Source organism: Ixodes scapularis, unplaced genomic scaffold (assembly GCF_016920785.2).
Source record: "Ixodes scapularis isolate PalLabHiFi unplaced genomic scaffold, ASM1692078v2 ptg000378l_1__unscaffolded, whole genome shotgun sequence".
Taxonomy (NCBI): domain Eukaryota; kingdom Metazoa; phylum Arthropoda; class Arachnida; order Ixodida; family Ixodidae; genus Ixodes; species Ixodes scapularis.
The window spans coordinates 1,121,859-1,193,947 of NW_024609976.1; the positions used below are offsets into that span (position 1 = coordinate 1,121,859).

Genomic DNA, 72,089 nt, shown 5'->3' on the forward strand with positions numbered 1-72,089 from the left:
TTTAGATTTAAACTGGTTTGACGACAGAACAAAGTGTTCCGCATGAGAGGTGGTGTAAATAATTTTTCCGATCATAGTACATCTGCGTTTACCGTCCATCGTTTTCCTTCTAGTTTTTTTCTCTGTCGTCTTTTGAGGCTTAAAAGTAGTAATGCGAGAAGGGTGGTAAAACTCGGTGCGACAAATAAAGGCCGATAACATACTTAAAATTATTGAGAAAGCTCAAAAACCTTAACACCTTTAATAATTTCCGCATCGATTTAAGACAAACTCAAGTGAACTAAGATCGAACTCAATTCAAATTAGGTATGCCACCATGTGGAAAGTGCCATGGATGTCATTCCACGAAGATCGTTCATTCCGCATATACGTTCCGTAAACGTCTGAACCTCTGTTTCGCAAGGTTTTTTATATGAATTTTGCCAGGACTTTACCTCAAATCCTTGAACCCCCAACCAGTCGGCCAATGATGAGCAGCTTACGGAAGGCCAGGTGATCCGGTAAACGCCCGCGAGGACCATCTAATTTACAAATCCACTGAACTATAACTTCGCCCAGAATTCTGTTTGCAGAATCGAAAAACGATGATAACGAGATAGAAGGCGATGGTCTGAACAAGCGGCAGGATACACGATGACAAAGCGATGACACAGTCGAAGTGTAACAGAATATATCGAATAACTTTCGTTGGTAATCTGATCAGTCTCTCACGAGAAGCACCGCTTTTTTTGTGAAAAGGAGAGGTGGCGATCAAAATGCATATTTGAGCATAGCATCATCAGAATTACTAAATCTATTTTCGGCTTTCTTTACACACAGGGGCGAACTTACCAATAAGCAGAGTAGCCAGCTGCCTACGGCACCAGAATCTTGCGCCGCCTCCAAATTAACTGACTCTTTTTTTTTCTTTAGATCTAGCTCACCATCTAGTTACTTCTGGAACTCTTGCTCGACATCTAGCTACTTTTAAAATTTTTTAACTTTCAGCGCAGCTATTCCCCCCCCCTTTCCCCCCTCCCTTCCCCCATGATCAGTGAGCATTTGGAGCGGGAGTTAAAGGCTGCCTCGGGCGTCAAAATTCGGTAGAGACAAATGAAGACAGCATACATGTGGGAATACGAAAGCATGACGCACGCAACAGCCACAGCTTTAGTCAGCCGGAACCGTGGAGTTGCCGTGGCGTGGGGGAAGCGTGCTCCTCTCGCATGCCCGGGTTCGATTCCCACTCAGACTGAAATGTACGAAATTGTTTTACAAAGCCATTAATTTACTTTGTTTACGGGACCCTTTCTGAGAAATAACTGACATTTTGCGCTGCACCACCAGCAGTTCGGCTGGCTTCTTAGCAACGACGACACACTGTTTCTATGAAGCCACACATGACGCGTCGCAGCCAATGGGAATTTAGGTGCCGTTTGCCGGCTTCACTCCATGGCACAGTTAATGCTTTCGCCTCTGTTTACAGGGGCCCGTAAGGCCACCTGTAAAGCGTGCTTCGCCTCAAGCAGAGTATTACTGAGGGGAACCAATATTTTTCAAGTTTCAAGGTCTGGGAACATAACTACGCGTGTCAAATTATATTTAAAAAGAAAGTATCACGTCAAGCTAATTTAGAAAGATAAATCAATCTACAATACGTCTTAACTTTTACGGAAAGTAATACGAAACAATTTGTTTGCTCTTCCAAGGCATGGTCGCGCGTAAGAGATCGAAATCCTAAAAATATTGTGCCTACTACTCATGTTTTTTCAGGCTAAGGGTTAAAGAGCGCAACAGTAATCGTAGTTTCATTACGTTTAATAGAGATCCACCTCAGCTCTGCTTATCTTCAAACAAACATAAAATAAAATATAGTAGAAATAATTTATTGATATTCTTATTAGATACTCATTACTTAGGACCAACCTTCTTCACTCATGTATGTCGTGCTAGAAATTAGTATAGTGCGGAATCATAAAGTTAGCTTGGTCGCTTTTTTTTTATTTGTAAAATAAATAAATATAATTGTACTTCAGCATTTCGTGGAAACCGGAGTTTAAATAGAATAAATCATTTTTATTCTAATTTGTCTTAAAGACAGCCACCAATAGAAACTGCTTTTTTTACATGTTCTTAAACAGTACAAAAGAAATCATTGTCAAGCGAAAACGGTAAGCGCTAGAAAGCTGAACTTTATTTTTTTAATGGGAAACTTTAAGCTAAAAAAACGGGTTTGAACTAATAAATTAAAAAAAAAACATTCCAGAGCAAAAAATAGGCCTTTGTGGGCGCTAAATATGATGATTAAACGCTTTAAACAAAGGCATAAATAATATGAGCGTTTTGATTAAAAACCCTGAATGCTCTGCTTACGCTCAATTACAACAAATAAAGTGTTAAAGCGTGCAAATGTTAAGAAATTTGCAGCCTGTCTTCTAACCACATTTTCAAGATATGAAATATCTCCCATAAACTTTCAGAAGAACTCTGATTTTCGCAGCACAGCAAAATAAAAAAAGCATAAAATAGAAACACAATCATCTAAAGTTAAGAGCAAGACACTCATTCATGCATCATAGACTCATTTAGTAAAAATAGAGCAAAGACTACAAAAATACGAACGCTTGTTTCTTAAAAATCTGGCTGGGGGAGGGGGGGGGCTGTGCTGTGCATACATTATTTGTGCAGCAGTTTTGGTGTGAATACGTTACACACGCCCAAACCTATTAAGGCGTAACAGCGGTGTTGCTTATTTTGAACCAATGAGCCTAAGTTTGGGCTTTCGTCCGATTGTGACCGTGCGTTTATTTTTTATTTTTATTTAATTTGAACAAAAAACCGCTTACTGTGATTCGAATGGTTGCGAGTTTGAAATCGCCAGTCCAAAAAAGAAAGAACAAGAGGAAAATTTTATTAACAGGGTGACGACAAAAAAAAAATTGGTGCAAAACAAGACACGAGTGCGCGCCGTTCTGACTTGAGCGATTCTGCCATATTGATACTAGTCATCTTTCATGTTCATTTTACCGCTCATCATAAAATATATATCCCGCAATAATTGACACAATATTAACGCTGTGCAGATTGAGGCAAATGTCTTACGCTCATGAATATTGTATGCGTTGTACGTGCTGACTTTTAAAAAGCTTATCAAAATTGTCGCGGGGAAAGGCTAAAAATAAAATAAATTCGCTGAAGCTTGTTATGGAGTAGAATGAAGGTGAAAATAAACTAGTTGAGAAAAGGAAATATATGTAGCACGAGCAAAATGCTCTTTTTTTCACATTCTGAAACACATACATTTAATCTTTCTTTTTTTAAATTCAGTTTTGGACGCTTGGTAAACCATTTACTAGAATGGAAAGCCTGCGGTAGAAAATTTCCGCCCTCCAGCGAATCAGCGCGATGCGTTAAAGTTTTGTTATTACTTTTATCGCATGAGTTGCATGAAGAGACCCCGGGCTATCCAGATAATTATTATCCCCCGGAACGTTCAGTGTAATATTGTGCAAAGTTTGGTTTTTATTGACTGAATATATGCAAGACGTATAATTAATTATGCAAGTATTTCCAAATATTAATCTGAATGCGATATCGTTGAACTTCTCGTAAACGCAGTTTTTTTTTTTTTCGAGCGTATACTATATATCTTGCGATGGAAAAAATCAACCAGAAAATATAAAAGAATATTGAATACGGTGTAAGAGAAAACGAACAGAGAGATACCGTTAGATGGAAAGGATTTTTTCACTAATGTTAGAATGTTATGTATTGGAAATGCTTTCGATAAATAAAAATCAATACAAAGGATTATTTTTAATTTCGTTTTTTGGCTTATCTTTTGAATTTAAAAGTGTGTGTAACATTTACTGTGAGTCTGTGACTAAATTTGGGTGTCAATTCTACTCAAATGTTTTTATCAAGCTGACTCACGCGGTGTGAAACACATTTTGTCCCGTAAGACAACAGGAAACCAATTAAAGTTCGACGCTCGGGTGGTTGACAATGCAATTTATATGTCTTTATTATTATCGGATGTAAACAGTTAGCTTAGTTCTGAGGCCACGAAAAAGCTTAATCAGTAATCGACAAAGGGAGCTCAGCAAATAACGATTTCTAAAATAAATCTTAGTCACATAAATACAATCTACGCTAAGATCGACAGCCTAACGATTCAGTACCTAAATTATCTCATTCGTTCGCATCTTTGAGTGAAATATTAATCTTTAATATCGTCGTTCGTTGGGAATCCTTCGCAAATCAAAATCATCCAATGTCTACGAGCTCTCCAGTCTATACTAGGAACTAAAACGACGGAATAAATACAAAATGGTGACTTTAGTACTCATTTACGTTAAAAGTGGAAGCACATAATGTTAGGTATGCTGAAATTTTCATCAAAGTCACGGGAAGCAATAAAACCCAGCCCCACCCGCCTTTTTTCGCACTGTCAGATACGCTGGAGATATAATCTTAAGAGCATGTGTAGTCCGACGCACACCTACACATCATAGGAAATCATTAAATATTAATACCGTACCAGTGTTTGAGGGTCACGTTGGGTTGTTTATTACGAACCGGACCGTTAATGAGAAAGCGTGAAATCTAGATCTGGACGTCGATCACAAAATGTTTCGAGAATAATTGACACTCCTTAATTGATTAATTAATCAATTAAACGGTCTCGGTTAATGTTATGCAAATTGCCTTTAAAATGTCGAACTTATATTTTCTTCTTTTTCGCCTGCTGAATTTGTGATGAACAGCGCAATATGCAATTTTGATTATGAATCAACCTCGGTAGATACTTATTTCAGCTTAATGAGGCAAAGGGGTTCACTCATACTATCCAGCAAGAGTGACATCCTTTTATTGATCACGATAATCTTTGCGGCGCTAAACAAACACTCACACTGCGTTGAAGTTGTCGGAACGCATGTAAACTTCTGAACTCATTTGGAGTTACGCATCCTGTCTCTACAGTGTTTACTCTAGGCTAAACTTTCATCTAAAGTTTGCCCTTAATCTATATGTACCCGTCCACAACTGCGCGGGGAAAGAGCTGAACTTATACGAGCTTTCGGATCGTCAAAATTTTACTGATTAACCAATTAAAAACTAATCGTCATTAAAGCATCTGTAGAGACACAGACAGAAAGGGACTACGTCTGATCAATTCCAAGATCGAACTGATCTGGCCTTTTTTATCCCAAGCGATTTTTTTCTTCTTTTTCCCAGTGCCCCCCCCCACCCTCTTTTTGGAGACGGAGTCGTCAAAGTGAACTGTCCTGAAGTGTTTGATGTGGGTCGCGGGTGCCACTGTGAAGCTCGAGAGTAGCTTGAACACTGGGAAGATCAACCGGCTGAGCGATCGTATCGCTCTCAACAAATGCCTGCTTGAGGCGGTTAACCGGTAGGTTAATCGATCAACTGCCCAGCACCTAGTCGATCCCTAAATTACGTTCCTAACGACTCTACTTTTTTTCGCAGCATCTAAGCGAACTCGACCCAACACCACAGTCAGAACCGAGCTGCTCGCTTAGTTTGTGGTGCCTATGGCCCTCGCCTCTTTTAGTTTTGCGCGCATGTGTGCTGCTTAGGAATACAGTTCGTATCGAGGCGAATTCTCCCCGCCTTCCGAAGCCTCCCACCATCCATCTCATCCCAGACTCATCAAGTTGCAAAGATAGAAGCTTCTTAGGCACTGCGTGAGTGATCACCCAATGTCTGCTCGTCCGTGGCAATCTATCTGCACACCAAGTGTTGTCGGGCTACTGTGATCTCACCGTCAATGACCGCTAGCTACGTTCATGATAGTCACTCACATGTGAATAATTGCTAGGTGTGGTCAGTGTCGAGCAACTTCTTATTGCTCCTCAGCCAATCAGGCAGGGGCAGGAGCGAATAAGGACGCCGAGAAAACAATCGCGAAGCAAGTAGTGTGATCATAATGAGGCATACCCTTCGGTCTGCTTGCTCTTAGTGACCATATATTCAACACTGTACCACTGACCGCGAGAAAGTTATCAGTTCGTCTGGAAACTTGCAAATGGTGTGAAGTAGGTTTCCCACGGGGAGCACTAAGACGTTTTTTACCGTAACAAAAAGCAGAAATATAAAAAAGAATGTTTTTTAGGTTGTGCTGCAATTATATTTTGACATTCTCTTTTCATTTTAAATAAAGTTTTCATGTACCTTGTTGCAAGAATATTATCTTCGACAGAAGACTTGCCAGGGGACTCAAATCACGTAAAGTAACACCTCTATGGAATGCAAAAAATAAAAATATATAAAACCAACAAAAAATATAAATATAACTTTTTTTTCAGGTGTGCAGAGAAGAACTATGAAATACATTGTGCTATCCCGGGTAAAAATCTTATTGGACAAGTTATTCCTTCGAAGAATCGTCTTTAGAATACAAAAATAATCTGCGGAGACCAGTGAAAAACGTACGGGAGAACGTCCCAACATCTATCTCCAATAGGTTCATTAATTGGCAGAGGCTACATCCACGCGCGGGGACGTAGCCAAGTTTGGAGGAGATAAGGCCGCATCCACGCAAAAGGTCACGTGACTTATAATATAAAAACACACTTTGTTTTTATGTTCATATTATGCTTCCTTATAAGTAAATATAGAATATAAAATAAAGAGGTTAGATTTTATTGTGGTTTTAAAGTTAATATGACAGGTGAGCTTAGAAAGTTTTAGACAATTTATCAATTTTTCACTGTTTTTTAACACTAAGAGCAAATATCATGCATCATAAAAATAGTATCAATGTGTTTATAGCTATGTTGTCCAGGAGTCAGAGAAACGTGTGGGTGGCGTGCGAGCCATATCCGTGCGTGTGGGCGTGGTTGGCTCGGTGTGGGTGCGGCCACCGGGGCCTTCGCCCATGCGTGCATCGCCGCCGAGACGAAGCGGCTAGGCATCGTCGTGTGTGTGGTTGGCTTGGTTCGAGGCGTATTAAGGCCGCGTCTCCCATGCAGCGAAGCGGCGAAGCGCTGATGTAGTCCTGAGCAATAGTTTTGACGGTGCGGTACAAAGCTGGTGAACGCTCCCGTCAGCACGCGCTTAGCGCAAGGTCAGCGCTATGCTTGTAGCGCTCCGCTCCATGTGTGAACGGGGGGTCATTCCATGTCAAACGTCCCAGATGTTGCGATCGACCCCTTCCGATTTATAAATAAAACTTCACGGCCTTTTGCCGCAATGTCCGTAGCCATTGCGGCAATGTCCGTAGTTCGTAGTCCCTGAAATATTTTGGCGAACAAATTTTTTTGATGATGTGAGCGCGGTTTTAACTTTTAAAAACAACGTGAAACTAGGCTTCACTCAATAAATGACGAAAAATCTGCTTTTTAGTGAATCACCTAAGAATATATTTTTTTTTAATTTGCACGGCTTTTGACTTACAATGTTGTTGGGCTTGTAAATTTTGGTTTAATTTAATAATATTTTTAAATACATTTTTTAAATTAACATTTTTATTTTTTTTATTAAAATATATTATTTCTCCCGGGACTTAATAGAACCTCTCACCCGCTGCCCCCTGCAAGTAAATAATCTATAAAAATGTTTAGAACGTGTCAAATAAATATCTCGCAGTAAACAAAATCCTGAAGTTGCAAAAAAGTGCGTTTTGACGCATAAACAGCCGTTTTTTTCACCCTGAGGTGGTCCAAGTAAAAACACAAAATATGGTGGGTTTGGAAGAACAATTGATAATATTTTGATTCCGAAAGTTTAATCAGTGTAAATTTTGTTTAAAGCGAGAAAATAATTTTTGAAGTTAAACTCTCGCACCACAACCCGGCGTCGCTTCTTAACGCCTCTTCGCCGCACAGCACGCCACCTGTGACGATAGCTGACACGATTAGGTCTAAAGAAAGAACGGAGTTTTCTGCTGCTTCCCCTTGTCCGTCTCTCCCGCTGCAAGGGAAGAAACGGCCGCGTATCGCGTAATAATCGGAGGTGCAGCCAGCGCGTAGCAATAGCAGGCCCGTTGTGCCCTTTGTACCCTAGGGCGGCTCGAAACACGATGCCTAAATGAAGGGTGCCATCAAGTGACCAGGACTTCTCCATGCCATGCCAAAGGTCCTACGGCGAACTCTGATTCCTAATATTAAATTGATGGCTCTTCGCCGTAACGTTTGTGGTGCCTCTTCAACAGATTTTTTTTTTTTGTCGAAAAACAAATTTTATGGGGTGATGGCGGTTTCAACTAGTGAAAGGGAGGTGGAACTACGAGTCATTCAGTAATTGATGAAAGGTAACATTTTTTTACTGAACACTGGAATATTTTTGCCTAAAACCCCTACGGTATTTGGATTGCTATGTATTAAGGATCATGGTCATGGAATTTGGTGTGCTCGAAGTAGTTAAAAAAATAATATATGAGCATTTTAGCATATATTTAATTTTGTTACAAACTATGGCTTTGCTACATGCGACTATAAATACTCTCATTTACAGCCCTGTAGGTGTACTGTACACAAAAAAGGTTTCAGCCCGTACATCTAAATATCTTGCAGAAAAAAAAACTAAATTTTTGCAAAATTGCGTTTTACCGTTTAAAGAGCCGTCAATTCTGCCTTGAGGTGGCCAAAGAAAAATACATAACATCGTGACTTCTACAAAAGAGTTTATTTTCATTTGTTCTTGAAAGTTTAATTAAAGTAATTTTGTCCTAAAGAGAAAAAAATACATTTTAAAGTTGAGCTTTCGCACCGCAACCTGGCGTCGTTCCTTGCGCCTCTTCTCTGCACAGCACGCCACCGTCGAGCCCGGCAAAGCGTGCGACGGTGTCACGGTGTGCGCTCGCAGGTAGACAGCAGTACCTCGAGTTGTCGGGTACATCTTGGTGGGAAGAGGCTCTTTTCGACTCTTGCTGCTTTATGGCTTTTCCTATTTTGACCGTTTTGCGCGGCTGTGTCCTCCTATAGACTACCACTGTCTTGATATCAGCAAATGCTTAGCGCTGTTATGTAAGAGTATCCACTAGTAAGCTAGCTGTTCCTTACGCACATATCGCAATCACTTTCTCTTATCGACGTCAGGAGATATGTAGACAGAAAAACAAAAGCCCCGTGAATGGGCAAGCTTATACGACGAGGCGATGTAGTGTTAACGAATGCGCGCAGTTGGCTGCTCACGCCTCGTTTGTGTTTAAATCGGCTTTGAAACGGCAAATTTTTGCGTCGCTGAAGAGTTCCGCTTTTCGCCGCAGTAGGCTCGATTTCATCGCGTTTGCCTTTTAGGAGAAGTCCACGTCAACTGATGCCGCCCGTATTAGGCATCGAGTTTCGAGCCGCCCTCGGGTACAAAGGGCACAACGGGCCTGCTATTGCTACGCGCTGACGGCACCTCCGATTATTACACAATACCAGCCGTTTCTTCCCATGCAGCCGGAAAGACGGACAAGGGGCAGCGGCAGAAACTCCGTTCTTTCGTTGGACCTAAATTCTAATCGTGTCAGCTATCGTCGCAGGTGGCGTGCTGTGCGGCGAAGAGGCGTTAAGAAGCAACGCCGGATGGTCGTGCGAGAGTTCAACTTCAAATATTGTTTTCTCGCTTTAAACAAAAAATTCCTTGATTAAAATGACAGAATCAAAAGATTATCAATTGTTCTTCTAAACCCGTCATATTTTGTATTTTTACTTGAAGTACCTCACAGTGAAATAAACAGCAGTTTTTGCGTCAAAATGCACTTTTTGCAAATTCAGGATTTTTTTTACTGTAAGATATTTAATTGAGCGGTGCAAAACATTTTTTATAGATTATATACCTGCGGGGGGCAGCCGGTAAAAAGTTGTATTAAGTCCCGGGAGCAATTAGATACTTTTGATAAAATAACAAAAATATTAAATTTTTCAAAGTTTTTAGTTTTTTTTTTTTAATATTTAAATTAAACATAACTTTACGAACCCATACACATTGTAAGTCGAAAGCCGTGCAAATTTAAGAAAAATATTGCTGGGTGTTTCGCTAAAAAGCTGATTTTTCATTAATTATCGAGTGATGCCTAGTTTCACGCTTTTTTTAAAAGTTAAACCTGCGCTCAAGTCATCAAAAAAATTTTGTCGGCAAAAATATTTCAGGGCATGGCTACGGAAATTGCGGCGAAATATCATGAATTTTTTTTAGAAATCGGAAGGGGTCGAGCGCAACGTCTGGGACGTTTGACATGGAATGACCCACATGCCTGTAGTAGCTTACGTGTATCGAGGAGGACAAGTGGCGAGCCCACCGCTTCGTACGTTCTTTGCTTGCGAGCACGCTCACGCAGTCTGCATTTCTGTAAACTACCCACTCGTGCTTGCAGCTGTAGCCGACACAGACCGAAAGTCGATTACTGGGTGGACGTAGCCAAGTCGAGGAGGGTGGTACATCTACACCGTAAGGGACGTAGTGCGTGGATGGAGGCTTACTCCTCCCGATTTGGCTACATCCCCGCGCGTGGATGTAGACACACCCGTATTAACTTGTCTAATGATTACTCGTCCTGGAAAACCAGTAATAATATTTTATAATACAAAAAAACAACCGCATCTCCACGTGGTGAATGATGTTGATTGGGGCGAAGCTCTGGTAGTGCTTGTCTTCGTAGACGGTGAGCCGCAGCATGCCGAGCCTTTCGTTCGTTTTCATCCAAGTCACGCTGCGGTCAAATGCTCAAATGCGTATATAACCACGTTCCATACCACACATTCTCTTTCGGACATGAATGAAAACGAACGAAAGGCTCGGCATGCTGCGGCTCACCGTCTACGCAGACAAGCACCAACAGAGCTTCGCCCCAATCAACATCATTCACCACGTGGAGATGCGGTTCTTTTTTTTTTGTGTGTTTTTTTTTGCCCTACACGAGCACGTGAACTCACGAGCAGGAGCACGAGCCCCCGACGCCGGACATCGGACGGACATACGGACATGTCTAGCCCCTAAAATTTGTTTTCCATTGAGAGATCAAAAAAGCGGTTTCGGGCAAATTCGGCTCTAAAATTGATTAGGCCGATGCTTTTTTTCTTACTTATTGTTTACTTAAAAATAAAGGGCAAAACTACGGTTCCCGAGATGTGTATAGACTTTTTAAGCAAGAGGTAATCATTGGTAGGAGTCGGGGTTCGATAATTAAAGATAAGCAGCCCTGTGAAACTGCAGAATATATATACTTTTTTCTCGCGTTATTTTATTTGGCACTTACTTAGTTAAATGTCTCAATGTAACACATACTTCAATCTTCAAGTATGTCATGATGCTGAAATTACTACGGCAGCGAGATGGTTTCCAATATAATTGTTGTTAGATGTTTAGACAGTATGGCGTTGTTGTAAGAGTTCTATGGGGACATGGCTACACGCTGTAGATAATGATTTCGCCGTACGATTTTTGTTGCAAACGAAAGATCAGCATTTTGCAGTGCAGCACGACTGCTAGCCTGGGGTCCTTAAAGCGCAAGACAGAGTAATGATACACAATCGCACGCTAATAGGACGCTCATCCAGATTGATACGGGCGGGATTTTTGTCAGATCCTCCCGCATATCAAAGGAACATCGTACAATATTGCGGGAGTAAATGCTGTTTGGAAAGGTCGTAGTTCCACGCACAGTCTAGCAAGGACCACCTATTTGTTGCTGCGGCGAAACAGAAAGTGCATTGCTCAAGATGCCGGCGAAAGTCCAGTCGAAAACAACTAAAGTAGTAAGAAAACGGGTTGAGACAAAGTGAGCTGGGTGTGACACGGGATTGCCAATAGAACGTTATATGCCCCGATCTATTCACCATCTTCTGTCCTTCAAGCTGTGGCATCTGGAGACGTCCTTTAGGAACCGGTAGGAAGAGGAGTGTTGAAGACCCACTGTTTCGTCAACTCGGCTATTGCGAAGTTTCGATGAAGAAACGGACGAAGAGGGCTGGCTGAAACCAAGCCGTACCCAAATCCTGGTGACAGCGAAAGTAAGCCACGGTTGTCACGCAGGAAACTCGGGCGGAACCAGGCGAGTGCGGATGCAATTCATTTCAATATCGGAGCTATCGTTTGTTGTCGGAAAGGACAGGAGGTGCCTCCCTTGAAGGAGCGAGGTAAGGCGAGATGGCAACGTTCGTACAGCGTGTTTCAGGAAAACCCTTAGGAGGTAGAACAGCACAGAATTGACTAAAAACAGTTGAACGACCTAAAATATTTTTTTTTTGTTTCAAGATGTTTATGTCTTCTCTTTATAGCCAAACTTTTGCAATACGTAGTGGCACCAAGTTTGTCAAAATTGTCAAATAAAAATAATAACGTTAGCATTCTTTATAAAAAAGATTTTAGAGCTGATAAGATGCTACAAAACATCGACATCCCTTTATATGTCTACAAAAAGAATAGCGCGTATAGTTAAAAAAATACCAATGCGCTTACAATTTCTCAAATAAGTGATTGGTATTTGAGCTGCCTTTTTAGGATAATTAAAAATTATAATTTTTTTCTTTTTAGCACTTTCAAAAATATAGTTGAAAACTTCTCTCCTGTATATTTTATACATTTTGAATTTCAATCTATATGAATAAACGATATTCGAGTGTGTTACATCCAGTGAAAAGCTTCTGCTGCATAATTTATAGTGTAGAAAATGCTCCCACATGACAGCTTCATTTTTTTTTGTTAAGAGATATAAGAAGGATAAAAACAAACATTCGTTTTGGTGTATTTCTACCTGACGTTTCTTATTCTTATATAAATACGAACAAGAGCGGCATTTTCGGGGAACTATTTGCAATATAAAAAATAGAAAATCTTCCGCCCGTAACCTAAAGACATCTCTAGAGTACCTGGTAATTCAGCGAACATTATATTCTCAAGGCATGTGTTCTTTGTTTTGTTTTTTAATCCTTTACAATTTTTGAAGTTGAGAAAAAAGGGATTAACCAATTACGTAATGCTGAAACTCCCAAATGTAACTAACAAGCCCTCAGTCCTTCACGGTGCCCGCGGAAGTCTGTTGAACTTTTCGGCAACTGGAAGAGTGACACATTTATTCTGGAGACTGGGCTGTCTACCGACCCCCCCCCCCCTCCTCCTTTTCCCCCTCCCGCCCTCCTTATCTGCCATTTGTCAAATACTGCTTTCCACATTTATTCCCAGTTTACGCTTTTTTGTTTTGATATATACACATATCCTGAAATAAAAATATGAAGATGTTATAGACAAACGATGTACTTTAATTACACAATTAACTGATGCGGTTTCGTTGAGACACACTTTATAAAAAATTTGGCCCACCCAGGCAACAACGTGGGTGGAGGAGTGCACCGCTCCATGCTCATAATCGTACCGTTGAAAGAAGTAGTACACTCTTAAAGAAGCCCGAGGCGTCTACTTTCCTGCACAGCATTCGGAGAACCAATCACCGCAGCTTACGCAGGCATCTCAGCGAACGACGATGCCAAAACATATATTTAGACCAAAAAACGCAGTCTTAGTTGTGAAATAAAGCAATGCAAAACTTGACGTTGCATTGCTTAATATCACAACTCAAACAGCATTTTTTTGGACTAAGCATATGTTTCGGCATCGTCATTCGCTGACATATATGCCTTCGTAAGTTGCGGTGATTGGCTCTCCGAGTGTTTTGCGGAAATGTAGACGCGCGGGCTTTTTTTATAGTGTACGGGCATGACTATTGTCACCAACAGTCTATTATAACGCCGGGAGTGGTGAGTCCCGGTCATTTTACGATCGCTCCGCCACCAATCAGATTGCTGCATCAGCCGATACCAAAGCCGAAAAACGAATCAAGAAGCGGACATGCGCACGTCAACGAAATAAAAGAAAACGAAATACCGTCACTCGTTACTCACTCTAAAGGTAACCAAGTACATTACTCGTTACAGCGATTCAAAAGGAACGCGTCAGATTAGATTAGATGGAAAATAACGCGCTGTGTTCTCCTTACTCAGAGTGCCTATTTTTTTTTTTTTTTTTACAAAGCAGTAGTGCCGTTTCTAATGTTTTTCGTTGTTAAAAGAAAGAAAAACTTGCTTTACATTTTTTAACGTGTTTATTTGGAGGTAATTATGTCTATGCCGAAATATCTCGTGCACATAATGTTTGTTGCTGAATTTAGCGTTTTATTGTCGCAAAAACTAAGAGGCGCGAGCAGGTGTGAAAATCAAGTTGGTTATTTGTGCTCTGCGCACTCCCGTTCAGAAATAACTATACTTCCTGTCACCCTACAAGCACGTTTTGCGCCTTGTTCATACGCCGCAGGAAGTAGTTCTCACATTATTTGTTTGTTGGAGTAGGAAGCGATGCTTTTGGCGTTAGAAACCTGTACGTCTTGATACGATAATATATACCTAATTTAAAATACATCTACACGTCTTTTATTTTTTTATATAAAGGGGACAATTAGTAGTGCTCCGCGAGGAACATACTTTTTTTTTATGCGGTTGTTGAGGTGAATACGAGTATAAATACCGTAACATTTTAACTTCATCGAAAGCTAACGAAATTGCATCAGTCGTTCCTTTTAATAAAACTAAGTACCGTCGCTTAGCTACAAAGAAAAGTAACTGGCTACTCGTAACGCGTTTTTTCTAACGCGTTACGAAAAAAGTCTGTTAGATATTAATACGCAGACAGAGACATAAATTAAACCGTTTCTTGTGTTTCTTTATCTCCCAGCGACAATAGGAAAACGGCTCAAACACTGTTGTTCCCTCCTGTTACGAAACTTGCTGCGCGTTCTGGTCGACTCTTGGGAATTACGTGGATGATAATTCTGGAACCTAATTTGCCACGAATATAATGACTAAGCCCAACTAGTGGCGAAGCCATCTGAGCGAGGATTCGAGATTAGTTTATGCACCGTTCCTCGATTAACGGCTGGATATTCAACGACTAGTAAGTGTAAAGCTGCGCCCGCAAGCCATCGTCGTGATTTGACCTACGTCGGCTTCTCCGACCCTGTTGGTCCGGCGTCTCCTACGATTACCTTTTTTCAGCCACTCACCCTTTCTGTCCACTTTGCAAGCGGTTAAGGAAGAATGATTCAACGGAAGCTGACTTAGTATTAGATTCCTGTGCGGCTGCCAAAATGTGGCGGCAGAACAGAACGCCACGGCGCGAAGACGATTCATATTTCCGCGCGGTAAAACAAAGTGTACCTTCTACTCAGACGACCTGTGTAAAAATTGTTCCTGTGCTTTTACCGCTTGACGTATGAGATAATTAAACAACATATTAGAGAATCTAAAAATTGCAATTTTTTTTTTTTACGCAAAAATACACAATGCATCGCAGAATGCTGTCTTGGCCCAAATTTAACGCTTATGGTTCGAAGCAGCTGCCAAAGATTGAAAGCATGCAAAAGTTATGAGCATTTTTTTTTAGGTTCGCAAATAAATCACAGTACCTACGTCATTAACCTACATGTATACGTGTGCTTCCTCGATTTTCATGTTGTCATTTAAAAGTTCCGAAAAATCGCTAATAAGTTTTGAAACAGATAACAGCAAGCTCTAAAACATTAGCATTTAGTCCGAACCGTTCGTCTTATGTTTGGGCCGAGACTGAATGTTTTAAAGTGCGTCCAATGTCCTGCATATTAACCATTTCGTATGGCGGAAGAAAGAGAGAGAGCCAGTCAGTTTCGTACCCAAAAAGTGTAGGGACAATTTATTTAAAACGAAAGGTAATACAAAGTTGCATAAAATGTTAATAGGTAGGCACTCCGATTAATTGAACAAATGATTACTGGAGAGGATCTAGCTTTACTCGTATGGTAGTATTGAACGCATCTCTTTCAAATTCAATATCCCCCAAAGAAAAAGTGCAGGTTTTACTTGTGTGATTTGTAAAGTAACTCGTAACCTGGCAATGTGTTGCAAGCCACTGTATAAACCCCCAAAACAAAAACTCCAACATTAAAAAGAATCTGGGAACGTGCCACTGGCCAATTTTGAACGCCCAGGATTTTAAGTAGCATTAGCAAAGAACGCCATTGCAACAAAGTAGGCCGTCACAAAAGGTAACAGACTAACAAAAAAAAAAGATCTTTCTCCGAGATTTATGTGATTAAGCTATTTATAAGCGCAACGTCCGAAAAACGGGCGCTTACAATAGACCGGTTGATGCCGAGACAACGGACGGCCTGTGCAGTGGCGATAAAGCTAAGTCTTAATGGCAGTACGGCGTCCAGCACCAGCACAAAGGATTCCAGTCGTTACAGTCACCATCTTGAATAACAACGGATTCCCGTCCCGGCAAAAGCCATCTTCTTGAAGAGAGTATTTAGCAAGAAGCTGAAACCTAGTCTGGCGTTAACCGGCGCACGTGACATCAAAACCCTGAACCTGAATAGAATTTACGTGAAGCTCACTCTCTCTGAGCACACCAGCTTTGAAACTCTAAACTCAATTAGGACTTCAAAGTTTTACAAACTACAGAAGTGACGACATAGTCTTCAGAAACTTTAACCTTTTGTCTGTCCTTGAAGAAAACCTTACGCCAACGTTTGAGCAGCCATAGAAGTTCAAAAGCGCGCTGTGGAACTGCCTCATCAACTTACTGAAAACGACAACTGCTGGATAAAATTAACTTAACCCAAGTGCCACCAAATAGGTTACGTTCTAATGCATACATTTATTGAAAGCCGGTATACGGTTGGCTAGAAGGAATAGTGTTACGATCACTCACTTCTCTTAGCAGCAAAGGGAGGGTTCACGCTTCCTTTCGCAGCGTCACTTTAACACCCTGAAAACATCTGTAGAATGCCAGCAGCGCCACAGTGACAAAGACCAAACACTGTTTTAAAAATTAAGTTCGAAATAAAACGCAGCAGGACAGAGCTATTTTCAAAATATTTTGGCGGTCGTGTTCTGATTTGAGATTTAAGAATACCTCTACAGATTGTAATACAATGCTCAATTAGACCATTTTTGGTTGCATCTTTTCTTCAATTCCTGAGACAAAGACTTTCCTATATTCTGCTCCGCTATGCAGTGTTGGATCGCGGAACTGATCTCACTCGCGCGATCGCCACACCTTCCATTTTAGCACATAATAGTATTTTCGTTGTAGAAAATAAGTTTTCGCAATTTCCACAATGCTTCTACCGACTTCCCTATCAAAAAACTCTTAAACGTAGAGTCGAAGACCTATTTTTTATTATTATATAGTTTTTATAAAAGAAAGGTGTGCTTCCACTTTCGTTTCGGAAAAAAAAAGAGTAAATATAACTACGCACAACTTTCACGAGAGATTGTTAAAGTGTAATAAAAGAGAGGTGGTTGAGGCTAACAGCTATCAAAAGAGATAATGGAGGCGTATAAAAAAAACAGTATCATGTTCCAACCAATGATTCACAGCCCTGCTGGACATTGACGCAGCTTTTATTAGATCTAGGATTAGGAGCGCTTAACGTCGGAAGTGTTTGTTTTGCATTCTCGTGGAAGGTTGAAAGTGTCGATTATTTGAGAGCAAAAATAATGTGCTGCATGTTGTCGTTTTTTTTTTCTAATAAACGTTTTGTTGAGAGTCAGCGCTGTTTCCTGTCAGTCCTTGTCCTTTATCCGTTGTCTTTCCACCGTTTAACTACGAAAAAAAAAAAAAAACACGCGAGTCTTTTTTCAGTTTTCCGATCCGCCAACTACTCGATCTAGATCAATGTCTCCTAAATAACGATGTCATATTGATGGATTTTCTGCGTTACCTACCGAAAGCCGTTGCGAAGCTTCAAATAGACGCCAGTGGTACGGCAGCGCTTTGCTGAAACTCAATCCTTCACGGATTGAGTGCATGTTCTATCCGAACGCTGACGAATCAGTCGCATTCATTTTCTACTCAGCCCTGACCTCAGGTAAGTGACATAACATCCAGATTGGGGCTACGGCAGAATAAAGGGGGCGAATGTAACCGTCACCTGTTTTTCCCAGCTGCCAAAAGCGGTCCCACACCTCATGCCATGGTGCAAATATCAATCAATCAATCAGTCCTTATTTTTGACCTTAGAGCCAACGCTGCCCCATACAAAAAGCTGCGAAAGGCAGCCTGACAGGTCTGAGGCCCGCTTGGAGATTGGCAGCAGGACTAATTATTACTACGGCATCCCGCGTAGGCTGACAGCAGCGCCACAACCTCGCTCCGCTCTGCGCCATCGACTCCGAGCTCCTCTCGCCCTTCTAGCCTCGCCTATCACTTTTTCTCCTGCCCGACGATGCGAGCATCTGCGCGTCTGCGATACCGCTAAACTGACGGACCGGTGAAAGCTTCGTTCTCGCCGGACAGATCAATCGCCTGTCTGATCACCGAACCCCGTTCGCACTTGGCGCACGACCGACTGTAGATTGGTACCGACGAGCACTCAGCTTGCTCCAGCCTGACAGCTTATCGGTGGACGGAGTAAGCGAGTGCGAGGTGGCGCTATACCTCTTAGACAAATTATTCTCAGCTCGGTAGGCTCGAATGACTGCCCTGGCCCGCCCAATCGCCACACTTTTCCTTCTAGCCCATCATAATACGGCCCTGTTCACTCGGAGAAATCGGGATCTCACTCTAAGAAAAAGTGAGCAGCCCCCTAGTCATCGTGCGTTTTGACGGCTGTAACTACCCCACAGGCTTACCTAACTACCCACTGGGCTCGAGCCATTGAGAGTTAGCAGCCTGTTGGAAGGTGACAAGCATGGGGTAGTCACGTTTTATAAACTCTTGAATTGAACATTCAAGTGCATGCAGTCGTTTAATAGTAAAAGTCACTTCAAAAATCTCAAAAAGTACTTAAAACTTGTTTTCTTTGTGCGTTGGTTATTATTTATTCAAATTTAAACCGCTCGAAACAAGCGTGTGGCTCATTTCGCCTAAACTGGCAGAAAACAAACAAGTACAGGCAACATTGGTACGCACCTACTAAAACCCGAGGCAGATAAAAAGTATCGCGGTTGTCCTTTTTGGTTCCGTCGCGGGTTTTACGTTGTACAACAGTAAACAACAGCTGGCAGCTGGCGTCGTGCTCGAGGAATTTAACCAAATCTCTAGAAAAGCACAGAAAGCTACGCACAGGCGTGAGTTGACTTGAATGTTCGTCAGACGAGATACTCTTGTCGTCTTTTATTGTGCGGTTCAGTAAAGAGCGTGCTTTCAATAAAGGTGTGATCGGTCAGTTCTGCGTGCAGTTCAGTTGCAAGTGGCCTCCTCGGTTCCGCCCGTTCCGCCGAACTTGCGCTCCTGTCGTACCCAATTTTTTTGCTTGCAAGTGCAGTGAAGTATGAAGCATTGCAGACCACGACTCAGGCCGGACGGGACGAACCTACACAGATATCTGCGATCATGTTCGTGTATTTCACTATTTCTCTGTCTCGGGATACACGATTCGCCTTCACTGGCTCATTTGGCACATTTCATCGAGCATACTCGATAAAAAAAAAAAAAGCTCAAACAAGTATGTGTCATCGAAGGCGGAGTACTTCGAAAGGGACTAGGATTTCAGGCCTTCCAGCACGCGTTCCTTTTATCTATATAAAAGATTCCAAGTAAATTTCCAAAAATAATGCATTGGCAAACATATACGTGCTATTTGTTTTAGATTTTTTTTTTTTAGAAAAACTACTGCTGGAGACGACAGCAGGTGCAGCGCAGAGAACTATGTTCTCGGCGTTCTTTGATGCTCAACAGCTCATTCACACTGGAAGCGGATCCGCATTCGCAAAGCGGTTGTGAGCGAGGTTGTATAAAGATCCAGTCCAATTGCACGCGCACTTGATGTCATGGTGTGCGCGTGCAATCGTACTGGATATTTATACAACCGCGTTCGCAACCGTTTTGCAAACGCAGAACCGCTTCCAGAGTGAATGAGCGGTAAGGCCGGTTCAGACACTTGCGTTTGAATGAGTTTGACAGCTTTGCGTCGAAAACCGAAAGCGACTCACCGGCACGACTGTGCTTCGTATGAAGCGTGGAATACAATTCAAGGAATCATCTTCGCACGCGATGTAAGCAGCAGGGATGCCCTGGTTTCTCGCTGCCGCAACGCAGTCAGACGCAGTCAAACGCCACTGTCTGAACAAGGCTTTACTTAATTTAGCATACGTATTTCGCGTTCGTTGCAGGTGAGGGCACGGGCCCGAAAGCGGCAATTCTGCACTGTCCTCTTGGCGCGAGCGCGAGCGCATAGAACGCATATTTGAAAGACACACGCTTGAGCAGAAACAATTGTAGCGAAAAGAAGAAAACTGAAACAACGCTTCGGGGAGGACCGGCGGACGGGCTTCGCTAGAATCACCTGCGCGCGCTCAGTGTACTCAACATTTACTCAACCGCCGCTGAAGTCATTCGGATATGTAAAAAGAGAAAAGAAAATGCATCAGCGTGTTCAGAAAGTTGTGATTGCAGAAATTGTTTTCGATAATTAATACAATTAAACAGGCTTCTGTATACTTAAAGTGTAGGCTAGCGAGAAAACGAAACTGATCAAAACGTGACGTGTAGCAACTATTCAAATTTATTCATAACCTGCAGTTCACTTTTGCAATGGATTACATTAGAGATACGAGCGCTTTCCTAAGGGCAGTAGAGGAAAATAATATATACGCGTAAACCTTGCACAGTCTTTTCGTATTTATGCAAAATATGACAGTGGTCACCATCCTAATCGGTCACAGAAAATACAGCAGTATATAAGGTGGCGGTGTCGACTAGACGTGTGTATAGGAATGTAGAGTGTCAATATCTCAAATAGTACCTTGTGCTGTGTCTGAACGCGTTCCTGTGTAGGATGCTATGATGTCTGTATGTCGGATATGTGTGAAGTGTGTAGTAGAATATGTACATTCGTGAATGTCTGGCGAAGCGCTGAACACAAAGTCTGATGGTTTCGTTTTTCTCTACTTTGAGCCCTGTCCGTTAGGTGGCGCGTGGCGCCGCCCAATTCAAGGAGTCGCGCGTTTATGTGTCTACTTATTTGAGTGAAAAACATGGAGGCGTTCCATGGCTCTACGGAGCTGACGGAGCAGCCCCAAAGGGTTCGGTTCTCAGCCTCTCGTCCCAGTGGGATCAGTCTCATAGCCAGTTGAATGGGTGTTCCGTGCGGTGAATAGCGCGAAGTGCGTCCACAAACGCGGTGAGGATTACCAGGGATAACGAATGCTAACAGGTGAGCAGGAGCATTGAACGATCGGAACCGACGCCGCTTAAATCGGTGATACTTCGCCTCGCTGTCAACCGAAACCGCCGGATCGCTTGCGGCAAGCACAGCAAGGAGACGCTCTGTTCAATAAAGATATCATTCCATTTGTCGCTATACGATTCCTTTCTTGAATGTTTTCTGGTCGCGAAGTAAATGCAGCCGGCCGCGTGAAAGCAGTCGCGGACAACCCCCTCAAATGCCCCCCCCCCCCCCCCCCCCCCCCCCCCCCCCGCCCCCCGTTCCTTTCACATCGTCGCCTCTACTCGTAATACGTGCGGTGTCCGTGGTTCGAGGCGCGTTTTGGAGTGCTTCAGTGCGCACGGAAGGCCGCGAACAAGCGCACGCACTTGAGAATCGTATTTTAGCAAAAAGCAGTCCAGCTCGCTAGGCCTTACTCGTACTGCTCCACTGTCGCTTGCCAGCCGCCATGTTGCTTTTGGGGGTGCTCACTTTGGCAACCTGTTGATTGCGTGCCGTGTGATTACCCGTGGGGTTGTCAGTATAACGAAGGTGGGGTAGCGATATCTGTGACGGCTTCTGACTACCCCAAAGCTAGTACCCCACGACAACCCTTTTGTTGAGAGTGCTGGACATTTCAGAGTAGGACCTTTTTGTGTTAGTCCTTTACACACGGTCCTTTCGGTGCACGGACTTTTCGGTGCGCGGAATTTTCAGTGTGGGCAATTCACTGTACGGACATCCTGGAATGCGAACGCAAGAGGATACAAGGGGCACACTAAAACACGTCAGACACGGACTTTTCGGTGTAAATATGAGTTTCGATTTGTTTTCCCAAATTTCAAGAAACACGCCGTAAAATAGCATAGCTACCAACGGGCTGCATTTGGGGAGGGAGACGAAAGGTCAGAAATCTGTCGGCTTGCGACGCAGTCAACACTTATCATACTTCTCGCATCGTGATATGCTCCATGCGTATTACTCCATCGCACTACAGGGTTCCGTGATTTTCCCCAAAACAAATCATGACTGAAAACATACCTACGTTTTTCTTCTCGCGCTACCCAGAAGTATATCTACGAAAATACCATGCATCCCATAATAACGCGCCCCGATTATTTTTTTTTCTTCAGAAGTCGATTGTTATAGACCTTTTCTGTGTACTCTCGTCCCCAGCCACCTAATAGGCGTATCCGTTATGGGCGACGAAAGAATACTAAAACGTTTCAACCTGCAAATGGTAAAAAAATAAAGGGGAGGAAAAACGAGAAAGTGTGACGGTTACGCTTATATACTAAATGCCTTCTATTGGCATGGCAAAGGCAAAACTATGTTTTCGCCCATACTGGAAGTGACGTCAATTCAAGATGGCGCCGCACTTGCAGAAAATGTCTATACGTTAATAAAACCACTGTATATTGTTAACAAGCATCTTGCGAGAGTTTTAGTTTTGTTAATTTCGCCTAATTAATTATTGTTTCCAACGTGATACGCTTCGCGTGCATATTTGTTTTCTGACCAGTAAAAAAATTAAAGACGTTTGCAATTCTCTGTAATGATGAATGAGAGCGCAGCTGTTGCGGAGGAGGAGGAAAGGAGGGTGTGCCCTTCCTCCCCCTCCTCCTCTCCTGCTCCCTTCCCTCAAATAGCGGCAAATTTTCGCTATATTTTACGCTAAACTTAGCGTGAAATTCCCCTCTAAATTTAGCGAAAAGTTTCGCTAAATTTAGCGGGCAAACTGAAGTGGTGTTGAGATCACGTGTCGTTCATTTTCCCGCTAAATATGGCTCAGGAATCTTTACGCTAAATTTAGCAAAAAATGTTTAAGCTAAATTAAGTGAAAATTTTCCCCGCTAAATTTAGCAGAAAAATATCCTCGCTAGATTTTCCAGAAACAATTTCGCGCCAAATTAAGCCAAACTTCTTTGCCAAATTTAGCAGGGAACTTTTACCCCCATAACGTCACACATGATGTCAAGTGTGAAGTGATTACGGGGAAAGGTACCATAATGCAACGCCCGGTTACGGCGACACGGACGCGGCTCAAACCGGAAAACGGGTGCCTAAAAGCTGCGCTCTAAAAACCCGTTAGCATGACAAAATACTCCGTGATAACGTAACCGCCCAATGATAAACTCAATTTCGATTGTCACGGGCTTTGGTGGGACCTACCTTACCTACAAAGAATACCAATAATAACGCCAAAACCCTTACAGAAGACGCCGACAACACCTCTAGCGACCCAACGCGCTAAACACGATGCGATGTGTCTTGTGCGCACGTTGGAAAAGACACATCGAAAAACTAACCATAACGTCCAAGGTATACAATCTTCACCTAGGATGGTGTTGCGCCTATCAAAGTCTATTTCTTGCTTCTCTTTTCAATGTACAGAAAGTTCCCGAACAAAGATAAACGCTTTTTTTGTTGTTTTTTTGGCCAATGTAAATGAACTATGCATCGCAGAACGCTAAAACTCCGTCAGAATGTGACACTACTGGCTGGAATACACTCTAAAAAAAAAGGCGTCATCTTAACACTTTTTGGAGTGTAAATGGTTTGTCGCAGAATCCACCCTTTTTTGAGAGTTAGGGTTACTCTTCGAAAGAAGGTGTTGACTTTACTCTTTTAAGAGTAACAAGGAGTTACTCTTGACAAGAGTTACAATTACTCTTCAAAACGAGGTGTTGACTTTACACTTTTGAGAGTAACCAGGAGTTACTCTTGACGAGAGTTAGTGTTACTCTTTTCTAGGGTAACGGTTACTCCTTGAAATGAGGTGTAAAATTAACACTTTTGAAGAGTAGCATAGACTCCTACAGGTGGTGTTGTACGTACCCTCGAAGCGAATGTTGTGGCTACTCTCTTAGGTGCAAATAGAACAACTCTAATGAGTGGTCAAGGCTACACTCTCATGCCAAGAGTTATTTTAACTCCCTCGTAAAGGGTAACTTCAGCTCCATCAGAAGTGTTAATTAAGCTCTACGTCAGAGCTAAAAGTACACTCTGTTAGGTGTTATCTTTTCCCTTTCATGTAGTGTGCCTGAACTCTATAGAAGGGCAAACAAAGAGCTTCCAAGACATTGAATCCCTTAAGCAAGGTGTTTATTTCCCTCGAATATGGGCATTTCTTGTTCACAGCTACAACACTCCGCAATGCACGGATGCGAATGTCCGAAGAGAATTCTGCATGTGCTCACAGGACGAAAGGTGTTGCTTGAGCCTTTTCAGAGGGTGCCCATACAGGCCCTCATACAAGGTCGAGTGAAAACAGTAATACGGTGCTCGTTAAAAAAACAGATTTTAATGTACATGTAAAAAAATACACTCATTTAAGATCTCAATCTTCCAGTTTTGAAATTAAATCTAGTACCAAGAATGACTTGGTCTTGTAGGTCAAGCCAATGAAGTTGCCAATCACAGCAAGTGACCAGGATGCTTTTGGACAGCAGGAAATGTCATGGACCCAGTATAGCGCAAGAATGAGCGCAATACCGGCCACAATGTCCGTTACCTCGAAAGAGCAGTCCTCCAGCACCACTGTGAGTGGTGAACTTGAGGCCCCTCCCCTGACTTGCATCACAGGGAAGGCTGGCTGGACATGATCCTCCTCCTGTGAAGAAGAAACATGGGCAATTTGTAGTATTTGAAAGGAAGATAATTACCAAAGAAAGTCTACTCAGTCTCCTCGGGGTAATTACAGCAATTTCAGGGTGTCTAGCGAATTATTATTTTGAAATTCCCCAACTTTTCCAGATTTTCCCTGACAATTTCAGGTGAAATTCCCTGACCTCTGTAGAGGCGGTTCAATATATGAGACCATTACAACACAAGGCATTGAGCATTGAGTACTGTGAGCAAATTTCTAGAACCACGGGTTTTTCGAGTAATTAAGCAACTGCAGTGGTCCCCGGATTCAAACCCAGGACCCCTGCATGACACCCAGGAGTGGTGCCCACTCGGCCACCACATCATGCGCGGCAATTTATGTGGCCCCCTCGTGGGCCCAAAAAAATACAACACAATGGAAATAGCACATCAAGTAGCACACCATTAAAGGGATACTTCAGTAAAGTGACAATTTGTAGATGAAAATATTTGTTCATGTTACACCAGCACACAATAAGAGCAACAACACCATATCCTGCTTTTTGCTATAATTTTGGCCTTTCAACTAGCTCAAAGATTGAAGCCTAAACTTTCTTTCCCCACTTCACACCACATTGTCTTTATAAATTGCCAGAATTACCAAATAAGCACGACAGGCTTATTTGCATTTTATTGTATGTATCTCGGTATGCTCGGAGTCTGCTGAGGTAATACATGCCTATATAAAACACTGTTGCTTGTTGCTTTATTAGAGCATCTCTTATAGAGGCTGAAGGCATAAGACCAATACTGCCTGTCAGCCCAGCAACAGGTGCAGAACAAGTGTTTGAACATCTCCTTCACCATATTTAGTCACATTATAATATTTTTAAATTTTTTTGGCAAACCATGTTTTTAAACAACTTCATCTTTTTTAAAGCTACTCTTCTGATTTCTTTCGATGCTTTTTGTGTGTTCTTCGAGTTGGTGACGATGAATCTCTGTTAAACTGCAGGTTTCTTTTTTTCTACGAGATGCCAGAGAGGCTGCTCTTAGAACAGCCTCCCTGGCTGCTTTTGCTTCACAGGTACCTGTGAGCAGGGTTCTGAGTTACCATGCATACTGAAATTGATATGTGAGCCAGTTTTCACTTCGTTTAAGAGGTTAGAAATTATATCAGAATGGAATACCATACCTTCTCAATGAGAGAAGCTGTTGAATCCTTCAGCAGGGCTGCCAGGCTCTTTACCACCTCCATGGCAGGAGCTGCAAAGAATGAGGTTGCTTAGTTTTCTGATGGAAAGTGTATTCTTATATGGCAATAATTCCTAAAATTCTATGCCAAAACACTATGAAATCAAGGCAATGACCACCACCCCCCGACTGCATAAAAATAAATATCAAATCTGGGATAAGAAACCCATATGTTTCATTCAACACAGCTGAATGATCACAATAATGCAGAATCCAATCAAGAAAGATATACCCAACTTTTTTGGACCTAATAAAAAAAACTATGCATTGCAGAAAGCTGAAAGTTCACCAGCTTTAATGTAAAGTCAGCAATATTAAAAATGAGTAAACAGCTTGCTAAGTGTCCTTAGTTAATACCAGCACACTCCTTTGCAAGACAATAGACCATTTTCGAAAATCCCAGGAGCCATTCATAGGATATACTTGAATAGTTGACTGGGACTTGCTTTTTTGCCGATTGAACAAGAGTCCGAACCAAACACTTAGGCAGCACTCATGGCTATCTCGCTCAGCCACAACCATTCAAAACTATTAGTACCCCTTCTGACATGAATACCTAAGAGAAAGATAATCCACATCGCTCTCCCTCTCTCTCTATTTTCTCCTTTGTATGCAATGGCAGCCGTAAGTGGTTGCATTTATTTATGGCATCCCCAAGTTATTACCCCCTGACAGTGGCATCGGGACAAGGGTGCAAGGGGAGGGGGCAGTTGCCCCCCCCCCCCCTTTTTTTTTTGATATTTGAAACAATTATAGCAGACAATATGGGAGAGAGGAATAGGGCTTAGCTTCCATGCACATCACCCCTCCACCTTCCAAACGGTAGCAATTTAGCTGGCCTCTGCCCACAGTGGCGAAAGACATAGCTCTATATTTATACAGACTTTCCCGAAGGGTAGGATGAATACAATTTCTTAACAACTGGATTTGTCCAAGTGGAATCGTCCAAGTTTTTATAGATTAATTAGTGTGAACAATCTATTGTGCTTCAGAGCTGGCTGCCGTATACTATAGCTTATTTTACACCTTTACAAAAAAAAAGCTAGCAAATGCATATAACATCTCAGTTTGGGGAAACCATTGACTAAATGTAATTTCAGCTCTACAAGGAGCTAATTTGCTATAAAGTACCATTTAACCTTAATAAAAAAATAAAAAATTATACATACTAAAATGCACAAATTCTATAAAAAATATATATATATATACATATATATATATATATAAAAGTAGCCCAACCCAAGAACACACAGGTTGTGATTCGCAAGAGTTAAAATAATTGATAAATGTGCCACATGTCAAAACAAAGAATGCATTATGGCCTGCTTAAGCTCCGCCACAACCGACACTACTAGATAGCAAGCTGTTCATGTGTGCCACTTCATCATGCAGCTAGCTGCACAATAGATGTGCGCTCTAAATTTCTTGGTGCATGTGAATGAACTGGTTGCGCCACTCTGAATGCAGGTGCAGGCGCAGGCACATGCATTGCAAGGTCGAATTTAGAGCTCTTTTTTTTCTTTTTTTTTCAAATAGTAGGAAGGTGAATTTATAAATTGCTTAGGCCTACTCTTGCAACATCATAGTGACCCTCAACCCTTCAGCTAGCTTTAAAGGGCCTATAAAAAAAAATTATTTTAAGCAGTTTGGTTGGGACGCGCGTGTCAAAAGAATTTTATGCGAAAAAAAAATGTTCAGAGCAATATTGACGGCAAAAGATTGATTTCAAATTATGCGGGCAAAGTCCATGACATGACAGAATGGTCATTTGCTCTTTCCACCTCAACGAGATGGTCATTCGTTCTTTCCACCTCAACGTGAAGGTGAAGCCGATCCACCTTTCCTCCACACGCCCGAATGCCAAGAGAAAAGCAGTTGAAAGGAGGTGACTACTGACTTAATTGCAAGGCACCTCGCGCCATCAATATTTCTGTAAAATAAAATGTTTTTTTGCTTCAATTTTCTTTGACACGCGTGCCCCAACAACACTTTAAAAAAAAAAATTTTTTTCAGGTGTTTTTAAGAACTGATAATTACAAACTTGCCATTTAAGTTCACACCTATATTTCTACGTTGATTTGAAAACAAAAAAAGAATGTTTTAAGACTTACGGTATTTGCGGCACAGAAATATGTAGTCATAAATGTACCCATATTACCTCCATATTATTTACAAGTTAAAAATCAAACCGCTAGCCTCCCTCTTCAGCTAACCAGTGTCAAATGTACTACTAAATTAACAGTCCAATAAATACCCTGTTATACGAAAGAACATGACAGTTGAACAGAACATGACATTTGAATGAATCAAGAATTTAAAATAAATCAGTCACATAACAAAAAAACTCGTTGGGTAAAGATAATTCCTGGCAAATAAATTCACACATCGCAGTGACGTAACTGACACTCCACTCACACCCAACAAGCCGAATCTTGGCAAATAAGGACTAACTCAACACTCTGCGGCATTCGGCTTTGGACCTACTGGGAGGACTTTACTACAGCACACATCTACCGCCAAGAAGACAGCCATATTTTAACAGCGAAAATGAAATAAACATGACTTCGAACACAAAAATAACCAATCATAACGTCTCTCACGGACTATTAGAATAAAAAGCACTTACAAATAGCGCTGTACAGGGCCTTTCGCCGTGGATTACACGCTGGACTCGTCGGAGATTCCCGGTCAAGAGTTAGACACAATCCAAGCTCATCAGATCCTGACAAAAAGTACACTCACTGTAAAAACAAATTCCGTCAAATTAATAAAAATTGCCAGCTAATTTTTGATGCCGATACAATTAGTGTTGTCTTCCATCACGGTCACAGCATTAACTATCTATTACGTGCATGACAGTAATGAGGCCCCAAGGTTTTCCCCGTAACTTGACCTGGGTAGAAGCATGGCAGAAAACTGTAACTCTCAGTCACTGTACTGCACAAGATGCACGGATACGGGTATTGTTCCGGAATCAAAAATTAGCTGCCATGTTGTCTGTAACTTGCGACGGCAAAAAACCGCAACTCTCAATCACAGAGTTGCACGTGACGCACGACGACGGGAATCCTTTAAATTAGCTGGCGTGTTGTTCGCACCTTGAAGCAACGGCCAGAGCTTGTTAAACTGCTCGCTGCAGTGACTTAACAAAATGGACGTCTCAGTGAACAATAAATATAGCATTTTACTAATATAATTATTGTTCACTGAGACGTCCGTTTTATTAGATCATTGCAGCTAGCAGTTCAACAGGCTCTAGCCATTACTGCAAGGTATAGACAACACGGCAGCTAATTTTTAATGTCTGAATGATTCCCGTTGTCACGCATGACGTGCAGCTCAGTGATTGAGAGTTGCAGCTTTTTGCCGCCGCAAGTTACGGACAACACACCAACTAATTTTTGATGCGGGAACAATTCAAAGTAAATATCTAGCGACCATAAAATCTGATTAGGTTGTGCGCCCAAGTTACTTTGAGGAGTTAACGCCAGCTGCGCATCCCAGCGGTTAGCAGGTGCTTAAACACTGTTAGAAATTTGAAGCAAGTGCACACAAGATACAGTATTAGGTAAAACATGTTCATACCTTTTTTTCTCAAGAAATAATTAGTGGGCCATTTCCATCTTTCATGTACAAAGCAATCTCTGATTTTCAGAGCAATAAAGTCCATATGAAGAACTACAGATCCTGGAAAAGCAAAACAGAAAATATGGAATGTGATTAGATTATCAACAGAGTGCGGTGACAGAATAAATTTCCCAATTTCTGCAAACTATGAGTTAGACGTGAGCGCATTGCAAGAGCCTCAGCTTAACTCTCGCGGGAACTAGACAGCAAAACCAACTTGAGACCTATACTACGAATTAACGAAGGAAGTCCGAAAATGCCTTCGAAGACAAAATTGCTGCAATCAATGAGTTTCTGCAAGCATGCTGTCACGAGTTACTTTCAGAAGTTACTGCCAACTGTGTCTCTCAAGAGATAATTACACACTGTGGTAGCAAGAAATTTCAAGCAAGCGCACATAAGATGCAGTACGGAGTAAAACCTGTTCATACCTTTATTCTCGAGAAATAATTAGTGCGCCATGTCCAGCTTTCATGTACAAGGCAATCTCTGATTTTCAGAGCAATCAAGTCCATACGGAAAACTACAGAACCTGGAAAAAAAATAAGTGGAATGTGATTAGGTTCTGAACAGAATGCAATGACAAACTAAACCTCCCGATTTCTGCAAACTATGAGTTATACATAAGCGCAGTGCAGGTAACTCAGATTCATTCTGGCAGGCACTAATCAGTGAAACCAACGTGTGACTTATGCTATGAAACCATTTTAACAAGGCAAGTTCGAAAAATACCTTTCAAAATGAAATTTCCACATTCAATGAGTTTCTTCAAGCCTGCTGTCACAAGTTAATTTCAGAGGTTACTGCCAAGTGCACCTCCCAGAGATAGGTGTTCGAACACTGTGTTAGTAAGAAATTGCAAGCAAGTGCACACAAGATGCAGCACTGAGTAAAACATGTTCGTATCTATTCTTGAAAAATAATTACTGGGTTACGTCCAGCTTTCAAGTGGAAGGCAATGTTCGTAACCTGCACAGCAATCAAGTCTATATGAACAACTATAGAACCTCGAAACAAAGAAAAACAAAAAAAATGTGGAATGTGGTTAGGTTCTGGACAGAATGCAATGACAAACTAAACCACCCGATACCTGCAAACTATGAGTTGCACGTAAGTGCACTGCAGGTGCCAGTGTGATTTAAGAAAGCTGTAAACCCAAATGAAATCACTTGAAAGGGGCCAGGACACAGAAATTAGGCAAGTTAGAGTTTTCATTACATGATAGCCCCATAGGTTACTGGGCATACAGAAAACACTTAAGAATATTTAAAGTTCCAATAATTACAAAAATATATCTTTTAATGTTTCTGATTTTTATCTGCTGACCAGGATACCTGGGTGACCAGGCGATGCCTGAGCATCGGACTCTGAGAACACCAAAGCTCACTGCAAGGGACCGCATACTAGCATTTAGCGGTACACTGTCGAGATTGCGGTGCAAACTGCAGGAAACCTATTACATAATGAAGGAAACCTATTACATAATAAAAAACAGACCATCTTGAGTAAGCCAACCTTCACTGACTCCAACGAACAGTGAGATTCATTTTCTGAATCTTGGTTGGCATGTGGAGTGTGCAATGAAGAAGAAGGAAGTGCAAAATCCACGGTGCGCCTTATACCCGAGCGAACATAGTGCCATCTACACACTCCAATGAAAAATCAGTTGTTAGTAAGCACTTATCCTATGTAGTCCTTCCTTTTTGTCCTTTTCCCTTTCGTGCTGTTTTTCACGAAGAAAATTTCGAATCCATGATAAAGTGAGAGAATCAAGATTTAGTGAGGAAAGTTTTGATATTAAATGACAGTGAGATACATGATCGAAAGCCTTAGAGTAATAAAAAAATATGGCATCATACTTGGGAGTTAGTGTTCATATTAACATGAATATCACGGGTGAACTCCAGCAACTGCCTCTAGCATGAATATCTTTTACGAAACCTGTACTGATTTTGGTAGAAAAAGTTGTTAGTAGATTCCAGATGCGATACTACATGAGAAAATATTTTGAGTTCTAACAACTTGCATACAACGCTGGTTAATGATACGAGACGGTAGCTTCCCGCAGAGTGACGATCGCCACTTTTGTAGATTGGAACGACCTTCCCAACCTTCCACTCGGGTGGGATGCAACCAGTGGATGAATGCTGGAAAAGTAGACTGCATATTACTGCGTGCTTAGGGGTAGCCCAGGGGGCACCGCGCCCGACTGTCATGCAGAGGTCCCGGGTTTGAATCCTGGGACCGGCAGATGTCTTTATTTATTCCTAAGACGATGCTTCTAGAAAATTTGATAAGGCCGTGGTTAATTCTAGAACAGAATGTTCGAGTACAGAATGTTCGAGTACAGAATGTTCTAGAAAGGAGAGTGCTATAAAAGAAGCCCCGCGTGGCCTTATGCAATCAGTTATCGCTTGTGCTCGACCCTGTTGTATTGAAGACACTCGACGCCTCCGACGCGCTGTTATTTCCCTTTAATTTGGGCAAAGTTCGCCCCATTAAACATTCATTTTGTTCAGTTTTACTTCGCCTCGTCACCTATTTTTTGTGACAACCCTTGGTATTTTTTAGAATTTTTGTATTAATTGAGTCGACACCAGCCAAGCTGAAAATTTTGAGGTTATCATTAATATCGCAATTTCAGACGATGTTATAGAAATAGGGTCCATATACCTAAAATCTACATCTGGTACAAAAGGTAAAAAGGAACTATCTCCATCAGTAAAAGTAGACTAAAAGCAATTGTTCAAAACCGTAGGACATTCATTGTCCGAAATAACAGCGCCATCATTGTTCATCAAGAGTATTGAACGGGATGACTGATATGAGGAAATAAGTTTCCAAAACGTTTTTGGTTATTCTATAATATTGAAGGCAGTTCACAGTTATAAAATTTGTCTTCGAAGAAATGCACACGTTCGATACAGAGTTTGGCCGAAGAGTTATATTTGGTCCAGGCTGCCTCGAAATTCGAGTTTTTGGCTATCTTAAATAGTCTTTTCTTTCTTTTGCCCTAGCTTTTAAAATCTTCCATGTACCAGGGTTTAGTGCTGTCTAACCAAATACGAACGCATAGAACAAAGGCAAGAATTCTAGCAACTTTTGTTTGGAAAGTAACTAGTTGTCATTAACTGTAGAATCAAAAAAATTTACAACATAATTGTCAGAAAATTTCAAGAGAGCTGTGTTAAATTTGGCCATCACTGGGCCACAATACCACTAGCAGACATTAGTTGCTAGAATGACAGCAAGCTGAAGTTTTCAAATAACCAACCTGCAGAAAAAAGATGTTTGAGTGCTCCATCACGGCTGTGCTAGCGTGCCTCGAATGACCGGCATGGGATAGCGGCTTTTGTAGAGGCATCGCAGCTGACGACCAATGTTGGCGGGCTCCTAATGCTCCTAACTTGAAATACACCAGGACGGGTTGTGCGAGCCGCTGTTTTCCCGTGGTTGGCTCGAGAATGATCGGTTCAGTGGCGTCCCATGGTCCGTCCAGCACATGGGCCCGTCATTGCTGGCGATGCTCAGAAGTATAGACTGCAACAAAAATATGTGTAAGTGCTCCATCATGGCTGTGGTAGCGTGTCCCCCCCCTCCGATTTCAGCTTTTGGAGCGGGTAATTCTCGTTCATCACCTTGTAAAAAGCGATGCAAGTACTATAGAAAACCCCGCAGTTCCTCAAAGTGCCATAAAAACTATTTTAACTGTGATTATAACACAGACAAATATTTACAGCAAAAAGATTGTTGTTGGAAGTGTTGTAATAGAAGGGGATAGAAAGTAAAAACGCAAAATACCTTTAAATCTCGATCCATTTACTAAATCAGTTCAGTCTTCGACAACTGCAGGGCAATAAAACTATTTTAACAGAGCGAATAAACTACACGTCGTAACATGCACTTTTCCTTAAAGGGGTGGTGAACCGAAATTTGGATTTCAGAAAACAATGCAGGAGCTGTAGATGGGACGCTACAATCCTTACAACACTACTCGTAAGGCGATATTTCGAATGGACGGCCGTATATTTGGAAAAAGAGATCTAGATTGAACGAGGCCAACGAGGGACGTGGAGTCAACGTATCTGGTTCTTTCCTCTCTTCGCTTTGCCCCATCAAGGCGACGAGGCGAGGAAGACGCAAGAAGATTCCCTCTCCTTCTCGACTCTTCTCAAAGAAACAAGACGTCAACATATCTGTCACATGCGCCTCCTTTTTTAAAAAAAATATGGTTGAGATATCGCTATATGGGTGATCTTTTGGTGTTTGTAGCATCCCGTTGCACGCTTTTGCTGCCGTGTTTTGTGGAATCCAGATTTCGGTTCAGCATCCCTTTAAAATGGAAATATAGCGAGGAAGAGTCATACGAGTGTTCCTCAAGTAATCGGGGCCACTGAAACAATGATTGACACCTCACTTCCTCCCATGCAAAGCATCAATAACCATTCCAGCCAAGGGGAAGCAACTATAAAGGAAAAGTAAAAGTTGAACACTTATCTCGGAAAGTGGCAACTTTTCGCTCGAGCACATAATTTAATAGTTGCTTTTACGTAGGGAAATATAAGCGAGTAACTTGGTGTTCCTTAATTTCATAAAAGGACAAAATTGTTTCCGTCTATGGCAGTGCTCTCTCAGGTCACCGTGGGACAGAGGTGGTTTGTGTACCTCAGTCCTATTTATTATCGAGCGGTAACACATCATATCCGCTGAAAGTATTTAATAAATCATAGCGGCCAAAGCAGGTGGCACGTCATCGTCTGCTTCCAGCCAGCATCTAATGATGTTGTTGGCGCCATCCTGCGGTATGTTATGCAAGCACGGTCGTCGTTCGCCCGCTAGGCCTACCGCGAAACGAACGAACCACCGGTCTCTATGACAATTGCCGGATCACGCATCCCCACTTGCTCGCTGCAGCGCAAGTGCGGCCACCGAACAACCATCTTGCACATTGAAAAATTGTTTTTGGAACGTGGTGGAGGGTGGCGGCAGCTAGCTGAAGACATGTTTTCTACTTGTTTGTCGTCATTTGCCAAACAAGTTTTTTAAAACCCTGTGTAAGCCGTGAAACTTACCGTTGAGGAAACGTGGAAATTTTTACGGCAGCAGAGTGCCACAGGAAAAAGGCACAACTTGTCGAAAGCACGTTTCACCGGTCTAGCAGCGTGATCAAAGCTTCCCTGGCCCACAAAAGCACTGCGTCTCTGCGCCTTCGCATGCTCGGATGACAATAAAGAATCGACGTGTAAATGTGTTTTACGAGTGCAATGTGTGTAAAGCCATATGTGCTTTTGGAGCAGCATTTTACTTTGCCCCGACGACTGTACAGGGTGTCACAAAAGAAAATTTACACGGTCTTTTTTACTGCAAAAATTAACTAGGCATCATCGAACGCTCATTCTCTGCCGAAAGATGGAGCTAGAGGTCACAACCGGATGGCAAAGTTTCAGCCCGATCCGATAACTTAATCAAAAGTTATAAGCGATTTTTTGAAAATTTCAATGGGAAAATGGTTGCCGACAGAATTTTCAAACACATGGGGCTCTATGGCACCAGAAACCGAAAACGGGCAAAAATGGGCTCCATTTTCCCATTGAAATTTTCAGAAAATCACATAACTTTTGATTAAGTTATCGGATCAGGCTGAAACTTTGGCATCTGGCTGTGACCTCTAGCTTTACCTTTGGGCGGAGAATGAGCGTTCGGCGATGCCTAGTTTATTTTTGCAGTAAAAAAGACCGTGTAAATTTTCTTTTGTGACACCCTGTATTTGTAACTTCCGGCACTTGCGGTCCAGAAAGAGCTTGATCCAGTGGCCAGTGGCAACGAACGAGGAGGGAAAGGTACACATCATGTTACTGTTAGCCCGAACACGACATCGGCACATTTTACTTCCAATTAGTATTAGCGAGCACGAAATGTTTTTGCTTACATTATATGAGCTCTTTCCGTAGCAATAATAACTTGGATGACATCCCTTGGTTTCAAAGAGAAAAACCGGAAAAACCAGCGATTACTAGTTCGCACAAACTGTGTCGCACTCAGTACGTCTTTTTTCGTTGTTAGACTATTTACAGAATATTGTGCACGATAGCTCCTCATCACTGATTAGTGCTGAACCATTATAAGCCTACTTTATTGCACTTGACGTTTGAGCGCGACTCGCCTAATTGTGATTGGCCAAGGAACTGCACACGACCGTATGGGTCGCGCTTCAAAACTTTTAATTCTCGCTGTCTTGTAGTTTTGCCTTCGAAAACCAAACTTGCTCCACAGCGTTGCTCTATTTGTGCTGCCACGTGATCCATTAGAGCAGATATGGAACATGGTTAATAGTGCATAAGAGCAACCGTCCATATTGTTTTCCCCCTTTATTCAAAGCAACTTGCCGGAACAGCTGGACGACCCAGAACTCCGTGCTCGATATATGATGCCCAAAAACATCTACGCGCGACACACCTTCAAAACTTTGCCGCGGCGCCGATTCTTGATCGGTATCCAAGCGCGCGAAGGCAGAGAGACGCAGCGCTTCGGCGTGCCAAGGAAGCTTTGATCACGCCGCGGTAAACTTGATTTCGACGAGTTGCGCCTTTTTCCTACGGCACTGCGCTTCCGTAAAACTTTTGACGTGTTCTCAACGGCAAGCCTCACGGCTTACACAGGGTTTTAAATAACTTTTTCAGCGAATACCGACGAACCAGTAAAACACGTAACTTCAGCACGCTGCCGCCAGCCTCCGCAACGCTCCAAAAAGGCAATTTTTCGACATGTAACATGACCGTCTGGTGGCCGCATTCGCGGAGCGGGGATGCACGATGTGAAACGAACACACCACTGCCTAAGACAAGAACTTTTTTTTTTTTTTACATAGATAAGTAGACTAAAGAAAACATGACATCCCATCTTTAAATTTCAGCACGCGAGAGCGCCCATCGTAATTATTCAACGAGTGCGGTTCAGTGTTTTCGATTTCTTCCGTTCTTCTTACGGCGCCGGAAAGCGAAAAGGTACGAACAAAAAGTGTTTGGAAGAAACCAGAGCAAACCGAACTCCCATGGATATGAGCCCTTGTCCTGGACACATCAATCGAGTCGAGTCTCATGCGAGGATGCGTTGCCCTCGTGCAACTCAGTGGGGAAAGCAGAAGCAACAAGGTTGAGCGCGTTTTCTGACAAAACACGCGCTATCGCGTTAAGTTACGCGTCTTTCATTCCTTCTGCACTTCGATTATCTCTCAAGGCTCATGCGAAAATGAGCTACTTACCTTTTAAGTGCGGTTGAATGGTGACAAGAGGTCGCGGCAACGAAGTCACGGAAGAGCTGCTGTCGGCGAGCCTACGCAGCGGTGTCGACGGTGCGCCCAGTAAACATCACGTGACAGACGTCTTCATCCGCGAGCTGAGTGCGCCGGCTTTCGGGTAGGCCTCCCTACGCCGCTCCGATGGCGAAATGCCCTAAAGCAAAGAGATCTCGCCTCGACGGCGTCGGCGTTTTGCCGCGCGCGCCCGCGCGCGCCTCTCAACGCTTTCGTCTCTTTTTTTTTTTTTTTTTCTTTTTTTTTAGTGTGTGTGTTTTGCGTGCTGGGCTCCGTCACTCCTAAGCTGAAAGTGTAGAGGAAGCTAAGGGGTGCCCGGTGAACTAATCGCACGTCTGTCTTTAACCACGTGATCACGCTCCCTCCTGTAACCACGCGCAGAGAGCGAGGCAGGTGATAACTGGTCCGGTGGGCGCTTAGCTTGCTCGACACTGTCAGCTTAGAAATGAAGGGAGTCCTCCTTCAAGGACGAGTCCTCTTCGCTTGCAAAGAAGAGATTAGAAGAGATTGGTGATGGTGTAGGGCAGTGTGGGGAAAACGGGAGGGGAACTGTTCTCTCATCACCCTCTCTCTCGCCCTTTCCCAGGGAAAGAACGAGTTCTTGCACCAGGCCGAGCGACCTTGTAAGCATTCCGTTTCGAGGCCGTCGGTGCGTGCGCCTTCCCCCCCCCCCCCCCCCCCCCCTTTCCGTGCGGGAGAAGGGCGCTCGAATTCTTTCGTTTGTCTCTGTTGGTATTTGCTTGCCGGGTATCCAATAAACCAATGTGGTAGAGATTGCTTAAACATGACAGCTCTAGAGCAAGAAGACAAAAAGAGTCTGGCAGACACGACGCTCCGAACTCAGCTTGAAGCCTAATGTCAAAATTAAAAAGAGAATGATAAATCAAATGTCTCCCAACGAAAAAAAAAAAAAAAGAGGAAATATGATGTTCAAGAAAATCGTCAGCCACTTTCGCGTTGCCTCGGAGCACCAGCGAAGCTAACTAGGTTATGCCTCAAAATAAACAAAACAACAAAACATGCCCGCCAAAAAAAAAAAAAGAACATGCACGCAAACATGTGGATTGCGCCAGATCGGTAGTCTAAAATACCAACCACATGTGGGCGATCGTACGGGTGTAGCATTATAGCCTCACGTGCAGAATCCCTGTGCGAGCTTCAACCAGCATTGTTCCATGTCTTAACCTAATATGTTGAGGGTCTACAAATGACGGCATGATTACGTTACACACGCTCGCGTGCACACTTACCGTCTCTTAATTAAAAGCAGAAGGCTCAGCCGTCACGGTGAGGACCCGGCCGTATGATCTGGGGATTCGAGTCATGGGCTTCTGATCAAGCTAGCCTTTTAAAGGCGGGGCTAAAGGGTGGGGTGTCAGTCGTGGGGCATTTGGCAACTTCTTTGTGCTCGCTTCTTTTTTTTTTTTTTTGTGTTTTGCGTTTTGCAGCTGACGTTATTTCCGGCTAAACTCTAAACCAAACACGACGTTATCGTCTGCTATCAGTGCCTTGGTGCCATGTTGGAGGCATTCGGAGTGTTATTGTGGCAGCAGTAGTGCCGTAAAGTCATAGAGCCGTCCTTGTATAACCACGCTTCAGAATATGTTCTTGTCCTGTCAATCGCAACGGGGTTCTTCAGTGGATACGAAATGGAGTTCATCAACCCGTAGTTAGAGCACGAAGCTTTTCTCTCGAGGTCGTAAAGTCAACATAATAATCTGGAGCGAAAGGTCCCACGCATTTGGTCGCGACGGAATGACGAGGCATTGACGCAGACATCGGCAGCCCCATTTGGCGGCCCCGATGAGCCCATATCGAGACATTTCTTATCGTAGTTTTCGGTTTCCAGAAACAAAGATACGGTCTTCATATCAAGATCGGCAATAAAATAAAAGAAATTCTTCATTAACCCTTTGCTCATGTGTAGTCATAAAAGGATGTACTTTTATCCGAGTCTCTGAAAAAAAGTGCTGAGGTTTCGTACGGGACATCGAAAAGCTTTTGTCCGGCAGAGCTCTTGTTCGGGATCCATGGATTCATCAGTGACGATGTTTACATCGCCCGCACGGATTATAGTCACGTGACCTTGTGACTATTATATGGAGCGCTATTTCCACTGTGGTTACGTGGTGGCTCCAATCTGTTGTATGGTTACAGACGACCGACCGGCGGACCGTTACGGACGCGTAAAGTGCGCTGGGCTCGCCCATAAATGCTATCGCAAAGCAAGCTATGTTGTGAAACGACACAACGCTCGTTTTGATGAAATCGTCGATGGGACAGCGCAATGTCGACGAGACGATTTTGTCGATAAAGCATCCTCCAACAAACTGATTGCCATAGCGGATCAAACACGTCGATAAAACCCATTTTCCGGATTGCTAGTTGGAGGGGTTAATTATCATATGATATACGTAATACCGAGGCAAGAGAGAGCGGGTGCACTACTGAACGAATGCCCCCAATAAACAAGAGCTCACGCGCTGAAAGCATCCGCCACAGTAAATATATTCAAACCAACACGTCCAAACAAAAAAAAAAAAAAATACATTGGAGAGTGTTGACCATTTTACAGCGATAGCTCTTCGAATCTCTAAAACCCGCGAACGGTTCCACTTGCCTTCACTACAAAAACAGATCTCAGCTTAATATTTGAATGATTAACTGCCGTAAAATACCAACCTTTGAAAGACTAATCGAAAATTATTCATTCAGTTATTAGCGCACCCTTCCCGCGGATATTTATTTGTTCTATTTATTTATAAAAGGCCTACAGTGAGCAGAGGGCATTATTTTAGGGATTAATTTCGTACATAAACTATTAAATTGTCACAGATAGAGAAACACAGCGTCCGACTACATAAAAGTCCAGTTGTCAAATTGCAAAAAAAAAAAAAAAAAAAAAAAAAAACAGGAATAATAAAAAGGAACACGATGCATCAAGAGCACAGCACTCAAATGTCACGCCAATATGGCACTATACAGGTATCACTGGTGACCAGTATTCTCGGAGATCACTCCAGTCACGAATCAATTTTTTGGGAAAAAAGAACAAATAGAAGATTATTCAAACAATTACAATCTGTTTCTAAAAGTGGTAGCTTACGTTAAAAGTACTTACGCTACTTTCGCGAGCACTCTGCTCGTGAAATAGATGCGGGTGGCTTCCAGCTTTTCTCCTGCACTTCAAAATACTACTACAACACCAAACTATATTTCCGCGCGAATGCTGCACGTGCCCGAAGCTTGTCCTTAAACAGCGAAGGCTACCGGCACGAAAGTGCAGCCTTCAGAGGTGTTTTCGCGGAATGACCGCTTGCGCTAGAAATTTCTGTTTCAAAGGGAGGATTTCGCGCTCGCCCGCGCGAGTCGCTGACTGGTTGGAGCTAGGAGCACGAGGAGCGCAAGCTCATTCTACAGAACGTGCTATGAACACCAGGAATACTTCGTCTCACCTCAGCATGGACCATTGTTGGTCACACGTGCTAAAAGCGCGAGCTAATTGTTTTGGATGACGCCTCGGCGGGCACACGAGCGCTCGCGGATGCACAAGCACTGAAACAGCATCTGCGGTTCATTCGGAGGTGAAACTAAGTATAGCGCGTGATGCACGTTAACGACCTCAGGTTAGCGGTCGTGCTGCACTAGCTACGCGTGTCTCATGTACACCGTGAACCAGTGTCGCAAATCTTGAAAGGCAGACCGACTTCACGCCGAATAATCTCTCACGAACAGTTTGACCTTTGAATCGAGTGTACACCAACTCATTGCGTGTAAACAAGCACGCGTTTGCACACAAGAGCTCCGCGCACGACGCGCTGCATGTACCCATTTTCCGAAGTGTGAAGCGTTCGGCCATGCTCCGTTCAACAGGCTGCACCACCGCCTAAGCGCGACGTCATAGATTTGGTGTAGGTGGGACTCTTGTTTAATTAACGATTCACTCTGGCACATCGACTGTAATTTCGCCCTCATTTGCTTTGAAATAATGTTTTCATCCGAAATACTATCTATAGATTACGAATGACGAGTCACTGATCATTTATACGCCAGGCGAGCACGGGATGGCGGCCCCTCTCATTGGAAATGCACCGGTGATTTTGGCACGGGTGTTTATTTCAAATTTATAATATAAGCAGTCGTGACCTGTCCTATCAAAAAGATGTTTGCTTTTCTTGGCAGCAATGACAGCAGGGTTGCACAGAAGCATATATGCATTTAAGCACGCCCCTTATTATAGGGAAAATTTAATCGAGAAAATTAATTAAGGTAAATTAACGTAAAATTCTTTTGTATAAAAATAAAAAAAAAATTCTGCCATATAAGTGCACACGTTAGTACTTAAATGATTGTGTTGTTACCCATGAAGCGCGCCAGAAAGACCTTCTTGAGAAAAAATGTGAAACAGATACTTTTATAAATATATTAATTAATTCATTTGTGTATTTTCCGTGTTCACAAACATAACAAATAATTTATCGTTGTCCTATATATTTATGCATAATTGCGCATGGAATACTGTAGTATTTTGATTTGCACGAGATGGCGCTACTTGACACCTCCTTTTTAAAGTAGCCATCTCGTGCATCCATGTAAAATAATAAAAAGGACAGCACGCGACGGCGTGAGCCGCGCGTGATCTGCGGCCTCATCGGCCAGTGTTCGCCCCGCTCCTGAATCCGTTGGTTGTCTTTTCTTCTCGCTCCGGCGACCGTCCAGGTCCGCTCGGGGCATGTAGTTTCCCGGCTACGTCGAACGTAAGTCACCGGCGCTTGCGTCCAATGTAGTCAGCACCGCCGCGTCGGCGCAGAATATAACATTTTGGCGACGAGGATGGGATATTTGTTTTAATATGTAGCATTTCCTCTTTTGTAACCCGGGATTCGGGAGGGGGCTTCACTCCGCGTCGCGGGTCAGTGGTTGAGGAAACCGGCGCGTAACTGTATTCATGAAATGTATTCCTTTTTGTTCCGGGTGAGCGGTAGTCATATTTTGCGGAAAGGCCGCGTTTGATGAGTTTCGGGGGGAGGCATTAGGCCTAGGTTTTCAGTACGTTCCATTTTCATCGTGAGATGACTTCGTCATCTTCGTCTTCGAGCGGCCCAACGGCGTTCCCGCCGCCGGCCGTCTTTTTGGCAGTGCCCGGTCCGCCGATAGTAGCTTGGCCGGCATGGAAGCGTGCTTTTCTGACTTTTCTTGACGCGTCGGCGTTGCATCTCGTAGAACCGTTCCGAAAAAAAGCCATCCTGTTTTCGCTGTTGGGCACTGAGGGCCAGCGCATCGTGGATGCATTTCAGCTGTACGAGACGGTTGCGGTGGAGGGGACTGACGAGTTCCAGGTTTTTCTGGAGGCAGTCGAGAAGCATTTTGAGTTTTCGGGTAGTATCGCGCTTGAACGCCAGAAGCTGCGCGGTTTGTTCCAACGTCCTGGCCAGTCGGTAACTGAGTTTCTTGCCGTGTTGCGCCATCAGGCTTCGTTTTGTGCTCTGGGGAACGCGCTCGATGAAAGACTTTGCGAGGTTTTCTTGGAAGGCCTGGAGTCCAGACGCGTTCAGGATCGCGTTCTGCAGGAGTGCGAGGGCAGCGAGCTGCCAACGCTGTCGCGGGCTATCCAGATCGCTCGCCAGTACGAGCAGAGAGCGAAGACGGCCGCAAGTTTTCGGCGGCGAGAGTCGCAAGTCCCGGTCGCGGCAGAAGTCCAGCGTGTCCAGATCGAGGAACGTCAAACGGCAGCAACACAAGATGGCGGCCAAGCGTCGTCTTCTTCGATCGAGCATGGGCAAGATGGCTACAGCGGCTACCCTCCCTGGCCTCAACCTGGCTACCCCCCGTCGCAGCTTGGACCCAGGATGCCTTGGGCTCCGGTGGCCTCCGGTCACGTGCCCCGTTTTCCGGCGAGGGTGTTCCAGCCTCAGCGTGGGCGTGAGGCCGCTCCGCCTCGGACGGGTGGGATCGGAGCAGACGACGCCTGCTACTTCTGTGGACGCCGCCGTCATGATCGGGCGGTTTGCCCGGCGTCTCAAGCGACATGCTTCTTATGTGGAAAGTGGGGACACTTTGCAGTGGCGTGTCAGAGTCGTCGCCCGCCGGCGGCTGCCTTCACCTACGATCGGCGACAGGCATCGTTCCCGGTTCAAGGCCGTGGTACTCGGCGGACCTTCGCCGACAGACAGTTCAGAGGGGACCGGCCCGGCCGGGTGAACGTGGTCGGCCAGTCGCTGTCTCCTGAGGAGCTGCCAAGCGTTAGGCTGACGGAGGAACCTGTGGTCGTCGGGACGGCCGAGCGACGAGAAGGCGGCAGCATGCGTCGTGACGCCTTCATGGCCGAGATCACGGTAAATGGGACCCCTCTTCGTCTTCTTGTTGATACCGGTTCATGTGTGTCGATCCTAAATGAACGCATGTTTAACGAAGTTAACAAGCAGCGGAGGATAAAGTTACATCCGCCGTCGACGCCTCTCGTCCACTATTTGCAAGAGACCATTCCGGTACTTGGATGTTTTGTGGGACAAGTAATTTTTAAGAACCGCTGGACAACGTTGGAGTTTTACGTAACCAAGACTGGACGTTCGTTACTCGGCATCGACGCGGTCCGTGAGTTGCAACTGGTGCTGAATGGCGCTAAACATGAGTGTTTGTATGCGAATGCAGCTCACGCAGGAGGAGCATCACAGCGGGATGTGAGGCCCATGCCCAACCCGCAGCGACGACCGTTCACCGCGTCGTCCTGTCAAGCATCGCAAGTCCCTAGTTCTCGACCAGCGGCAAGTTCCAGACCTTCATTTGCGGAGAACCCGTCTCCTGCTTCATCGGTCTCTGAAGAGACCACACCTAAAGTCTTCGAGGACGAGTCAAGTCCGCAACGTCATCCTGAGAGTCAAGGGCTCCATAGTCCGCAACGTCATCCTGAGAGTCAAGGGCTCCATAGTCCGCAACGTCATCCTGAGAGTCAAGGGCTCCATAGTCTGCAACGTCATCCTGAGAGTCAAGGGCTCCATAGTCCGCAATGACACATTCATAGTAATAAATGATAATGTAGTGATTGCGCAGGCGAGCTGGTGGATGTTAACCATTTTGTTCTTAGCCCGAGACTGAGGCAGGAAAAGAGGAAAGTTTCAAAGTAGAAGAAAAATGAACAGTCGAGGAAGCTAAGCGTTAGCCAACCATTCAGTGGCCTGACTCCTATCGCTTGATTTCGCTTGCCTCGCGTGTGTATGCGGAGAAGGGGTGATCACGTGGTGCGAGACTGACAGTCAAACGGTCTAACAAGCACGTAGTTTCCACCGCGCTGTCAGCTTACGGGGGATAAAGTCCCCGATCCATGACTAAAGGCTTAGTGTGGCAACTGAGGACAGCGTGTGCGTCCGAAGGCGGTAATCCAGGGAATCCGGACTCAACGGGCGCCTCGCTCGTTCCTTGCGCACCTTGCACCCAGCTTGCACTAATGCTCCATACAAAAAAAAAAAAAAAAATATTAACGAACTTTAGTGTCCGCAGCATGCCCATTCCACACCATCTTTTTTGTGTTTATTTATTTGTTTTTTCGAAGTTTTTTTTTTAAAGTTTTTTCGTGAAACTATTTGCGTCGTAAAAGAGCTGGCTGGTCGGTGCTGGTTTGTTGTCGATTCGGTAACTAACAAACACAGGAGACCAAATTAAAGTTCACAATATTTCCACATCATGACTTTCAGCTGGCTGGATTGGTACCAAGACCAAGCTATAAGTAAATTTGGCTGTCTCTAAAAGGCAGATTTCTTTATCTTCTAAATTCCTCTAAATTTATTCACTCTCTAATTTCCTCTGGGTCCTCTAAATTTCCGCTTGCGACACTTCCCTCACTTCCGAAGCACTTCGATGGTGAAAAATTTTTTGTAAATCGGATTTCTTTAGCTTATGGATGCGGCAGGCTATGCTTCTCGGGACGCGCTGACCCACGTCTTCTGTACAGCCCATTTAGGGCCTTCGGATTGCACTCCAATGCGTGCTTAGAGTGCCATCGGACGTGGGCACTTGAACGCTTGGCAAGAGTACCACGGCACTCTAGACACAGGCTTTTTCAAAGGCCATGCTAGATGGAGGAAGCTACCGCTAGTTACAGAACATACAGACAATTTCGCTCATTCATTTTAACTGAGCTTCTGTCGTCCGTGTTTCGTACCTCGGGGACATTGAACATAAGAAGCTTAGCCTACTTTTTAACATATCGTAGGGCGACATAGAGCAGTCTACGTTCTTCCCAAAATAATTGAGCTATCGCTTGCTGTGTAGAATCAACTGAACGTAAGGTGAACCCGTCAATGGCAGTTTAAATGTGGCTCTGTTGGACAGCGAAATAAGACTTCTGTAATACACACTAATGTATCTATAATTAAAGCCAGTGAGATCCGTACCACAAATATCGATATCCGGAATGCTACACGGTGCTTCCGCTGTACATTAGGAACTGTTTGATGAACAGCGGAAAAGAGCAGCGATCTTGAATGTTCCCTTACATCGAAAACCTTCCTGTCAAGGGAGCTTCGGAGAGCGAGGTTAAAGGCCGGCCCGCAAGCAGAGAGAAGGAACTTGACCCCCACTTTCCTTCTCGCCACTGGGAGAGGAGGAAATCGCCTCTCGTTTCCTCCTTGCCATTTTCGATTTTTTTGGTTTTGTTTTTTTGCCGGCTGCCTGATTTTTTTTGGGGGCGAGTTTGGGGTGGGGAAAATGAAAGCTTGAAGGATCTGAAAAGATTATCCAGAAGCCAGCCGGCACACCTGCGACAAGAAGCTGAACCAACCGAGGAGCTGTTTTGACTTTTGAGCGAGCTTGGCACTTGCTCTTCCCAACAAGGCTCCCTATTCCCAACGAGTTGGATTGACTTTTTTCAGCATTGGCTTGGAGGACGATTCTCGGTGTTGTGAGAGCACAAATAACTTGTTCTGTTCGAAGAGGTAGTCATTGAAGAATCAATTTTAATATAAATATATAGTTTGGCATCTTTCGTTGTTTAGGCGAATTCATGGCGACAACGAGAAGTACGAGCGGCGTTTTTCGGTATCTCAGGGATGGCGCTCCATAGATGACGGAGCATTCCATCCGTGGTGGATCTAGCACTTTTCGGTGTAGAGCGTTTTGCTGTAGAGAATTTCGGTGCGGACGTTTTGGTGCACAGACATTTCAGTGTACGCACTTTTTGCTGCAAAGACTTTTCGGTGTGGGACTTTTCGTTGCGCGGATATTTCGGTGCACGGACATTTTGATGTCTGGACATTCGACGCTATCGTTCGCTCGCCGGTATCTCTTTTCCAACGTACGCACTACACGCTTCACATCGTGTCTGCGCGTTGAGTCGGCAGAGAAGGTCTCCTCTATAAGGTTTTGGCTTTAGTAGGGAATCGTAGTAGACCGTTTTCGCAGCCCGCTAAGCACCCGGATAGCGCTCCGTAATCCGCCACAAGACCTTGAACTATGCAGACAAGGCTGGTGGCGCGCATGCGCAGCTGCGGCGTTTTCTTCGGGGATACCGTAGCGGAGGAAAGAAACGATCTACTGCAACTCCCTATTATTGGTACTGCGTGTAGGAAAGACCCCGAACAGCAAGAAGCTTGAGAAGTTGTTTGTATACTCAGAACAATTTTGAATATCTTCAAATGCGCCTCGCATAATCGTATAGCTCCGATCGTTAATAATTTGTTAATAATAAATTGTTAATAACCTTACACGACGAAAAAAAATGTAGGTTATCACTTGTAACTCAATAGGGAATAAAGTAGACGTGTGGAGGGTACAAAATAAGTGTAATAAAATCAAATATCGATTTGAATCAAGTAAACACGCCGAATTTGGTGTATGCTAAATCTATTTTATTTGGTATCAAATGTGTGCTCATTCTCGTACGAAAAAAACAGTGGCTGTGGATAATCCGTGGTCAACGTCTCCTTCCGTGCCGTCATGATGTCGCCGGCCGTAAAAACCTGCCTTACAATCGTGTTTATAGAGGGTGATTTTTTTAACAACTAGACATTTTTCTAAAAAAAGACGTCAGAGTTACGCAATTGCGGTTTGTGCCTTATCTGTAGTCATCAAAAACACCCAATCATTCATTTTTAGAGAGATGTAACGCACGTGAAGTAGTTCACGGCGTCCTATAAAGCCTAATTTGGACGCGAATCGTGTTACCGCAATCTTTTCGGCCGCCGCGCTCCTCGCCCCTTCTACAGTGGCGTTGTCACAGCATGGCGCATGATTTATCCCTTTGGCTTCATGGCGTTGAGCTGTGCCACGCGGAGATGGTGACATCAAATCAGAACTATATTTTGGCGCCCAAATGAGGAGGACGCTTTATCAGGACGCCGTATATTAGTGTACGCGCGTTGGTTTGGTGGCTTTCGATTATGGCCAACAACTTTCTAAATGCACTATGCCGTTTTCTTTCCTAACTAAAAGGTTAATTATCGAATTTTAGGCAATCAGTCGGTTTTAGTTGAGTTCTTTCTCGAACCTAATTCTCGCTTGGCCGTTTAGCTCACATCCATAAACCGCAATTGCGTTAATTTTTACTGAACAATTTAGTGGCTTTCGATTATGCCCAACAACGTTCTAAATAAACTAGGTCATATTCTTTTATAATTAACAAGCTCATTATTAAATTTTAGGTAATCACTAGGTTTTTAGTTGCGTTCTTTCTTGAACCTAATCCTTGCCTGGCCGTATAGCTCACATCCACAAAGCGTAATTTCGTTAATTTTCACGTTTGTTTTTTCCTAATATCTAGTAAATGAAAAAAAAAAAAAAAAAAAAAAAAAAAAAAACGTTGTATATAAAACAGAGGGCAATTTTTTTCTGATATAAATAAAGCGTGAGGCACGCGTTTTGACCATGCATCTTTTTTTTTTCCGCCTATAAAACAAATCCCGGGACATTCCAAATTGAGTTTATGATGGGGCGGGCGTTTTATCACTGGGTATTTTGTCATGTTTTATAAGCTTTATTACTGGTCAGAAGAAAGCCCACTCGAGCCGTATCACGTTGCAAACAGCTAATTCGGGTGTTTCTCAAGGAGCTCTACAACTTTCCAATTGACATTTTGGTTCATAATACATTTAAAAAGTTGGGTAATTAGTCCTAAACATTTAATTTTTTAGGCATAATTAAGAATACCGCAACTCTCACAAGATGTTTGCTAACAACATAAAGTTGGTTTCATTGGTGTATAGTGGCTGCGCTCTAATTTCTCGTTACAGAGATTTCTAAACGTCTTTCATTTTTATGCTTGGTCTTTAAAGAATCGTGAAAAGCGTTCGCGACCTTATCTGTCAAGCCGTCCGCAGACAGCGTGGCCTCCTCGGCAAGTTGTCCCCTCATCGAAGACGACAATGAATAAAAGGTACGATCAAAACTAAATGCCTGAATAGAGTGAAAGTTTAAAATAGTTCTAAGAGTGTTATTTGATTTTATTTGTACCATATTCAAGTTTCAACACTCGTCGCAGGCAGCATGAAAGGCAGCACTGCACTCTTGGCGCAAACGAGTGCCCAGTCAACGGTTCTACACTCAAACACGCATCACCACCCGACCTGTTTGAAAAATAAATAAGTTCCAGTACTTTTGATGGGAAAGGCGAATATTCTACTGAGCGTGATTTTTCGTGGACCCAAAAGTCCTCTAGCCGAGATCGGTGGTTGACAGCTTACTGGAAGACGAGGAACGAAGGATTCATTATTTCCCGCGGAAGTACTGTTTTGACGTTGAATTCCACCTAAAATTGTATTTGCACAAATTGTGGCACGATGCCGAACTTGCTTGATTACTTTTCTTTTAGAGTCAACATAACCAGGCATAATCTACAGATCTTGCAGATTTTATTTTAATTGGCGCCAAAGACAAGTAGGGACATAAAGAACACAATACAGCTCTCCTTTCTACTGCATTTCTTTCTTTCTGTACTTGCGGGCAGTTAGCACCCTCTTTTTATAGTTTGTTTCATAGATTAATTAGGAATTGTGGCGAATCCCGGCTAGGTTCAGGTACAGATCTCGCACATGTTCAAGGACACATTTCGGCATGATTTCCCGTTTGGTGATGACGTTGAGCTGGCCGCTGTTCAGCTTCTTTTCTAAGTAGGCCGGGCAACGCCAAGCGCCTAAATTAGCCAAGCAGCCCCAAAACTTGCGGTAGTACACCTTCCGAACTCCTGAGTTTTTTGGAGATGGTCGCTGGCCTTTGCCCACCCTGACAGAGCACCGAACAATTATGCAAGGGCTGCAGAGGCTATCTGGGCATTCCATTTCTCAATCTGCGAACGAATGGGAACAGAACAGAATGAAAACTTCGTAATACCTGCTGTCTTTTAATAGATGGCATAATATGCTACTATTGCTAGTTGCACTATTTTACGCGAAGAAAATGGTGATTTTGCGGTTCATTTTCCGCGTGTTTCACGCTCTCTTTGCTGATACGCCAGGTATTTGTCTGCTGTCGACCTTTCAGTTGCATTTGTTGACAGAAACAAAATGCACGCTTGGCCGCGAAGAATTTTTTTTTCAAAATCTGAAGATACATGAAATATACCATAGACCGTTTCAATTTTTATGGAAGTTTGTTTTTTTACTCTTCTTATTTGCTTCAACGAGGCGGCCGTCACTCTAAAAAACACCTGTAGTACGAACCTATATATGCGCCAGGAAAGGTCAGACTTTTCATTTCGATACATGAATATATATTGTCAAAATGCAACTAATTTTACATGCTTCGCCCTCTTACTGCAATATGTTTTACTTGTATTTACTCGTGATTATTATTTTGAACAAAAAAAAAATACTGATACAATCACTCTTCAGTGTGCCGTTGTTAGAACGACCAATTTTCAACTCCCTGGGTATAAAAATACCCACCTTTTTTTCCTTCTGCTGTGATGTTCATGTTTCGTTCACTCGAGATAAATATGCGGTATTGTAGCGTATGTGGCCGCATGCGGAAGTGTCTGAGCATGTTTTAAAGCTGCAAAAAGAAAAAAGTAAAAAAAAAAAAGGAGAAAAGCGAGCCAGCTCGAACCCTTCCGAGCTCATATCGAGCCTGCCGAACTAATCCCCGATGTTTGGGTTTGAAGCAGAGAACCTTGAAGGGTGACAGATTTTGTCGGGGGGCCGGTAAGCCCATTAGCACTCGTGCGAGAAGGCCGTAAAAAGCGAGGAGGAAAATGGAGGAGGAAAGGGGAGGAGGAAAAAAGAAAAGAGGGGGAATCTTCTGCCACGCTGAAGAAAATTTTGAGTGCCCGCCTTTAAAACAGTTAAAGGATGTAGCAAACTGTGCAGAGTTAAAGGTTTAACCCCCCAGAGCTTTTCTTGAACAGAGCAAAAGACTGATCGACTCCCGCGCTTCAGAAAGTAAAATGTAAATATTGAAAAAAAAAGGTAGTAGTCAAGCCAAGTTTATTTAATGACTCAAAACAAAGACCGCATAACAAGTTTGGAAATCATCGCTAACAACTTTTCCAAACGCTCTGGCTCCGTCGTTTATTTTCTCCACGGCGGTGAAAATAAGGGAGCCCCTAGTGTAACGTACCATAAACCTGGCTTGCCGCCATGTATAGGTTTTTCGAACCTATACATGGCTTCGAAACGAACGCCGTGTTTAGGGCGACGCTTCATGAAATGGTCGTCACGTGTCGTATGCAATAGACTGCGCGAAGCCGACCTCTTCTGTCACGGAGGGAGGTTTTCCTCTTTGCTTGCTTTTAATGCGAATGTGGAAAAAATACTTTTTTTATACATATACCTGTTCCTACGATCAGTGAGGTCGGGCTCAGCAGTAACTTGAAACGACGCCCCAAAAATATAACAATGCCCCAAAAACATCTCTGGGCTACATAACAACCCTAGGCACTTATGTAACGAAACATAATCGCACACGCGCGTCAGCATCCGCTCATACACCCGTTTACACACTGATCTATATGTTTATTGTTTAATATATCTGTCTAGCAAAAACATTAATTGCCTATTGCTTGGATAAAGGAGTGTCCCCCGCTCCAATGATCTTCCTGCCGCAGGTAATAATTAAGTTAATAAATACTGAAATATAAACCCGTCAAGGCAGGCTGTACCAACTCATTTATTAAAACATCCTTGCCCCATCTCCCCCCCCCCCCCCCCCAAAAAAAAAGGAAGAAAAAAAAAAGAAGAAAAAAAAAGAAAAAAAGAAAAGCGGATAGGAAAAAAAGGTTTCCCCGAGAAAACGAAAAAAATACCTGCGCCGAACAGCGTCGAACTTGCGCCGAACCCATAGCGGCGCCATCTATCGACAGCCCGTGATATCGCGAGGAGAAACTAACTCTCGTTACAGTTACTCTCGAGGTCGAGGGAGGGTTAAGGGAGAGTATCATCGAAAGAAGCGGTCGGGAAAGAGTAACTGCCATGCAGATAGCGTTAAAGGAGAGTAAGTTAGGGCACTTACTCTCCCTTGACACCTTTTTTTTTTAGAGTGTAGAAGGCTAAAGTTTGAGAGCATGACGCTACCAGGATCAAAAGCTAATTGAGAAAAACAAAATGTCTTTAAAAATCGCGGCTTAACTAAGCCTAACATCTGAAAAACAAGAAATAACAATTTGGACACTAGCAAAATACTATTCAGTGCGAAAACAAAACTTGTAAGAAAAAAGAAACATTATGCCCTTTCTTACTGACACCGTTATTTTCACTTATATACAACCTAAATGCCTCCACAACCACAAAAAAAATTGTTTTAACAATATTCGGCTCAAGTGAAAATCGGCTCATAAAAAATTTGCTTCTCTATAAGCCGATGTCCATTTAAGTCCATATTCGTCAAAACAAAATTCGACATTGCGGACGTTTTATATAAGTGAAAATAGCGTGTCAGTAAGTAAGAACATGTTTTCTTTCTTTCTGGCAAGCTTTGTTTTCGCACTAAATAGTATTTTGCAAGTGTCCAAAATGTCGGTTTTTAAAGACATTTTGTTTTTCTCAAATATCTTTTGATCCAGGTAACTTCATGCTCTCAAACTTTAGCGTTCTATCCTAGCTAGTCGAGTCCTCTTCTCACGGAGTTCGAGCTTCCTGCGATCAAGATTTTTTCTAACGCCAAAAAACACAATCCTCTTTTCTCGGGAACTTCAAGTATATTTGTCAATATACAATTTTTACATATTTCTTTCAAAGTATATTCATCGATATACATATTTATATGTCCTTTTCAATGCATATGGCAGCACGCGGCACTACAAAATAAACGTCAATTTACAAGGCATAATTTAGTTAAAGAACAGCACCGGAACCAGAAAACATCTTTGTACGTCTTCTTTTAACGCTTCGAGAATAAAAGGAATTGGTCTGTGTATGTTCCCAGGTAGCACACCGCGTCGGCTGGTATCGGGACTACGCCGGCCGGTCCTGGTAACAGGATGGCGGCGCCCGGCCATGAGCGCCGGGGAACTACCGATCCGTGCCGGCGTCGGGGTTTTGTTTTTGCTCACTGGCCAGTTCAGCCGTGGAAGTTACAGTGACTGGCCGGCATCGGGTTTCTGCGGTCTTTGCTGTCCAGTCTTTCTATGGAGGTTCCAGTAACTGGCCGGCATCGGTATTGTTCTGTCCGTGTTGGCCAGTATTTACATGGAAGTTCAGTAACTGGCCGGCATCGGTATTGTTCTGTCTTTGCTGGCCAGTTTTTCCATGGAGGTTCCAGTAACTGGCCGGCATCGGTATTGTTCTGTCATTGCTGGCCAGTCTTTCCATCGAGGTTCCAGTAACTGGCCGGCATCGGTATTTTGCTGTCTTTGTTGGCCAGTATTTACATGGAAGTTCAGTAACTGGCCGGCATCGGTATTTCACTCTCTTTGATGGCCAGTATTTAGTACATGGAAGTTCAGTAACTGGCGGGCATTGGCGTTTTGCTGTTCAGACTGGCGAGGCCCGCCATGGAAGTTCCGTTTGCTGACCGGCATCGTTTTATTTATTTTTTTTTTAAATTTTCTTTGCCGCTTCTTTTAGGCAGTCAAGTCATTGAGATTCTGTCGAACTGCGGCAGTTCATGAATAGCGAGTGGAAATGTTTGCGTTGATCAATCTTTAGTAAACGACTGCTGACGCTGGCGTATTTGATCCCAGCATGACAAGGCTGACGTGTTTTATCGCGAAAACGCGAGAAAAAACAATGCGGTGAGAAACATTTACACTTAAGGATTTGAGAATCTGACCACCTACGCCACAAAGAAAAAAATTGTGCAACGCCGAACGATACTTTTTTTCAGGAAGCTAGTTTAATTTGACGTACTATACTTAAGGTCCGGCGGTATACGCACGTGTTTCGCTCTGATAAGAAAAACTAACAACGGTCTAACAGAGCCTTCCCATGAAAAAAAAAGCACGTTTCATGATTGAGCACGCGCTTTGTTTTACAAAAACAATAATAAACATTACTTTTCAAGAACTAAAAAGTAAGAGATGTGTTTATTGCTTATGACGCTTCAAGGGGTACACAACTCATCTGAGATCAGGTTATTGGTGATTTTAATTGAGTGTGAAAATATGCTACTTCAGGCAGCAATCGACTGTTTTCTGTGGTAGTTACGATCATCTAACACAAATATTTGAAAGGTTCACATAACCAGACGATATCTGTCTCCCGATAGCGTATGTTATACGACATACCGCACCAGAGAAACGCAAATATACAATAAACTTTTTTTAACGCAATGAATTCGCGTAAAACACCATTGCGTTTTGGATGTTTAGAATGCCGGGTTTGTGAGTATGACCCCTGACGCTACGAAAAAAAAATGTTACAACGCGCCGACCGATACCGTATCTCAAAGCTAGTTTAATTAACCACGCTGTACTCGAGCCTTAGAAATAAAAATGTTTTTAGGCCTAATAAAAAAGTAAAACTACGGGGCGCAACCTCGATAAGTACAACCAGGCGGCACGTGGGGGATAGCACTAATCTACCAGAACAAAATTAAATACTACTTTCCGAAAGTCAGAAAATTAAGATATGGGTTTAATAAGTAACGCGCTATGAGCTCAGGTAAATAACTGCCTTAATATAGCGGTATTTTTTTCTGTTGGTGGGGGAAGATGACCACCTTTCATACAAACTTCGGCTGCATCACTGTGGCAGTTTTACCACTTTGAGGTTTTCCCAATTTGATCTCAATGAACCCAATATTATTACCTTCTTTTCTTCGCTGTTTGCTTACTACACTGACCCACCTATTAGCACGGAGGGAGCGAATTGTTCCGGAAAAACAAGAGGGCCACGGTTTGTGCAATGCATCGATTCAAATATAGCCTTGCACATTATATGTTCAAATTCTGCGCGTCTTTTACCCTAAAGTAGGGTGCAGAGGACTGAAAAAACAGAAAAATCATTTAAAATTAAAAAAAAAACTTGCCTCTACTGGGATTTAAAACACCGACTACAAGATCAGCAACACTGCGCGTGAACACAACAGGCCGCAGCCGCCCGACCGGTTTAGCGCTCTTTTTAGGAGCTTACATGTCTACTGAATTCGTTTGGAAGCATTGCATGGATAGTTTCGTATTTAATGTTTTGCTACCTGCTTCATTGCCACCACATTTATAATATGGTGGCAATGTTGACATGCTGAATTATTTATTATTACTGTGTCTGTTAAAATTTTTTAATGCGGTTTGCTGACTGTTTTATTACAAGCGTGTCGAAGATAAACGAACATAGCTTCCTTAAAGTAGCTAGACATTCGTAATAGCCAACGAATGCAATCCAATCGAATCCGCAGCCTGTTTTGCACGTTTGTCGGGTGTGTGCGTGTATATTTGTGGCTTTGAGGTAATTTCCGAACTAGTCGCGATGCGGGGAGTTACCCTTAGTTTCAAATATGTCCGAAAAAGACGGAAGCCACTGTGAGGCGAGGAACTACGCCAAATCTGCTCTGCAGCCAAGATCATGGAACGGTCGTTCCTTAGTGTAAGTTAATTTCCTTGCTCGTTAGGGCTAGATTACTCTTTCCTGCTTTCACAATGCATGGTATTGTCTCTAGATTGCTTGCTTTTACGCTATTACTAATTGTGCGCAAATGGTGTTATGGGAGGCTGTTTTTCTACATTTGTTCCCTGATGCAGAGCACTCCATGCTCGCGTTGATTGTCGTTCACAAATTAGGGCTTTGTCTATCAGTAGCGGCGGAACTCTTTGGGAGACAGGGGGAGGGGGGGGGGGGCTGATTGCCTCCCTCCATTGTATTGTTTGCTGGTAAACTAGTATGTCTGGAAGAGCGCAGTGCCCTCCATCGCCGAAGTTCTAGGTTTGACACTACGGGTGGATCCTGTATGCGTACTTGCGTCCGGAGAGCTGGGCCAGGCGAAGGGTAGCGATTGATTGATCGAGCAAGTCCGTAGCTTCCACCGCCCAGTCGTCTGCAAACGACTTCCTTTTCGCGATTCATAACCAGAGAAGAATTTCCAAAAATTAATGGCGCGACGAATTCACCCCATGGTGATTAATGCATAACATACCACTCCCGATCGCAAATACTTTGTACCCGCGAAATAGTTTTTTACGCCGGCACTTTAAGTAATTCCTCGTGAAATGTCCAGCCCTAAAAGATCATTTTCTGTACACGTGTTTTGTATGATCCAATGCACGTGCAACGAATTTAAGGTCTCCAGAAACACTCAAGCTGCTTCAAATGGTGAAGGACTTCTTCTCTTCCTACCGATATTTTTAAAGGGTATCAAGTATTAATTACAAGCTTCTGGAGAAACTTACAAGCATGTCCTGAATTAAGGTAGCGTCTCGCCAATTTATGGGAGGTATGTTTTGTTTAGTGTAAGTATATAGTGTAAGACATACCTCCCCCAATTCCTGTTTTTTCGTTTGGTACTGCCTTTAGCGAATGGTGTAGGTTGTAATTGTTTTTAGTTGTTACATGACTATACTAAGATGGTAAGCTGGTACTAAACGACCACCTTAAAAAATAGACTCTCAACTCGCATAAATAAGAGAGGAAGCAAGAAATAAAGAATGGGGGAAGAGCTCGAACAGAGGTCCAATTCGAACACGCTGATTTACCCGTTAGCAAAACCAGATTTTAAAAACATGATTTTCTTTTAAATTATGGTAACAGATGGATGGGTAATACATAAAAACAGCTCGATCTTTTTCTGAAATCTACGATGGATTGTCACCTACTTTTGCACTGTTTAAACTGCTCGTGTATGACATCCTTAAAAAAAAAAAACATGAATAATTAGCAGATACTACAAAAAACATACAAGGGGATTTGTTTAGGCCTCTATTATTCGTAGTATCGGCAACCAATGTGTCCGCACATCTGTCTGCTACCTGAGCGGCCAAGGAAATTGTTTTTACAGTCATGCATATGGGTAAATTAGAACGTTCCACTTGGACCTGTTTGAAAGTTTTTTTTTTCTTTTTTCTTTTTTTGGTCTTAGGTTGGTTTTATTGTGCGTAGATCAAATGTAAATACATTAGAAATATTGCAGAAGGAGGTCCCAGAGTCAGAGACTTGAAAGGGACCTCCTGTTAATGGTAGCAATAATAATAAAATAAATTTACAGCAGTCAGAATAGAAAATAAATTATGACATGAATAAGTGAAACACAGAACTAATTGCAGTGATATAAAATGAACAAAATAACAGTAAGTTAAACACTCATAATAATTATAAACTTATAAATAAAATAACACTGAATAAAAAGAGCAAGGTTATAACAGTTGGAATTGCAAATCAATTTTGAGAATAAGTGAAATGCAGTACTAATTACAATAATATGAGAGACAAAATGGCAATTATCAAAAAGAGAGATACACAATGACGTCATGACAGCAATGTATGACTAAAAGGACTGAAGAAATATGCGAAATTTCTGCTTAAACACGTGAATTGATGGTGATTGCTTGATGGCTAAAGGTAATGAATTTTACACAGCCGTGGCTGAGAAGTTGGTGGTAAATTTACCATAATTAGTCCTAGGCTTAGGCAATAACAAGTTATGATGAAATACGAATCGAGTTATCTTATGCTGTGGAAACTGATTATCGTTAAGAAGTGTTAGAGCGAGTTTGCCGTTCACGAAATTATACACAAGTAACCCGAGGGTATGTTTATTTAAATTGCTAACAGATAAAATATTAAAAGCACGGAAAAACCAAGAAATATCGCATGAAAAGTGTCTAAAGGTGATGATACGAAATGCTTGATTTTGGACGTGCTGCAATGGAGACAAATGTGTGCGATAAGTATTTCCCCACGAAGATATGCAGTAGTTAAGATGACTATGTATAAATGCGTGGTAGAGGGAAATGAGCGTATCGATGTGGAAAAAGGCGCGTACTTTGATTAATGCTCTTATGCCGAATGCTGCTTTTCTAGTTAAGGCGTTAATATGCCTGTGGAATTTTAAATGAGTGTCTAATTCAACCCCAAGAAATACAACGTGGCTTGCAGCCGTCAATACATTAGAGTTTAAGTGAACCGATGGAAGCCCTGGAACGATTTTGTTGGTTGATGTGAAAATGACAAAAGTAGATTTAGAAGCGTTAATGTTCAGTATATTACGCCGACACCAGTTAGCAACATTGGCAGCGCTCCTTCCGCATTCTTTGTTTTTTCTTCTATAATTTATGTCAATTCAGAGTCTGCACTCTTATGTAGTGTATGTATTCCTCTCCTTTATTTCTTGATTGTTGTGTGCTATTTTTCAAGATGTTCGATAAGAATGAACTCCCCGGCTTGCTACATAGAAAGGCTGTTTTTAATTCCAGAGTGTCTGTAAAACAATCTACCTGACATTTTTGCCTCACGTCTCGGTTCCTGAAGCTCACATTATCCGAGCACAGCCATTCTGATTTCTCAGATCCTCTTTCATCTTTTCTTTTATGTCCAATAGATCGAGTTCCGAGTGCGCACTAGTCTGCGTCCTACGTGTTCCTGTCCTTTCGTCCTTGTCTTTTTGTGCACTTTTTTCAAGTTGGTCCATGATATTTTTTATCGTATATTCTAATCTGTGTTTTCACCTTTATACTTACTGCAGTCCTTACCAAGTAAAAGTTGGCATTCACTTTCGCCATCTTGATGTGAAAATCCTCAGACGACACAGGATTAACGTCTCCTGTGCTCAAGTCCATGCTTCATGGAAGACTCTCAAGGCTGTTCATGGTAAGGTGCTCTATATATTGAGCAATGTACTTGCAACTTATTGCTGCTAGGATTGTTTTTAACACAGACTGTGTTCATGGGCTGGCCTTTAGCGATTCCGATGCCACCCGCGTGTAATGAAAGCCTACAGGGGAATTGCGCATTTCATTCGTAAACGAAATACAGAGTTTAAAACAGAAGTGCGTCGTTACTTGCATCCAGTATTGCTGTGTGTATTGTATTTGTATTTGTTTATTTAGTGTTCCCAATAATGGCTGAAGCCTTCCCATTGGTGCGCTTGTTAGTTGCAACACACAAACACGAACAAACGCCGAGAGTGGTGAACAGCGCCACTCTCGCCGTTCGTCACGGCGCCCATTGATTTTCGGAGAAGTTTGCAGTAATGGTCTCTATGGTATTTGGTCACATATCGCACACGAACACAACCAGGGCGCTGTACCCACAATTCAAGACTTGCGTGAATACACCCGGTAGTTGGTCGCACATTCAGAGTCATTTTAATATTGCAAAAAGGGAATAATGGCATTCGCATATTTGTCGTGCCGAACCCGGTCACACATGCTCCGAACTTTGATCTCCGCAAGATCACAGTAGCATCGTTTTTGTTGTAGTTGCACAGCAGACTCCATACTTGTTTTGCTTCAATTTTTGCAAAAAGATGCTGTTATCCGATTCTACTCATTTCTGGTGTACTAGATAGCACCATATGTGCAGAGCTAGTCTCTAGTTTTTGCAGTTACATCAAAATATATTTCAGCTTTTAAGTTATTTGTTATTTGGCCTTTAAATCTACAAGCTCATCTAGATTGATGGCGGCAAATATCTTACCAGCAGTCATGGTACGCGTCCGATGTGTATTGCGTTAACATAATTGACCCAACCTCTGATTTTTATTTGCCAGTGCCTCCAACGAATTGTGCATGCTAGGATTTATTTTATTTGTTTGTTTGTTTTACATAATCTACAGCACATTTGTCACCTTTGTACTCAGTGCAGCAGTTAGGGAACAGAATGACAACTGCTGATTGTTGGGCAAGTTGGTATGATACATGAGGCAATATGATTGCGCTTGAAAACAGGGACATAGGAAGAACAGACACCACAGAGCGCTCAGTGGTGTCTGTTCTTCCTATGTCCATATCTTCAAGCGCGATCACGTTTTCTCACCGAACATAAGCTAGCATCGATTAGGCCGATTTGCTCCTGCATCACCAGCTGAGCCGAGGCTCAGGTCCATGGCAGTAGTCTGGAAAGGTTGTTGATAGTAAGCTGCCTTAAATATACAGCTGTGTAAATGCAGCTTGTACTGGGTGACATTTTGAAATGCATTTTTATGTTTTAGAAAGTGAAATTCGCATGGGCATGCTTGCAGTGTGAAACCTTACCAAGCCTGTTCTGAACCTTTATCCTCTTGAGATTTCAATACAGCTGTTTCTGCTGCACACACACTGCCCACTTCGGCCAGGTAGACACTTGATTCATATGAAGGTAAACAGATGATTATCAACTGCTCAGAGCTGTCCATAGTGACGTTCTCTCCTCATCAGACGACTTACCACGCTCGGTTCGCAAGGCATTTGAAAGGAGAGCAAGTCAGCTGCTGCTTGATGCTCCCAGTACTCAGCAGTCGACGGTCGCTTGTTCACCCTCATATAAATCACGACTGTACTTCAAGCTCGGCAAGTGTCACACTTATCTGATTCAGCCTAGCTGTGGTGTGCTGAGCATTATGTGCGGAGCTAGTTGACTTGTGTACAAACAGTGGCTGTGCGGTATAAAACACGCCAAACGGCAACTTTAATGCAGTCTCGTGAAGTCCCATTGGTATTCCGTTTGGGCGTGCATGTTATGTGTTCACACTTTTTTTCCTCGTTTACCGCCAGTCCTAGCTGTCTGCAGAGAGTGAGCATGAAACATGCCAGCAAGCCTCTAAAGCAGTATGCACTGCAATTTCGGTATATTGTGCACGCGAGGAAGTAGAGACTGCACGTTTTGCAGTTGTGGCGGCGACATAGACATCAGTAGTTTTAGCTGAGCATTTTTATAACCCGCTTTACTCAGCAGGAACGCACCTGCATGCGCACAGCGATCAATCAGCAACGACCAATCGGAGCGCGGATGACTCCTGCACCTCGATGGCCACTGCCGGCTGAGCGTTACGCGCATGCCTGGTGGGTCTTTCGCTCAGTGGCTGACCGGAGCCGGAAGTAAAAAGCGCTCAGCTAAAACTTTTTCTGATAAGGGGTAACTGACGCATAGGTATTTCAGGCAGAGGGACGGCCGACATTGCTCACATCAATTCTCAGTATGAGCAGCTGCTCATCGTAATACCGGAATTATTATTCAAACTTCCTCTACTCCTTTCTGACAGGTTTCGGGAGATGTGCTCCTGGCAGTATTGTCGAGCTAGATTTTATACCCAGATCCGCTCCAATAAATTCTAAGAGGATGAAGTCAGTTGACACATAGCTTGTGCAAAACTAAATATGGAACGCACTTCTTGATTTTCACTGTATTCAGAACTTTGTCTCAGTATGTAATGGGTCTGCGAAGAAAATCGACCAGATAAATGATATTACTTAGAAAATAGATGTCCCATAGATATTAGCCTGCATCTACCAACCACTGTACACTGCCTCACTGCTGATTTGGTATCTTTCAATTGACTTGCCTGAACTGTGCGCGCCTGAAGTCATTTTAATGATGATCAGAAGGAAAATTTTCTTATGTGATGTATGCTTAAAGTAGGTGAGGCTTACGGTCATTTTTAATGGCTTTGGGGCATGCCGGTGGTAAGCACTCAACGTGACCTTGATGGTGGAGGTTGCAAATATATACTTGCTTGTGTGGAAGTCGCTCCTTTTTTATTTGATAAAGTCTGAAGGTGAGTTTTAGTCATCAAGTTTCCATTATGTGGGAACACGGTGTGTTCCCACATAATGGCGATATTCTGCAATACATTTTATGTTTACTTGTGTCTACCCAATTTTATTAGACTGTGTACAACAATGAGCTCAGTGATGAAAGTGCTGCGCCATTTGCGCCAAATTGCACCATGAACGAAAGTCTACTGCATCTCGTGCCAAAGCCTCATTTTGCTCAAAATTGCGCCATAACTGCTCCAGGACAGGCTTAAAGCTAAAGATAAAAATAGTGTAATGTTGTTCCGCCCTAATATTTAGAGAAGTAGAAGGGAAAAAAGATGCAAATATCATTCACGGCGTTTGTACTTGCTATATAATTTTGTTTCACTTTAGGTCCGAGCACAAACGAAAGCTCGAACGCATACGACCTCGAACACACAGACTAAAAGCGCGAGTCACCGGTAATCCACGCACAATTTTTTCTGTATACTTCTACATGCGTCATTGCTTCATATGAGGCCAATTTTAAATAATATAGTATTTTTGTTTGTTTTAAATTGAAGACAAAATGCTAAAATTGTGCCGTTTTCGAGATTTTTTTGTTTACACTTGGGAGTCTGTATTCCCGTGCTAGGAGTGTTTTCCGGATCTATTATATATATAGCTTTTGTATGAATTAGCTTCCTACCGTTAAAAAAAATGTTTGTTTTTTTTATACTAAAGCGTAAATTTGAGCAAAACGTCATTTTGGTTTAAATTGAACTGCAAATTTCGCAGTGAGGTGGTCCAAGTAAAAATATGCCAGAAGACTCAAGCGATAGAGTGGCGTATTAACTTGTGATTTATAAATTGTAAACGAACAATTTTTTTTTTAAGCGAGAAAATATTTTTTGAAGTTGGAACCCCTCCACGTCACTGCGCGGAGTGGTTCCATGCGGCAGCTTCTCGGCACAGCACGGCGGCGATGGAGCTTATCTGAGCCGTGGCGCGCATGCTCTGGTGCTAGCTATCGACTAGGGCCATCTATGTGCTTTTAACTGAACTATTCGTCTTGTTTAGCTCACGCCGTCTATTTTAGGCTAAACGATGTACTTTTTTGCAAATAGAGTTTGTGTACTTAGCAACGTTGTAGTTACGTACCGTCCAGTTCGAAAACGGCTAAAACATGTAACACTGTCGGCGAGCGAAAAGCTGTGTTCCTTGTCGCACTTTCCGCAAGCAAACACATGAAGATTCAGGAAAGTCCGGAGTTTTTGCAATTGAGAAAAGAGGCCATGCTTTAGATAAACGCAATTCAGCTGTCTCTGCGCACACAGACAGAAGTAAGTGCAGAATATTTTTTTAGCGCTCACCAGATAGCCCTCTCTGCATCAAAGCGTCTGGCTAGCTTGTCTTCTGCTTTAATCCCACAAATAATTGCTCTCTTCTCCACAAGAGGGAAATCACTCAAGGCCATATTACTTAATATGGCACGAATAAGTAAATGGTGACCAGCAATCTTTGATTTAAGTGCCTTTTGACTTCCGCTTCTTCATCTTTTTTCGCTGGCTTCCGTTCATAATATTCGGGTTTTTCAAAAATAAATGTGAATGGAGATATAACCATATGGTTAGTTTCTTCTTCGTGCTTTTATAACTTGTTTGTTTTCAGGCAGTGAACTTCCTTCATGTTCTCTTGGACCAAGCGGTTGTCACAAAGCGACTCAAAGCAGACGGCGGTGAATTACCAGCTTGAGCGACAAAAGCGACCTAGATCGGCGACTTCTCACAATGCATTCTAGAATCTCGCTAGATGATAATTCCATGGTATGCAACCATCACTTGTGTTTACGTGAAGAAGTACACGTCCCTGTTTGCTTCTAAATGGTGCTGCAATTCTTTTTTTGGGCATCTGAAGAACCGTCGTGGGCCGTTCGCCATTACACTGAGACGCGCGGATGCCCACCCTACTCTCGGTCTAATTCCAGGAGAGAAACTCTGCCAAATGTGCAAACGACAACTGTAAAAAGGTGGAATGTGCAAATTCTACTCAAGTGAACGAACCGGCTCAGGAATATTGTGTTCATTCCAAGCAAAGTGACTCAGAGGTGTCAGTTTCTGCGGAGATTAATGACTCCCTTGCAGTTGTTGGTTAGAGCCCAATAAAAAGAAAGCAAGCGCAATGGAGGCTTCAAGAAAAAGCAGAGAAAAGACTTTGTCAGCCTCTTGGCCTTTCCAGCCATCAACCTCCCAGAGAAACACAAAGAAGGATTTCGTGCTTTCTGACTTTGTGCAACTAATGAACGATTTCAAAAGTATGTTCGCGTAAGAAGAGAAGCGCGAAAGTAAGATCCAGTTGTTGACACTGGCACCTCATTCCTTGTCTCGCGAGAAGGTTATGGAGTTTTTTGGGGCATCGGAAAGGCAGGTGCGCGAGGCCATCAAAAATAAAAAAAATAACGCGGCGTACTGTGCATGCCACAAAAGAGTAGAAGTCACTCTTTAAGGGAAGACGTGAAGACTTCAGAGATAAATATTTATGAGAATGACTCACTGCCTTACTGCCGACCAGGTAAAAAGGATGTGTTGTATGGCTGTCAAAAGCGCCTGTTGCTATTAAACCTAAAAGAACTTTACCCACAATGGAAGAAAGCTTCTAACTTAACGTGTGGATTTTCAACGTTTGCCAGTATGCGCCCTTTAAATTGTGTTTTGGCCGGGGCAAGTGGGACGCACAGTGTGTGCGTTTGCATGCAGCACCAAAATATGAAGTCGATGTTAAACGCTAGTGGCCTCAAAGAGGCAATCGAACTATTGTTAGCTACCACAGTGTGTCGAGTTGACAAAGAGGACGGTATGTTTGGCAAGGGCGACATGTGCCCTGATACAAAATGCGTTGCGACCTTGCTTCAGAGTGGGCCCGCCCTTGATACCAAGCAAATGAACCACGTCCAAGTTCAGCAGTCGATGAGTGGCGTGCGCTGCAAACTTCAAACGAGTGTCTTGTCACCAGAAGATTTTATTGAGAAACTTTTGGAGATGTTGAACGAACTTAAGGGTCACCATTTCATAAGAAAACAACAAGCTCGCTACTTGCGAGAATTAAAAAATATATACTGCAAAATGATGAGACCATCGTGCTCATGAATTTTGCGGAAAATTACAATTTCCTGCTCTAAGACGCACCGCAATCTCACCAGTGGGTCAATACTCAGGCTACGCTCCACCCTGTTGTGTATTTCCGTCTGCAAGAAAGGGCTGAAGAAATGTCCGACTGCCTAGAACATGATACTTTAGCAGTGTATGCGTTTCAGTGTGAAGTCCTGAAGCAGTTGAAAAATGACCTGCAGCAATTACGAAAAATAGTTTATTTTTTCGACAGAGCAGCATCCCAGCACAAGAACAAAAAGAGGTTTCAGAACTTGTGTTACCACGATAATGACTTCAGTATTTCAGCTGAATGGAATATTTTTGCAACCTCCCGGGGGAAAGGTCCGTGCGACGGCATTGGGGGAACCGTGAAACGTTTGGCAGCGAAAGCCAGTCTTCAAAGGCCGTACCAAGACCAGATAGCCGCTTCAGAAGAGCTGTTCCCATGGGCACGAAATAACATCAAAGGCATAACAATTCTATGGGTGCCAAATGTCATTGTGCAAGAAAAGCGAGCTGACCTAGCTCCAAGATTCCAAACAGTCCTCGCCATAAAAGGCACTCGCATCTTTCACCACTTCAAAGCAACTTCCACATCAACTCTTTCTGTTTCTGTAACATAGCTCTCAACGACTAAAGAAGTTAGAGTATCAAAATAAATCTTGTGGAAACACATAACCTGCAGACCCTGGTTAAAAAAATTCGCAGATGACACCGAGAGCTCCCAGCTTTATAACGTATCACTAACCACGCACAAGCCACTGTATTAAAAAATAAGAATAAAGGACTGTGTTTTCTTGCTCCCTACTTTGTGACAACTTATTACTGCGCAAACTAGCTGCATGCCCCATTTAGAGCACCAGAACATGTGTTTGAGCTCAGATAAGCTCGACTAACGTAGAAGTTTGGGTTAGTTGGTAAGTAGACATGATAAAAACAAAACATCGCAAAGACAAGAACGAAGTAACCACGGGAACTGTCCTGTGGTTTCTTCTACTTCGCCCTTGTCTTCGCGCTGTTTTGTTTTTATCATGTCAGATAAGGTCCATTGCCGTCGTGCTGTGTGGAGAAACTGCCGCACGAAACCGCTCCGCGCGGTGTCGTGGGAGCTCAACTTCAAAAACTATTTTCTCGCTTAAAAAAAGTATTACTTCGTTTAAATTTTATAAATCATCAGTTAATATGGCGCTCTATGTCTTGAGTGGTCTGACATATTTTTACTTGAACCACCTTATTGCAGAGTTTGCAGTTTATTTTAAACCAAAATGCCGTTTTGCGGAACTTTACGCTTGAATATAACAAAACCCTTCTTTTTTTAACGGTAGAAAGCTATTTCATTCAGATAATATATTTACAATAGCCGCGGAAAGCACTCCTAGCACGAGTATACAGACTCCCAAATTTAAACGAAAAAATCTCGAAAACGGCACAATTTCAGCATTTGGTCGTCAAATAAAAACAAACAAACACAACACTGTATTAGTTAAAATTGGCCTCACATTAACCTATAATGCAAGTATAATTGCACAAAAAACATTGTGTGTTGGTAAATAAATATCTGTACTGTTGGCAATTTTTTTACTTGAGCCTAGTTTCGCGCCTCTTAGGGAATTTCAAACAGCGCTAGCGCGAAAAAAACAGTTTTGTGGACGAAAATGTTTAGGCAAGTGGCTATTCAACACATAAAAAAAACATGCGATTTTTTTCGAAAGAATCGACGATGGTCAAGAGTCACGCCAGCGACATTTGGATGGAATGACCCGTAGTTTATGATATTAGAGTTTTGAGTTTGGCAGGTTCATAAAACTTGGGGGACGCGTTTTTATTGGTGTAGCGGATATGCAGGTTTTTGCTGGCATTTTGCAGAAATTATGTTTACCGACCAATTAAACTACCGAGTGTAGAACGGGGACGAGAGGGAGGCTTTAGCGCCGCTGAAGGGTTGAGCTATGATTTATTTTACAACCATTTTTAGTACCCGTTTTAAATGGACCCCGCTCTGTCAAAAGCCTTATTTAAAAAAAAAAAAAAGATAAAAAAAAGATAAAAGAAGGCTATTTATTCCTTTTGCATCCTATTTATTTTTACCACAAAATGTGATAAGCCATGTGTTCCAGTATCAAGGAACTGGCAATTATTATCACAAGTAAACTCCTTTGAATATACAATAACCTTTTCTTTTTTTTTATTTGCATCTGCTCCAAACGCATCAGTGGCTGCTTTATACCAATATTTTGAATGCTGCAGAACCTGCTACAAAAGGTTCCAATGCTGCTTCCATCACTGTGAGCTGTATATGTCAAGGATATGATTTGTCATTGTCTCAGTAAGACTAACGAATCACTATATTTACCTAAAAATGCTGGATGTGGATATCAGGGACTGCGCACCTATCGTAACGAGCGACAACGTTACACTACATGCCGACTACGCTAAGTTCGCCCGTTTCTCGGCATGCCCTTTTGAATTAAAATAGATGCTTTCCACAATACAAGTCTTACCCTAAGTGGGTCTTTTTCGTACAAATAGCTGAACTTGATTATGAAATAACTGTACCATTTTTGCCCCTTGGTCATTCAGTGTGTTGTTACAATTGTGTCCTTTAGGGCAATCAAAGTATTTTTGTTTTGATATTGTTTGCAGATAAAAAAATAAAATTAAGACAATTAGTGCATTAGCTACAAAAAATTTTCCTTTTTCATGGGCTGCTTGTCTCATGCCCCTCAACCCAGTTTGAGTTTTCTGGGTTATCATGTGCAGCTGGTATTGATTTACCCTGTCATTCTACTGTTGTGTCGATTCTCTTTACAAGTGCTGTAATTAAGGACTCGCCCTCCCGTGTGCATGGTCGACTTGCATCACAAGCTGCATGAGAAGTGGAAAGAGAATTTCCTAGGCCCGTGACGTGCAGCCTCTTTTAACCAGCGCACTCCTCTGGCAACAAACCCATGATTAGCAGCCGAGCTGTAGCTTCACTGCAACTGACAATAAGCAATTACGGTAACAATTTTGTTTGTTTTATTTACTACCCCTGTACGAGTGACAGATGGATGTGGCAGCTGCTTTACAAAAAAGGTGTATACCTATGCCAAAAATGTACTTTCATGCACAGTGCAAATTAATTGTTTACGCACATTATTTGTCAAAATTACCCTTGTTATGAAATACATCATTTCTATTCCGGTGTGCAATGCGCACAAAACCAAATGTTAGCCTGTAAAACAAGACTGGGAACTGCACGGTTTTAACCCGCTAGCCTTAGGTCTTGCTGGTATCTTGCGGTACTGCTGGTACTACGCCGGCGATTTGTACTGGCATCAGCCCGGGTACCGTATGGCTTGAGGCCGCTACCCAAGTGCCTTGCTGGTATCTTAGCGTATTACTGGTACTAGACTGGGGATTTGTGCTGGTAGCATCCCGGGAACTCACTGGGACGCCCAGTGCCGGGCGTCCCAGTCAGTCCCAGTCACTGGCCAGTGATTGTTAATCTCACTGACCCGTTGTCACCCCATGGGGCGTTTCCCGTCACCCCACTAGGAGCTTGCCGGCAGACCGGTATCGCCCCATTCCCAAACCGGCGAGTTGTGCATTTGGGTTTATGCAGCCTCAACTTAGTCTACCTCAACGGGCAACTTGTATCTTGGCTGTAGATAAGCCATTTATTTCTTAATAGTTGGACGTCGCGTTCTTGAGTAAGAATGCGGTCAATGTAATTAAAAAAATGAAAGACCTTTACAATTATTTGTAATGCCGAATTAGGGCGCAGCTCTTAAGGAGGAAGAGAGGGTCTGCCCCTCCTCCCTTCCTCCTCTCCTGCTCCCCTTCCATTTAGCGGTAAATTATCGCAAAAATTTCCCGCTAAATCTAGCGACCATTTTACCGCTAAGTTTAGCTGGGAAATTTAGTAAAAATATTCCCGCTAAATTTAGCAGGGAAAATGAATTGGTGTTGAGGTCACGTGACGTCAATTTTCCCACTACATTTAGCAAGGAAATTTTTCCGCTAAATCTAGCGGGCACATATTTCCGCTAAATTTAGCGGGACAAGGTTCCCTGCTAAACTTAGCGGGACATTTTCCCGCTATAATTTGCTGGGAAACATCCCATAATGCAACCCGCGGTTACGCCGACGGCGACGCCGCTCAACTCGGAAATGGGCGACTAAGAGCAGAGCTCTACAATAAAGCATTTGAGACAGTTTTAAGTTTCCGGAGATAACCATACATCAACGGAATCAAGAAATATAAATAAACCATTAATGATGCATGCTGCAAGTTGTTACCCAGCTAGGTAGCCTGCCAGAGAAACGCCTAACGTAACACCGGCGTGGCAAACCTAGCGTCCTAACATGGCCCTAATACGGCTTTGTTCCAAGGCACTGATTAATGCCAGTGAACCTGTTTCTTTTTTCTTGTTTCCATGAATTTTCTTCTTTTTTTTGGCTCGCCACATAATTGTTAAAGTGCCACACTTGAGCCAGAAATTCCACATATCAATAAAAACCCGGCAGTGAAGCCCAACTTGGGCACTTGTTTGGCGATTTAGAACCCACTAAGCCAAATGACAGATAAACCGCCAACACTGAAGTCTAACGTTGGTACTTGTCTCTCCAATTAGGACCAAGACACCTCGGCACTGAAACAAAAAAAGTTACGTTTGACTCTACCTGGCTTCTTTGGGCTCTTTAAACCCGACATGTTCAAGTGTTGAAACAGCGAGACAGTCCCAAAATGTTTGAAATCAAAATTCAGGACTGTGAATGTTTTATATGGGTAACATCACATATTTTGTGTCAAACAACATAGCAGCTGGATAAACCAACGAACCGAACATTTTCCTTTCCATTTCAAGAAGCTTACGACGACCGAAGAATATTTGACTCGCGTAGAATTTATACTACGCTCGTTCGTTCTCTGGTCCTGGCTCTTCCGTTTATACATGAGTGCCCAAGGAGGATTGCGCATGCGCGTATGGCTCCAATAACACTGCCCCTCACGCGCGAACGTGCGCTCGCTCTCGAGTATGCACACGCGTTTGTGGATGAACGTTGAGTGCGCTCGCAAACTCCGCTCTGCGGAGGCGGAAATTTTCAGACATGATACTTTCGCGTTGGAGAGAAAAGAAAAGTATATAACATTATTAAATAATGCCGAGAAAATATAAAACAAATTCTGTTTTTTCAATCATACGAACAATTACTTTTCTCCGCTTTGGCTCGCTTCCATCCACAAATTTGTTTCCTGACCGCGCATCAGCATTTTAGCCTTGTGGACTGTGTCCGCTTTTTGCCCTCGAACATTGCTCCTTGAGCGTCACTATTTTGTTTCGTAGAAAGCCAAGTAAATATATTTACATTTTGCGTTCATATTTTTTTTGTAAATATTTGCTAATTTTCGACTCCACACGACAAACACTCAAGGGCCAAAAACGCGAAAAAAAAAAGTAATTCATGTTTTTGTTTTTTTTACTTTATCCAAATATTCAATTTTGGAAGGCTGAGCGCGAACAATTATGGGGATGAGCTGTTAAATATTTTGATTACCTCAAAGTCGCGAGAAATTTCAAGCGCTCGTACTTCGGTGGTAATTTAGGTATTCAATAGAAAGTTCGATATTCATTCATTTTACCTGCATGTGAAGCTGTCGAGTTTATGGTGGCTACTTTTGTTCATATTAGGTTTTCGTTACGAGGCTCGTGCAAAACACAACATTGTAAAAAAAAACATCTATCTTAGCAGCACGTTTTTACCTAAATGTCCCATTACTGATCTCGTTATTAAAACGTATTAAAGCCATTATAAGTTCAGTGTTTGTTTAAATAAATTATTCCGAAATTTTTATTATAAAATAGGGGAGTAGATTTGTGAAATTATAGTGCTCATTTCATAAAAATGCCACATTATCAAACGTCGAGAGTTGGTATTTGCATCTGCAAAAAATATATACTCTAAAAAGCAGTGCAAAGCATATCCTCAATGTCGTAAAATTTTACATGAAAGAAGCGTAGAATTAATGTACCGAGTATCTGGGAGAAAGGAAATAGCTGCGGTGTCCGTGCGTCGTAAAACTACACCTCCGCCACAAAATGCGTGTGAAGTATATGACATAAAGGCTTAAACAAAATAGTACCAATCAATCGTAAAACGGAATCACGTGAGTTGTGTTTATTGGAATTTTCCTCAAAATGTAATGCTGATGACAATTTCTGGCTTCACATGAGAAATATTCTAACGCGAGTTTTACTAAGGAAATGGAAATTTTAGTATGGCGCGTAGTTATGCACTATAGCTTCGTTTCTTCTGTTATGTCAATTTAATTTATCCAGCAGGTCGTACAAAAATAGGAAGAAATCGTTCGTATTTCTACAAACAGTCTAATCCATAAAATATTGTATAAACATTAATTACCAAACCAAAATATCTACACTCTAAAAAAAGTCTGTGCATCTACTTTCACGCCCCACACTCGGAAAGCCAATCAGCGCAACTTACGGAGGCAGCTCAGCGAATGACGCTGCCGAAACATATGATTAGGCCAAAGAATGCAGTATGAGTTGTGATATTAAGAAACGCGAAACGTCACGCTTGCATTGCTTAATGTCGCAACTCAGTCTGCGTTTTTTGTCTGAACATATGTTTCAGCATCGTCATTCGCAGAGCTGCCTCTGTACGTTGCGCTGATTGGTTCTCCAAGTGTTGTGCGTGAAACTAGACGCGCATACTTTTTTTAGAGTGTATATTTGTTAATTACTCTACCCCAGCTCTTTTTTGTATGCTATTGAATATCTTTGAACTCAAAATATATACTGAGAACGCGGACAATATAGGCGATGCTAAAATAAGTCACATTTTTCCATGTCACACACGAAGGTGCTGAAAACATCAAAGTGCACCTCATTATGTTGTGTACTTAAGTGATTCTTTATGATATTCATTTCACACGATCAAACATCCTATAATGATTTGAAAACGAGTTTTCCTCTAAACAGCGAAACTGTTTCGAGAGGAGAAAAGATGAAGTTTAACAAACTACCATATCTTGCTTGGGTGCGGGCACTCATATTGATCGTGGCAATCTGAAGGCTGTGTTACACATCGACGCTTGTCACCCAATGAACCGTGAGCATGCCACTTCTTTACGTACCCAAAATTCACATTCGCCTTACATCACAGTTCTGCTGAGTGTAAGGCCCATAGGACCGCTGCTACCCTGTGGAGCACAGCACCGAGTGGCTGCTCTTACTCGGCGGCGACGTGCCTACAAAACCCGGTCCTTGTCCCGTGTGCCTCCGCTGTGCCAGATCTGTGTATGACACTGTGGCGGCGTTGCAAGACCACCCCACAGCCACATGCAGCAAAGACAAAAAAGATAGTATCGTCACCAGAAACATCACCTCCTCACCTACACCCATAATCTCCACTTTAACCATCATCAGCATATCACTTTTTATTTCTAGAATAAAATTTCATCATCGTTAGACGCGAACACGCAGGCCTTCAAGGTATGGGCGACTTGACTTTCTGCGGTGCCGCGGCTCTCCTGAGCTAAACAAGGTATCATTGATCGCGTCAAAACAAGCCTTCGCGACTCATCTACGTCTTTGAAAAGTTTCTATCGTTTATCTGTTACTCATCTCTTCTGGTAATCTTCCTAGTTTGCTGTATACACGAGCTACCATAGCATTTTCATACCCGGAAACAGCCCTTGGCAAAAAAAAAAAAGGTATTCTGATGTAGCATTCGGATCCGGAGTATTCTAATGTAGCACCTTTATAGAGTAAAAGCGTCCACTTTGAGTATAGTTTTAGTAGAACAGAAGAATATTTTAAGTGTATCATACTTTTAGTGTACTACGTATCTTAGCAGTGCGGTCCGCGCGTCTACCTCCTTTGGTAACTAATGTGTACATACTAAAATTGTATGTTTTATATGATAATATTAAACTCGAAATATACTTTGCATACTTGGCGTTGTGTTTTTAAAAGTAAACTATTTGTATACTTTGCATGCATTCATTTACCAGGAGAGTGCACCGCGATAAAATTAAGTTCTGCA

The 72,089-nt window shown here is 42.8% G+C and overlaps 2 protein-coding genes and 1 long non-coding RNA gene across 3 annotated transcripts; 1 reads left to right on the plus strand and 2 right to left on the minus strand.

Moving 5' to 3' along the window:
* Positions 1–24,393: 24,393 nt before the first annotated feature.
* On the minus strand, positions 24,394–28,609 carry LOC121048494. Its single transcript, XM_040504909.1, has 3 exons — positions 28,578–28,609; positions 25,893–25,963; positions 24,394–24,722 (listed from the first exon to the last, which is right to left on the minus strand). The coding sequence occupies exons 2-3, from the start codon at positions 25,953–25,955 to the stop codon at positions 24,450–24,452; spliced, it is 336 nt and encodes a 111-aa protein (XP_040360843.1). The 5' UTR covers positions 25,956–25,963; positions 28,578–28,609; the 3' UTR covers positions 24,394–24,449.
* A 4,475-nt stretch (positions 28,610–33,084) lies between these two features.
* On the minus strand, positions 33,085–36,888 carry LOC120849174. The gene is made up of 3 exons (XR_005717874.3): positions 36,840–36,888; positions 36,591–36,702; positions 33,085–33,118 (listed from the first exon to the last, which is right to left on the minus strand). It is a non-coding gene; the product is annotated as an uncharacterized LOC120849174 (long non-coding RNA).
* A 4,987-nt stretch (positions 36,889–41,875) lies between these two features.
* On the plus strand, positions 41,876–43,641 carry LOC115308519. The gene is made up of 2 exons (XM_042287808.1): positions 41,876–43,484; positions 43,595–43,641. Exons 1-2 carry the CDS (start codon positions 41,963–41,965, stop codon positions 43,639–43,641), a joined length of 1,569 nt encoding a protein of 522 aa, XP_042143742.1. The 5' UTR covers positions 41,876–41,962.
* The last annotated feature ends 28,448 nt before the right edge of the window (positions 43,642–72,089 follow it).

What these genes read in the sequence shown, in the direction of transcription:
- LOC121048494 (XM_040504909.1), bottom strand. Translation starts at nt 25,955, where the DNA reads ATGGAGGTGGTAAAGAGCCTGGCAGCCCTGCTGAAGGATTCAACAGCT. An exon ending in CAGCTTCTCTCATTGAGAAG is followed by an intron (nt 24,723 to 25,892) that starts GTATGGTATTCC and finishes TCTTCTTCACAG; the next exon opens with GAGGAGGATCATGTCCAGCC.
- LOC115308519 (XM_042287808.1), top strand. Translation starts at nt 41,963, where the DNA reads ATGACTTCGTCATCTTCGTCTTCGAGCGGCCCAACGGCGTTCCCGCCG. An exon ending in ACTCGGCATCGACGCGGTCC is followed by an intron (nt 43,485 to 43,594) that starts GTGAGTTGCAAC and finishes CCCAACCCGCAG; the next exon opens with CGACGACCGTTCACCGCGTC.